Raw genomic sequence first — 66243 nt, forward strand, 5'->3', positions numbered from 1 at the left:
AATGGGGACAGTTCAGGGCTGCTCACTGGCCTCCCAGACCTTGCTTTGCTGCCTCCCACACCCTTCCCCATGCCAGTCCTGGAAGGTACATCAGTGGCTCTCAGACATGAAGAGTTATGGTCAGGAAAGTTGAGTGCTGCCCACCAGAAGCCCCTGCCTCTGTCTCTGGGATACACCTCTCTCAATCTCTCAGGGCTTCCTGGGTCTAGATCCCTTTTACCTAGAAGCACTTGTTTTAACTTCAGCCCTGGGAGGACAGGCCCCATTCAGGTGTATTTGGGAGAACAGGTGAGTGTATATGTATCCCGGGCTTACAGTAAAGGTGACTGAGGAGGCAAAGAGTGAGGATGGCAGGAAATGAGGGAGCTCAATCTTGGGGTATCTCAGCACCAACCATGTTTTCAACCTTGACTTTCCCTCTCTCCTCCCAATGACTCCCAGCCTGGCCTTCAGACCATGTCTAGGCAGGACATCGAGGCTCCACCATGCCTCTGACCTGATCTAGGCAGCCCCTAGTCATCTAGGCTCCTGTCCCAACAAAGCCCCCCACCCCTCCCCGCTGCTGCTCTGAGGCTGCTGTCCAGCACTTCATCAAAGTGTTGGGCTGGCATAGAGGGTCCTGTGTCCAAAGGGGCAGCAGGGAGGCCTGAGAAGACCCTGGTCAGTGGGCCATGGGACAAGATGGCAGTGAAAGTCAGGCCTCCAGGAGGGAGCAGGTGAAGTGGCATCTGCCATCTGCTCCTGGGAGGTCAGCTGCCGCCTGCCTCAGGCTGGGAGGGGCTAGCAAGGAGGGCTGCTAGGCCAGATCCAGGCCTCAACAGTGCAGCCTCCTCTCCTGAGATGAAAGGTGGGGAGGATTCCCCACTGACCTAACATCCCAGTAGAACATGGAAGCCCTGCTCGACAATCTCAGGATGCCCATTCCTCATTTTGAAGCCTTTCAATCTTGGCCAAGGCCCATTTTCTTTTTCTAGAACCAAAGACATGCCAGCCCACTCCCTGGTATAGAGCTGTGGGCGGCAGCTCTATACCAGCTCATGTCCAGAAGGTGTCCAGGACCCCTAAGCCACATAGCCACATGGCTCCTCCCTTTTAATTGTATCAACACCTGTCACGTCCTCCAGTCCGCCGGAGGCTCATAGGGCTGGAGTGGGGAGAGCCCAGAGCCAAGCCAAGAGGAGTGGGGGCTGACGGCCTGCAATTCCGAGTCCTCGCAGCCACCGTGCTTCCTCTCAGCAATTCCGTGGTACCGAGATACAGCCTGGCCAAGCTGTCGGTAGCGAGCGGGGCGCAATCAGGCCGGCCGCTGGGGTTAGGGGCTGCGGAACCGCTGGCCCAGCGGCCGGAGGGTGAGGTGGGGAAGGGGCTGCGATTACGTAAGCCCTGCTCAGGCGGCGGCGGCCGCGGCGCAGTCCCAAGTCCCCACCCCGCCCCCTCCTCATTGTAGCCTTCGCGGAGGCAGTGGCTCGACCTGGACCCTCCCCTCCCCGCAGCCTGCCGCGCGCGCAGACACACACCTTACCTCGGCCAGGGCTTCTGGCTCATGCCACGCTGTCCGCCGGGCGACCTCGCGTCATGGGGAGCCCAGCACCCGAGCCGCCGAGCGCAGAGGCGGCCGAGGTGCTGGACTGGTTAGCAGGGCCCGACTGCGCCCCGCGCCCGGCGCCCCGCACCAGGGCCCTCTCGGCAGAGTCCGGAGCGGAGCTCCCCGGTGGGAGAGGATCGCCCGCCCTGAGCCTCCCACCGGGGAGGCTGAGGCTGTGCCCAGATAAATAAGGCCGCTTTGCAGGGAACCCGGCGGGCGCCTCCTCCCTCCCCTTCCCCTCCTCCCTGCGCTCCTCCTCCGCGCTCCTCCCCGCGCTCCTCCGCGGCCGCCGCCGGCGCCGCGCCTGCCCCCCGCCCGGCCCTTAAGAGCCGCGCCCTCGCGCGCTCCCGGCGTCCGGACCAATCCCGGTTCTAGAGTCAGGCTGAGGTGTCGAGAATCCCCAGCCCCGCCCCGCCCCGGTCCGCTCTGCGCGCTCCCGGTGCGGTACGGACGGGCACGCGCCAGGCGCCAGCACCCGCTCGGAGGCCGATGTTCGCACAATAACAAACCCGGTAGGCCGCGCGGCCGGGAGGACAGGGCGCGCGGCCGAAGAGCAGCTTCGAGTGGCCCATCTGCACGAAGTGGTGGCGACCCAGAATCCTGCCAGCTGAGGAGAATTGGGGTCCTTGGCGCGAGCGGTTGGCAGTGGGCTTCCGGATCCTGCGCAGATGCAGCTGGCCCTATATGCCCTTGCTTGGATTGCCACCTGTGAGGGCGAGGAAAGGGAGACCGAGTGGGGACATCGACATCGTCGCACCTCCACACACACCCTCTCCGCATGACGCAGGAGAAGCCTCTAGGATCTCATAGCCCTTCCGTTCCTGTTGCGAGTCAGGCTGAAGAATCTCTGTTCGGGGTGACATAGTCACACACTTGCAAGCAAGTGACTAAAGCCAGCATCAGTGAAAACACAAGACAGTGGAGTGATAGTGGGGAGGGGTTACTTCTGACAATGTCACAAACGATCTGAGACGCCCCCTCGCACTGGGTAGGGATGGTTCAAGAAGGGACACACAAAGATCCAATGGCCTTAAGGAGTTCCACAGGTTCCCTCTGGGATGAAGTAGAGGTCAGGTGGTGGCAGCCTGTATGGCCCAGGGCGGGTGGTTTGTGTAAAAAGACCCATTAAGAGCTGCTGGAGAACCAGGCCTGCCAGCAGGCTAATGAAACCCCAATCTGGGGTCTCTCTTAGCAGCAGAAACAACAGATGTTGGGACAGCAGAGCAGTGTCTTGGAAGGGAGGAGCTTCAGGGTGGGGTGTCCTCAGACTGGATTAAGAAGGAGAATCCTGGGAATGATGTGAGGCCTAGGGGCAGTAAGAAAGGGCAGTAAGCTGGGCTCTAGCTGGTGTGTGTGTGTATGTGTGTGTGTGTGTGTGGTGTGAGTGTGTGTGTGTGAGAGAGAGACAGAGACAGAGACAGAGAAACAGGCTGATATTAGAATCCTCTTCTATCACTTTTTTTTTTTTTTTCGAGACAAGGTTTCTCTGTGTAGCCCTGGCTGTCCTGGAACTCACTCTGTAGACCAGGCTGGACTCGAACTCAGAAATTCACCTGCCTCTGCCTCCCAAGTGCTGGAATCAAAGGCGTACCCCACCACTGTCCGGCTCTACCACTTTTTAAAAATTATATATTTTATGTATGTGAGTACACTGTAGCTGTCTTCAGACAGACCAGAAGAGGGCATCAGATCCCATCATAGATGGATGTGAGCCGCCATGTGGTTACTGGGAATTGCACTCAGGACCTCTGGAAGAGCAATCAGTGCTCTTAATCTCTCAGCCATCTCTCCAGTCCCTCTTCTACCCCTCTTTACTCTGTTTTTTTCTTTTCTTTTTCTTTTTTGAGACATTTATATTAGACTGCCTGACCTACAGGTCTCCGGGACGCTAATGACCTGTCCCTCAGAACTCAGGTGGGCACTTCACCCACAGAACTGTCCCCTGGCCTATCACCCTTCCCCTACCCCACCGCCATTTTCTTTTTCTTTTTTTTCTTTTGTGTGCATTCTCTCATTGGTTTGGACCTGATCAAGTAGGCTGGGCTGGCTGGTCACTGAGACCCAAGGATATACCTGTGTTGACCTTCCTAGTACTGAGGTTACAGCCACATGCCACAGAGTTCAGCTTTATTTATTTATTTTTTTTAATTTTTAAATGCACTTTGGGGATAGAACTCAGGACCCTGTGCTTGCAAGACAAACACTTTGCTGACTGATCTCTCTCCAAGGCCCTGACAGTCTTTAACAGGGTGAGTCATTGTTCTTACAGGAGGGGCCTTGAGTCCAGCTTTCCACAGCCAGGATTGGGGCAGGCACGTGTCACCATATTGCCTGGGTATGGATCAGAGATGGTGGATCGGCATGCGGCAGATGTGAGCAACCAGACTATGTTCCTCCCACTTCTCTAATTGTTGTCCTTGGTCAGATGGCCCACGGGTGGTGGCATGGGTTCTTGGGCAGAGGGTGCTGTGTGGCAATTGTGGAGGACAGAAAGGCTCTGCACACATGGAGAATCCAGGAAAGTTGAACACACAGCTTACCTCTTTGGTGGAACGAGGTGCACAGCTGCTCTTCCTAGCTGGTCTACAGCCTGGTGATCCTTCACTGTCTGATGGACAGGCTCTGTCCCTGTCTCCCGGAATTGACTTATCTCAGAACCTTTCCCCTTAAAACCATTACTTATAGGCCATAAAACGCATTATTATGAGCGATGTCACTTGTGTTTGACAACAGCCTAGATTAGATGACTTCGGTATTATTTTAGGGCCAGTCCAATTCTGGCATTACATTTATCTCAGTCTTATTTATTTATTTATCTATTGTATATGAGTACACCGTAGCTGTCTTCAGACACACCAGAAGAGGGCATCGGATCCCGTTATAGATGGTTGTGAGCCACCATGTGGTTGCTGAGAATTGAACCCAGGACCTCTGAAAGTACAGTCAGTGCTCTTAACTGCTGAGCCATCACTCCAGCCTCAGCAGTACCCATTCTTCTGAAAGAAACCAGATGTACATTGTAAAGAATCTCAGTGCAAGCGTGTCTTAAACCATTATGCACTTGGGACTGAGTTAATTGAATCTTTTATCTGAATATTTTTTCCCCAAAATTGTGCTGTGCTTAAATGTGGCTAAAGTAAAATGATGTGGGCCAGACTCTAGAAGCTTTGGTCCAGCGCTGGTTACAGTCAAATCGCTCTGAGCTGAGTTTCATTCTTGCTCATGCTGATTGGTTTTGCTCTGCCTGCTATAAATCCTACAGGGGAATCACTACACTGGTATGCATTCCTTGGCTGGGGTATATAGGATGAGAACACTCAAGTATAAAGGTGGGTGTGAAGAAGGCCTAGGCACGCAGTGGCCCTGTATTTTGAGAACATAACAATGAGGGCTTTTAGGAGGTTATTGAGCACTGATCTGGGAGCCTTTCCTGTCTCCTCAAATGGCCCACCTGCTTCCCTCTATCTCTGCCATCCTCCTCAGATCAGGAACCTATTTCTCTCCATGTCATCAGAAGCTTCCTGCTTACTGGTCTCTCCCCACCCCCGCTGTATCTTCTCCCCAGGGATCTCAGGAGTCAGTTGGCATGCATTAATGGTCTGTCTCTCTCTCTCTCAGGCAGCTATCTCCTCAGCTGTGGTCTGTAAGACCCTTGTTCCTTTGGGCTGTATGCCAGCTAGGAGGGCACCACCGCCCTCATGTGCAGCACCTCTCTCACCTGGCACTTCATCTGAAATGGCCTCTTGTCACCTGCCCCTGAATGAATCTATTTGACTCTGAAACTTGGCAAATATCCTCCCTAGAAGCTTCCATTTCCATGTCTTTTCCAAACACCAAGAGCCCCTCTTCTCAGCCTGGGCCCACTAGCTCTCTGATGGTACAGTTAGAGTGAGCTGTTGGCTAGCACACACTTAGAGGGCTAGGGTGGGGTTTCCTGGGCACCCAGGGGAGCACAGGGGAAGTTCACACACACCAGTGGTCATGGGGATAGGGAAGCTGGCTTTGCAGCACCTTCCATGGAGGATTCCTGCTCCCCAGAGGACACTTTAGAACATCTCACATCCTGAGAGAACTATGTCAGACAATGTCCAACTGGATGCACAGGGGACTTTCGTCTCCTCCACAGAATATGGGGTAGCATGTAGGGCCAGTTCAGCCAGGATGTTCTCTTCCCAGGTTAGTCTTCAGGGATCGATATTGGAGCATCTATCAATTTGATTCCTAAGGGCACATGGAGTATCTCTCATTGGAGCACCCCTCAAGAGAAGCACTCTCACTTGGAGCACCCCCATCCGGAGGACCCCTCGTTTAAAACACCAACTGAGCACCTTTGAACCAGAACACAACTTAGCTGGAGAACCCTTCACCTGGAGTGCCCTCAGTGGGAGTGCTTATTACCTGGAACACCTTTACCTGGAACGGTTCTCATTTGGAGCACCCCTCTCTTGAGACACCCCTCTTCTAAGCCTATTCTTACCTTCCCCACCCTTATCTTGATGTCAGAGCAGAGAAGACTGTCTCCTATCCAGGCTTCTAAGGTCCAACTCTACAGCCATGGGGTAGATAAAGACTAGTGCTGCTGGTACATTTGGCTCAGAGAGACAGGGCGGAGGAAGCATCATGGGACCACCCCTAAACCTAGAGTGAGAGCTCTATATGCTCTCTAAGTCTCACCATGAGAGGTCCCCAGGCACGTCCTTTCGAGGCTCTAGTGTGGAGAGAGTGCTGGGGACACATGTGGCTGAGTCAAATCTTCCCCAGGCCATTCCCCTCACTTCTGGGAAATGTGACTGGGCTGAAAGGAGGAATGCCCTGAGTGTTTTAGCACAGTATTGGTGGGGAGTGACCCCTTCAGTCGAGTCGTCCTGAGGCCAGATAGGTACTTTGTACCCCTGATCCTCTACCCTCTTTTCTTATCTCTCCCTCCTTACTTAGCCTGCGCCCTCTTCCATTTCTCTTCCTGTCCCCATCTATACTCCTCTGCCATTTCGTTTTCCTCTACCCAGTCCCTGCCGAGAGTCAGAGGCTGAAGAGCACCAGAGAGAAACGGGTGGGATATCTGTCGCCTGCCTGCCCTGACGACAGGGTGAGCATTGAGGTTCTCTGCTGGCCTCTGCTCTGGCCTGGCCCTGCCCCCTGTCAAGACTGGGGATGACTCAGGGCCCAGCTGTCACCTCAGCAGCACGAGTCGCCTAGTGATGGCGGTCTCCCGGCAACGGTCGTCTCCTAGCAATGGGATATTTTCCCCTGGCCCTGGCTGGAGCCAGTGGCTATTTATAGCTCAGTTTCAAATCAATCAGCAGCTGCATTTTAGGCTCCTCAAGAGATGCAAGGTGTTGGGGGGGGTGTGTGCTTCTCGGAAAATGAAAACACACAGAGATAGGAACCTCAGCGCCTGACCCCTGAAGTGCCAGGCGGATGGGGGATGCATCTAGATCCCACGGGAATGGGTGGAAACCTGAGACTTCTTGAGAGCTGGCGGCTATGATTATATCCTGGATGAGGTCTCTGTGCTCAAGGGACTGATGGCTGAATCACCCTGAAATTACCCAGGTCCAGCTGGGTAGAGCAGCAGAAAGCAATGTCCACGGTACGGCCACGGTTGCACTTTGCTGGTGCCCCCTGCCCATCGTTATAGGAGCTGTCTCCCCTATTTCCACCTTGCAGCTCCATCCAGCAGGGTACATACTCAGTCCTGGCTATAATCCTGGTGCCACAGGCTCACTAAGGGACACAGGAAGGCACTCGGGTCACCTATATCTAGCCTCCATCTGGCTTCAAATGGAATTTGAGGTCTGTGAAAGAGGGAGTCTTGGGCAAGTGGGAAACTTGTTCCCCCTTTCTCACAAGATCAAGGGGTAACTCAGACTCACCCTCTGCCAGGAGGTCAGGAAGCTGGCCCTGCCATCCTTCCCGTCTATATCTGTGGTTGTGTTTGCTCACATCTCCATGGGCCCGGAACCTTTGGCTTTCTAATCCCTGTCAACTCTCCTCACTTGTAGCCGTCCCCAAATCGCTCCATTGCATGGCCCGCTCATCGGGAGCCAGCCGCACATCTCCCATCAGCTCTTCTGCTGAATGTTTGGGCTGCTTAGCCTCTACTCTGCTCAGGGGCAAGCACACTGCAGATACATCATTAATGTCCTCAACCTGCAAAGGCCTGTGCTACAGGGGACAACATGGCTGAAGATGGGGAGCCCGAGTGGTGACACTCATAACAACAGAGGCCTCCACTGTCCTCCCTGCATCCCATGAGGTGCAGTACAAGGCCCTGGGGAAGACAGTACAGGAAACAGGTCTCAGCGTGGTGTTCAGCCTGGACAACCCCTGGCATGGATAGTCTTGGTTGTCAACGTAATACATGTGGGAAAAGAGAATTCAATTGAGAAATTCCCTCCATCAGATTGGCCCGTGAACATGTTTTTGAGGCATTTCCCTGACTCTGAGCACATCTATCTATCTATCTATCTATCTATCCATCCATCTATCATCCATCCAACCATTAGTCAATCATAATAATAAAAGAAAATGAAACATTTTCCTTCCTTCCCTCTTTCTTTCTCTCTCTCCCTCTCTCCCTCTCTTTCTTTCTTTCTTTCTTTCTTTCTTTCTTTCTTTCTTTCTTTCTTTCTTTCTTGTTGCTTTTGTTTTTCTCTTGTTTTTAGATACAGTCTTTCACTGTGTAGTCCTGGCCATTCTGGAACTCAGTTCTGTAAACCAGGCTGGCTTTGAACTTGAAGAGATCCACATGCCTCTGCCTCCTGAGTGCTGGGATTAAAGGCTTGTGCCATCACCATCTGGTTGAGATCCATTCCTTAAGGTGAGTATAAACAGCTAAGGGTTCCCTGAGATTTGGGATGCTCTCATTTATCCGTTTGCTCATTTTCTCTCTGGGTATCTATAAGCACCTATACCAGCTCTGTTGGACTCTGAGGCTAGTTATGGCTTTCTTGGATCTATACCCTCAGGCATCAGACTTCTGGTAGCTAATGATGATGGTCAAGGGTCCCTTTCCCTGACTATTGTGAGAAGTGGCTGGATCTTCTCCCATGGTGATAGAATCATCATGTTTCTAGAAAATGGGAAGGGCAAGTCTAATAGAGAGACTCAGATCAGCCGAGTGCTTCTTTCAGATCAGGTTACCCCTTAGAAGCCCCTTGCTAACCTGTTGGCAACCCCTAGCAGTTATCTCTTCCTGATAGTTGGACTCCTGCTGTTGCCATTGGAGGGTAGGGTGGCCCGTCAGCTCTGAGACTGGCCAGCTCATACCCCATATCACCATTAGAGGGAGCCTAGAGACTACTTTCTGCCTGCGATGAGGAGACGGCCAAAGGATTACCAAAGTTCGCTGCAATCCCTCAGTCCTGGACAGTTGTGCTTGTGGTCACCCCAGGTGTCCTGTGTCCTCGGTACAGGCCATGGCATCTTCTATGCTTTCATCAGCAATGTCATGCCTTCTCTTGTTCTTTTTTTCTATTTCCAATTTTATTTTAAAGTTTTAAAATTACAACCACAGCAATCCCGTTCTCCCCAACCCCTGCACTGATAACACTTATTTAAAGGGGTAGGAAAGTGCTCAAATTTACCATTTTTATTTTTGTCATGCTTTTTCATTGAAAAAAAAATTTTTGGTCTTTCTTTGCCTCTGTCTCCCCAGTGCTGGGATTAAAGGCATGTTTTTTGCTCTTTCGAGATGGAATTTTTCTGTGTAGCCCTGGCTGTCCTGGAACTCACTCTGTAGATCGAGATCTCCTTGCTTCTGACTCCTGAGTGCTAGGATTAAAGGCATGTGTCACCACTGTTTGGCTGAAAATATTTTATTTATTTATTTTTTAAAAGATTTATTTATTTACTTTATGTATATGAGTACACTGTAGCCATCTTTAGATACACCAGAAGAGGGCGTCGGATCCCATTACAGATGGTTGTGAGCCACCATGTGGCTACTGGGAATTGAACTCAAGACCTCTGGAAGAGCAGTCAGTGCTCTTAACCACTGAGACATCCCTCCAGCCCTGAAAATATTTTATTTATGATTTTTTTTACTTTTTTTTTACCTTTAAGTGTGTGTGGTATGTGCGTGTGTGTGCCCGTGTGTGCCTATGCATGCCCATGCATGCATGCATGCGAGTGGATTTGCTTGTGGAGACAAGAGGCATCGAATTCCCTGAAAATGGAGTTTCATGCTGTTGTGATCCTCTTGGTGTGGATCTGGGAGCTTAGGTCCTCTGTAAATGCAGTAACTGCCAAGCCATCTCTCCAGGCCATTTTACTTTATTATTTATTTACTTTTGTTTTTGTTTTGTAGTTTAGACAAGGTCTCTATGTAGTCACTGCTGTCTTAGATTTCTCTAAGTAGATCAGGCTGGCTCTAACTCAGAGATCCTCATATTTCTGACTCCTGAGTGCTGGAATTACAGTTGTGTGCCACTATTTATTGCTTATTTTGTTTGTTTGAGACAGGGTCTCTGAATAGACCTGGCTGTCCTGGAACTCACTATGTAGTCCAAGCTAGCTTTAAACCCACAGAGATCTGCTTCTCTTTGCCTCCAAGTGCTGGGATTAAAGACATGTGCTATTATGCCCAAAATATTACTTATTTTGATACAAGGTCTCACCATGTAACTAGAAGGTCTGGAACTCTCTGCAAAGACACCAATCTAACCTAGACTCATAGAAATCACCAGCCTCTGCCTCTCAAGCACCACTTCAGCTGATGTCTTATTTTTCATTTATTTGTGTGTGTGTGTGTGTGTGTGTGTGTGTGTGTGTGTGCATGTGTCCTATACACGTACGTGTGGGTGCCCCTGGAGGCCTGAAGAAGGCATTGGATCTTCTGGTCTGAAGTGACAGTGGTTGTGAGCCACCAGATATGGGAACTGAACTCAAGTTCTTTGCAAGAACCCCACTTTCTCTTAACTGCTGAGCCATCTCTCCAGCTGCCTTGTTTTCTACTTTTAAAGGACACTATTATTGTTGTTTGGTGCTGGGAATGGAACCCAGGGCCTTGCACATCAGGGCAGCACCTTTTCCTTACCATCCCGACCATCAAGAATGCCATTAAGTGTTAAGAGCTTTTCCCTGTCATGCATCCCATCTGTATTACTGTTTTCCTTGCTGTTGCAAAATACCCAGCAAAAGTGGTTTCATTTCGGCTCACACTGGGAAGGTGTATGGTTCATTAGGTAGGGAAGGCATGGTGCTGGGAGTGTGAGGTGGCTGGTCACACCGCCTCTGTAGTTAGGAAGCAGAGAGCAAGATGAACGTTGGTGCTCAGTGACGGATGGGTATTCATTTCTCAGTTAAACACGCTGGAAACACCCTCATAGACACACACAGAAGATGGTTCCAAATCTAGTAAGGTTGAGAGTGAAGATTAACTTCACAAATTGACCCTTTCCTTGACACCTAGATACATCACATTGAACCGTGACACCTCACTTGTAGTCCTCAAAGACTTGAGGGCATCTCATTATGCATTTGGTTTAATTGTCAGCGTCCTCCAAATCTTAATAGTTCTAACATTGTTCAAAGTCCAAAGTCTCTGCCGAGACTCAAACCAAATTCTTTTTTTTTTTTTTTTTTTTTTTTTGGTTTTTTGAGACAGGGATTCTCTGTATAGCCTTGGCTGTCCTGGAACTCACTCTATAGACCAGGCTGGCCTCGAACTCAGAAATCCGCCTGCCTCTGCCTCCCAAGTGCTGGGACTAAAGGTGTGTGCCACCACCGCCCGGCTACAAGGCAAATTCTTAACTGTGAACTCCTATAAAGTAAAAAAAAAAAAAATAAGTTGCATACTTCTACTATACAATGGCACAGAAGGAATTTTCCTATTCCAAAAGATAGGGATGGGACATGACAAGGAGCTATGAGACCAGAGCAAGACTGAGACTAATCAGAACAAACATCCGAACCCTCACGTCAAGGGCTTATGACAGAATCATCTGGGATTCATTCTATAGAAATAAATTCAAGGTTGCAAAGAAAGAGACCTCCACTCTCACTGAAGTGTTTCAAGAAGGCAAATCTTTCCTGCTGATCAAGAGGAGAGCTGCTCACAGCATGGAGGAGCCAACACAGACAGAGGGATTGGGTTTTATTCTAACTCAGGTGATGACCATGTCTTTTCCCCACTGGCTGGGCTCAACCTCATGGTCTTTAGAGATTGGCTAGGTTTTTGTTTGTTTGTTTGTTTGTTTGTTTGTTTTTGTTTTTGAGACAGAGTTTCTCTGTGTAACAGAGCCGTGACTGTTCTGAAACTAACTACATAGAGCAAGTTGGCCCTGAACTCATAGCGATCTGCCCGCCTCTGCCTCAGGAGTGCTGGGATTAAAGTTGTGTGCCACCTTGCTCAGCCTGAGCTTGGATAGTTTAAAGAGAATCTGTGCAACAAAAATGAAGCTGTAAAAGGTCAACCATTTTAATCCAAGAATATAGGAGGGCCTTTGTGTTTGGTATGGGGGTGGATTCAACCATTTGCATAAAAGTCTAAGCAGCTGAGAATATAAAAAAGATTTGAATTCCTTGCTTTTATAGTACTCCACACTTCTATACTATTTGATAGAAAAGATTCTTATTTAATGTTTCTTACAAATACAGTCACATCACACTTTTTTTTTTTTTTTGGTTTTTCGAGACAGAGTTTCTCTGTGTAGCCCTGGCTGTCCTGAACTCACTCTGTAGACCAGGCTGGCCTCGAACTCAGAAATCCGCCTGCCTCTGCCTCCCAAGTGCTGGGATTAAAGGCGTGCGCCACCACCGCCCGGCTTTCACATCACACTTTTTACCGACCCATTGAGAAAGCTCTGGGTACCTTCACCTTTTGATTGCTATACCTCCTTTTGACTCCCTGGTCTTAGGCAAGGAAGCCGCTGAGCCTTCTCATTGGTCAGAGAGGGCTTGGAGTCAAGGAGAAGATTATCAGTGTTTTAAAGCTCTTCCTTAGGCTGACAGCAGGACCAACTGCTCCCTCACACTGAGACCACTGCGTCTATTCTGTCCATGAGTCCAGGTCCAGGCCAACTGGAGGGGTTTCAAACTGAACCTGGAGGATTCAGAGAGAGAGAAAGATCCTCGGAAACTTTCCAAGGCTCTTCTATCTTCAGTCTCCTCCGCCCTCCCTTTGGTCAGATCCAAAGGACAAGCTGCTCCAAAGAAGCTCTTCCCCTTTGGGGGGTTTCATCGTGGTTTCAGTGTGTTGTTTTAAGAGGTTCTTATGTAGCTCCACACTGGCCTAGAACTCACTATGGAGCCAAGGGTGACCTTGAACATCTGGGCTCCTTCCTTTACTTCCTGCCTGCTGGGATTACAGGCAAGACCCACTACACTCTCAATTTAACATTATTTTGAAGATCAAAGCCGGGGTGTATGCCTGTGTGGTAGGTGCTCTATAACCTAGCCACATCTTCAGACTTCCTGGAATATCTTTCGGATCCCCTTTCAATTCATCTTGACTCTGTAGGGAAGGACGCCCTGTACTATGGCACTGGCAAAAACTTCCAGGCTTTGTTTCCAGTCACGTGAGTCTTCAGGCAGGTCCCCCAGAATGCCTCATTTTTTCGTAGTATTCATTTAACATTGAAGGAGTGTGCAGGTAGGTCTGAGAAAGTATGTATGGTGGCAGAAGGAGGCCCACACTCCCCATGCTGGTCCTTCCAGAGCTAGCCAGTGTTCTTTATTTTCCCCAAACCCAAGTTTGGCTTAGCTCCATGCTCCAGGCCCGCTGTACCCTCCCTTATGAGATGCAAGAACACAGGGGTTTTAATCTCTCTTCCCTAGGGTACCAGTGTTCAGATGTTGGCTGCAGACTCCATTCCCTCTCTCAGAAAGAGAGAGTCCCACTGCCCACTGAGGTCCACCGAAGGTCAAGAGAGGTAGATAGCCCTCCAGATTCCAGGCGACAGAGAACCCCACCAACCCAACAGACGTTCCAGGATACTGGGGATCTCCAGTTGGGGAAACAGGGGCGCTTTCTACTCTATCTAACCCGGCCTTGGACGGAGCTCCCGCCTTGAGCCCGCCCCACCCCCATGAGGGTGCTGTAATTGGAGGAAAGTTCTGCGGCTTGTGGCGATTGGTCTGAGAGCAAAGGCCCCTCCCCCTAGCCGGGGAGCTCAAAGGGGGCTGCGCCGAGGGGTCGCCGGTTGTGGGGACGCGCCGGGCCCGGCAGCCGCGCCGGGGACTGCTCGCGCTGCGGCCCCGATCCTCCCGGGGCAGCAGCCCGAGGCCCCGGCGCGTCCCCGAACCATGCTGGTAGCCGCTCTTCTCTGCGCGCTATGCTGCGGCCTCCTGGCCGCATCTGCTCCCGCTGGCTACTCCGAGGACCGCTGCAGCTGGAGGGGCAGGTACCTGGAGGGACTACCGGGAGGGTTTGTTTGTTTTTAATTTAAATCTTGGGTTGGAGGGCTCCTTCTCACTTGGAACTGAGGTAGCGCAGACCTCAATGTCCTGTTCCACCGAGTGGACGCAGATGTTGGTGGCCGCTGGAAAGGGGATGAGCGGGCTAGGGAAACGAGGGCCACTCACCTGAGAACCACCGTCCTTGTTCCCAGCGGTTTGACCCAGGAGCCTGGCAGCGTGGGGCAGCTGACCCTGGATTGTACTGAGGGTTCTATCGAGTGGCTGTATCCAGCCGGGGCGCTGCGCCTGACCCTGGGCGGCCCCGATCCGGGCACGCGGCCCAGCATCGTCTGTCTGCGCCCAGCCCGGCCCTTTGCTGGTGCCCAGGTCTTCGCCGAACGGATGGCCGGCAACCTAGAGTTACTACTGGCCGAGGGCCCGGACCTGGCTGGAGGCCGCTGCATGCACTGGGGTCCCCGCGAGCGCCGAGCCCTTTTCCTGCAGGCCACACCACACCGCGACATCAGCCGCAGAGTTGCTGCCTTCCGTTTTGAACTGCACGAGGACCAGCGTGCAGAAATGTCTCCCCAGGCCCAAGGTCTTGGTGTGGATGGTGAGTCTAGTCAGATTGACTGGGGAGGAGCTGGGTCTCAGAAATTGGCCCTCTACGCTGGCCCGATGGGAATGGACCTTGCCACTCCACTGCACGGGGGAGTCCTTCTATAGCTTGACAGAGGCCACTCTGGTGGAGAGCATAGTGGCTTCCAGGTCATAAGGAGGTGAATTGGGAGTGCTCCCTCCTTTCTCATCTCTTCCTCTTCAAGGTTCTGTTTAGGAAAAGAACAGGAGGGGGCAAATGCCCGAGAGGCCAGCCTTGGGTCTCTGGTTTCTGAAGGGTTGGGGGAAGGGTTGGGCTGAGGCAGAATCAAAGCCTATGGCCAGGGCTGTCCAGGGCTCCCTGGCCTGGTGGTGACCTCCTCCCCCTCCCCCACCCCAGCCAACAAAAGTCCAGTGTGCCTCTTCGTCACCATGGATACTGCCTGCCCTGCCTCCCTGCAGGGCACCAGGCCCAGTGCTTTGCTCCTCTGGAACTTGTAGCCTGACCCTGCAGGGAATGGCTCTCTGACTGTTCTGCCCTAGCTAGAGACCCCAGAACCAGAGTCCACTAGAATATCCTGTCATCCTAGCTGGGTCTGGGAGGCAGCTCTGGGAGGTCACAGAGAGTTTCCCAGTGTTGATCTGAGCTTATGAGATGGGTGTGCAGAAATGTGTATCGGCCACTGAGGTGCCCATCAGTAGGCATGTACCTGCAGGGTGTCTTCAGGCTGTATGATACTGGAAGAAAGGTTTAGCAGCTAGCTCCTGTACCTTTTCCTCCTGGGAGGAGCTGGTGCTGAGAGATCACAGGCCGATGACTTGCCTTGCATACTAGGTGCCTGCAGGCCCTGCAGTGATGCTGAGCTCCTCCTGGCCGCTTGCACCAGTGACTTTGGTGAGTGTTTGTGTTTCGGGAGAGCTTAGGGTCTGCCCCACATTCCCACATGCCCACCACTGGCCACCATGTCTCTTCACAGTGATCCATGGGACCATCCGTGGGGTCGCCCACGACATGGAGCTGCAAGAATCAGTCATCACTGTGGTGGCCACTCGTGTCATCCGCCAGACACTGCCACTGTTCCAGGAAGGGAGTTCGGATGGCCAGGGCCAGGCCTCCATTCGTACCTTGTTGCGCTGTGGTGTGCGTCCTGGCCCGGGCTCCTTCCTCTTCATGGGCTGGAGCCGATTTGGTGAAGCTTGGCTGGGCTGTGCTCCCCGCTTCCAAGAGTTCAGCCGTGTCTATTCAGCCGCTCTCACGGCCCACCTCAACCCATGTGAGGTGGCTCTGGACTGAGAGACCTGGGAGCAAGCCCTGGATGGACCTTCCTCTGGGGGTGGGGTGTTGGGGATGGGTGATAGGAGGGTGGGTGGGAAGTGTGGCTCAGATGGCATCCTGGCACCCACGGTGAGGTGGTAGAACACTAAATAACCTGGATCATACCAGCCACTGTAGACATGGTCTTCTGTGGCAGGCCGCCACACCCAGCTCTGCTCCTGCCTCACTTTACCTACTTCCAACCCTTCTTAGCCTGCTGACCAGTGAGCGCCTGTTCTCTTCTAACTGCAGGGTGCTGCTGGGGTTCAGAGCAACTGTAAGGTACTTTGGAAGACTTGGGCTAATTGGTTTTTTTTTTTTTAAGGTGGCCTGGGGGTTAAGCAGGCAGACATCACTTCCAGCTCTGAACGAAGCCTTTTAGGGAGGGGTGCTGTAGCCTGGCAGTGTGCCATTCCCTTCCATGGCCGTTGTGAGCCATACAGTCATCCTTGGCCCGGTCCCGCCCTTAGGGAAGAATGGGCCCCTCTGTCCGGAGGCCCCCGAGACGTGCTGAGCATCCAGACGTGGCAAAGCGCCTGCAGGGTGTGGGGTCTCCCCTGCAGGATCCTGCTTGTTCGTTTCCGGCGGGAGAAATGGACAATGGGGTCTCTAAGGACTGTTTCCCGCCACTGGCCCCATTGTTGCCATCTCTGCCTTCCTCCTGGGCCTCTCTATTGCGCAAAAGGCTAGCGAGACCCTGGACAGACAAAGCCTGTGGCTTGAAAGCCCTTGAGTGAGGTGTGCGCTAGGCTTCTTAGGATATCAGTCAGATTCCTGCTGCCTCTACCTCATGGCTCCTGGGAAGCTGCTTCAGCTCCAGCGCTGAGCGGAGTGGAGTTCTAGAAATGCGTGACCTCCCTTTAAGGCTTTCCACCCATCATCAGTCCCAACAGACTATTCATTCAGACTGGGAGAGTGATGAGGCTGTGCAGGGACCAGACATACGGTTCCTTGCCCCAGACTGTGCCAATGAAGGCACTTGGTGGCGCCATGACTTACATAGGCCCTGGAATGGCTACGTAGGAATATTTAGAGTCAGATAACCTGTGTGTAATCTGAGGGTGGACACAGAGCATGCTCCTTTTACGTGGACTGCTTAAGGAGAGGGAGGGGTGATGAGGGTAAGAAGTCACTCCTGCAGGGTAGGCAACAGCATTTTCTCCCTCTATATCTGCCTCTAAACTGGCCCCTTGCTACTTCCTCTCAGCTCCCCAAGTTTCATGGAGTGATAAGGGTTTAGACCCTCATCTTTCTATCTGATAAGGGAAGGCTGGTCCAGCGGCCTCAAGTCTGCTTTAGGAAGCAGATAGTGAAGGCCTGAAAGAGTAGAGGCAGAGACAGCAAGGGGAATGGTGTGTGTGAGCAGGTGGACCCAAATCACAGGAGCTAGCCTGGGAAGCCCTGTGGAGACCAGAGACACCTCCAAGTAAAGCTCTGGCAGCTGAGGAGCAGAGTGTGGGTGCCAATGTCAGGTAAATTGCTGGGGCTTTTTGGGTGCTCTAGGTCTGAGAATATCACCAGGAGCAGCAGACAAGAATAACTGTGTCCAAGCAACCCTGTCTAGAATTCAGTGTCAGGCAGGGCTCTGGTATAATTCTCTCAGTGGCCAGATTCTGAGCTGGGTGGAGCAGAGCCTCTCTCTGCGGAATACACGTACACCTGCTGCCTTGGGACACCTGTCCAGCAGATGGTTTTAGAGGATAACACTGCCCCTGGGGGATAGGGTGGTGGTCCTGGGCATGTTCAATTTGGAAGTCATCACTGTCTCTGCTAGGGGTAGTCAAGGAGGATCAGGCCATGAGTGAGCAGAGACAAGACCTGCCATTCCCAGACATTTAGCCTTTATGTGGGTGGTCAGGGTCCAGCAGCTTGACTCAAGGCTCTATCTGTTTCCATGCAGGGCCTTACTAGGAGTCACTCAACCCTTTATTTTTGAAGGAAGGAGATCTTCCGGGCTCCTGGGCTGTCTTCCACCCTAGGCTGGGCCGGCTGCCAGCACCCAGCCGCTCACATCCGGCCCCCTCCCTCTATACTCACTAGAGAGCCAACATCTGTCTCTATCTGCCCGCCCCTCTCCTTCGACCCCAGAATACTGTTTCCCGCCTAATTATTGTCGCTGTAGGGTGAGGGGCTGGAAGGACGTCCTCTGGTTTGCGTCTCAGTTTTTGGTAGGCTTTCAGGGAAGGAAGTCTTGGTCAACAGAATTTGCATGAGAGTGACTTTCAGTTATAGGCCCTGGCTATAACCTAGGCTCTGAGCCAGGCCAGTACAACCTCAGGGGGATCTAGAACTGAGATTCCATATGGTTGTCTGTAGAGTGGACCCTGAAGCTGGCCGCTGTATGTCTCGGACCGTAGACCCACTCGAGGCAAACTCTGTCATTCTCGCCCATCGCCTGCGTCATTGCGACCTCAAACCATCACCCGGAACCCAAGGAGGGCCCCCCCAGATGGCTGGGCGGAGAAGAATGAGTGTTGGACTGGCCCAGGAAGCCTCTTTCACTTCCGGCGTCTGGTCGCAGCCGAAACCTAGACTTCTGCAGTTGCGGCTGCGGCTGGTGTAGGCTGCGAGCGGACAGCGTATAGCTCAGGCTAGGGGCAGCGGGGAGGGCAACTGCTTCCAGCTACTGGCCGGGAGCCTTGGGAAGTACGACGTTGTACTGAGTGTCTCTCAATCATGGATCACGACGACCCAACCGAAGCGTTGACTGAGCTGCGGGAGAAGCGGCTGGGCTTGCTGGAGTTATTGCAAGCGGCGGCAGGCTCGGGGTTGGCTGTCTATGCTATGTGGGCGCTGCTGCTGCAGCCGGGCTTCCGCCGGGTGCCTCTGAGGCTGCAGGTGTGGCGTTGAGCCTTGGAAGGAGAGGGACCAAAACTAGTGCAAGACAAGGATCAATGGGTGGGATCAAGGCTACTGTAGGTAGTGTAAAGAAGGGCAGGATCAATTATGGGGCAGGACCTAACCCGGGGACCCGATGTACAGAGAGTTGGAACCAGTAAGTTGCAGAGCCTGGGTCTGTCCTCCTGACCAAGGCTAAATGAAATGAAGCTGGGATTGAATTACCGAGGGGTACCGGCCTATGACTAGAGAGTGGGCGGGGCTGCATCCGATGTGGCAGGTATCAATTTAAGGAAGGAAATCTAGTAGGCACGCATCGGGCCCCCAATCTGGTGCTTCTGCCTGTGCGACTCTAGCCTCAGCCCTCCAAATTCCTTATTCAGGTGCCCTACGTTGGCGCGAGTGCCCGGCAGGTTGAGAACGTGCTGTCACTGTTGCGAGGCCGCCCTGGAAAAATGGTGGATCTAGGCTCTGGTGATGGCAGGATCGTAAGGCCTGTGACTTTATATTCGTTGTCCTTCCCGTGGTGGCCCCATTCCCTACATCCAGGTCCCACACTCTTGGCTCCCATAGGTGCTGGCGGCCCACCAATGTGGACTCCGCCCAGCTGTGGGGTATGAGCTGAACCCGTGGCTTGTGGGACTTGCACGGCTGCATGCCTGGAGGGCAGGTTGTTCCGGGAGTGTCTGCTACCATCGAAAAGATCTCTGGAAGGTACGCTACCAAACTTAAACACCCCTTTTTCTTTTCTTTTTTCTTTTCTTTTCCTTTCCTTTCTTTTTCGTTCTTTCCAAACTTGATTTTCTTTTCTATCCCTCCCTTCCTTTCTTCCTTTCATTCTTTTCTTTGAGATGTTGTCTCTAGTCCAGGCTTATCTCAAACTAGCCTAGGACTATAGACATGCACCATCAGACCTAGTTTATGCAGAACTAAGGATCAAACCCAGGGATTTGTGTATATTAGGCAAGTACTCTGCTGACCTAGTCAGACCTCCAGCTCCTGATACCTTTATTTCCCAAGTTTCATGCTCTGAGTGGCTATCAGGCTGATATCTGGGTGGCTAGAGGCCCTACCTTGGTGACCCCATGCCCTCCAGCCTTTATCCTTGTTTCCTACAGGTGAGCCTCAGGGACTGTCACAACGTGTCTGTGTTCCTGGCTCCCAGTGTGGTAGGTATTGGGTCTGCTCTCCTGCTTGGAGATCAGGACCAGAGTCTCTGCTCTTGGATACTCTCAGGCCTGGAATATGTTTCAGGCCCAGCTGGATGGGGCAGCTTTTTCTTACCTGCTCCTCTGCCCTCCTCCCTCCTGTTCTTTCCTACAGCTCCCACTGCTGGAGGACAAGCTCCAAGAAGAGCTTCCTGCAGGGGCCCGGGTAGTATCTGGGCGATTCCCCCTCCCCACCTGGCAGCCTGTAGCTGTGGTGGGCGAGGGCACCGACAGAGTTTGGGCCTATGATGTCCATGGTATTGGGCCAGCTGTGTCTTCTTGTGGGGTGCCCATCAAGGGCATCGCAGAGTCCAGTTCTACCTTGGTCCCTAGGGCCCCTGTTTGACAAGCTGGCTGACTGGATAAAATAAAGACTCCGTGGGTTCAATTCTGACTTTTGTTTGTTCCAGGAATCACTTCCTGGGGCAGGGTGTCCAGAGGGTTCCATGCTGGCTGTGAAGAGATTTGATTCGAGTTTTTTCTGGGAGACTAGCTAGTGACTCTGAATCCTTGGGCACCGAGGTCTAGTTGGAAGGCATAGCTTCTACTCCTTGGAGATCTCCTGTATTCACCAACTTCCTCAGTTTCAGGATTTCCTGCTTGTACCTAAACGGGATGATCAGACAAATCACTTGTCTGGCCCTGGATTTGTTTCTTTCCACCTAGATTAGGACACTGGGGTCACATCCAGCCTACCTGCCCAAGTGCTGGTCCACATATTCCTGTAGCTCAGACAGCTGCTGCTCTGCCATGGTGGCCCGGACCAACAGCTGTGCCCGTTCCCGTTCTAGCTCTGCCTGGTGGAGGCATGAGTCAGGAGCTATAGCAGGATGTAGGGTGGGCATCCCTACGGCTCCTTCCCCACTACCTGAGTATCCTGGGAGAAGTCCTGTAGCTTCTGCTGGATTTGGGCCCAGGATGCAGTGTCTAGAGCCCTGTGAGGGGAGGGGAGGAGGGGCAGTCTCCGAGCCAGGCGTCATACCTGCTGTGTGGTTTTAGGACAGCATAGCTCTGCCTGGAGCTCCAGAGCACCTGCACATGGATAATTCTCTGACTAGCTCAGTGACCCCTGGTCTATACAGTGTTTTCTTCCCCAATCCTCAGGAGGTACTACCTCAAGAGCCTGCCTAATGTACAGCAGGTCTAGAAGCCCAAAGGTACAGCTGCCAAGGCCACCAGGCTGTCAGCTGCCACCAAACCCGTTTCACCTGTCAGATACTTAACAAAGCATCCATCCACTTTTCTCAATGATTACCAGTGTTCCCCATACAAACTAAGATAGCCCAGAGCAGAGATAAGAGCCCTACCCAATAGCAAGGGTTGCTAGAATGAATGAAGGCGGTGCAGCTTCTGGTTCTCTCTGCCTGACTTGTAGACCTCCCCGTACCAAAAGAAAGCACTCACAGTGGCTGTGGCTTGTCCTTGGAAGTGTCACCAGATCCCTTCTCTGGGTACAGTAGCTGTGTCCTATATTGGCCATACTGTAAAAGGACATGGTGGCCTCCCTTGGTTGACTGAAGAAGGCCTACTGCTCAAAGGCTTGGGGATGAGGCCAGGGGTGAGTCCTTCCTGAGGCTCTGGTTTCAAGGAAGTTTTGGGCAGCAAGGAAGGGGCACCTGGACCCCAGTATTACCTTGTTTTCCCTTGGGTGGCTGAGTTCAGTGGCCCAGTGAATGGGTAATGGCTCCAGGTTGATGGCTGTTGCAAAAGTAGCCCTGGGAGAACCATGTGACCTGCTGGGATCTGTTTGTGCCTGGCACTGCTCCTGCAGCACACTAAACCACAGTACAGGTGGCATGTTGCCATCCCACCCCAGGTGCCTGGGTCAGAGTGGAGCTCACCTGCAGGTGGTTAGCAGCAACTCCTGCCTCTGGTTCAGCTCTGCCAGGCGCTTGCGGTAGGCCCGGGCAGCTTGGGCCAGCTGTTGCTCTCGGCTTCGGTGTGCGGCCCGAATGTCCTGCAGAGTGGCCTCCAGGAAAGCTTGAAGGGCTGCCTGACTTGTGCTACTGGCATTCTCCTGGAGGGGGTTGGGTAGGACAGGGCTGGGGCTGGGTTTGGACCAGGTTAGGCAGCCAAGCTGAAGGGGCTGGGCTTGAGTTGGGTCACATGGTTGGGCTTAACTTTACCTCCTATTTTAGCTGGCTGTGCAGGGTCCCGAGACCACAGATTCCTTGTAACGGTCTGCCCAGCACAGCCAGGGCAGACTCGCACTCCTCAGGTCTCAGAGTCTACTTCCGACCACTACAGAACATAATTAAAATGCTCACCACGGTCTCTTTGGCATAGCGCTGCAACCGGACAGCGTACTCCTCGTTCAGCTTCTTTAGCTGGAGCTGCAGCTGAGCATTTTCAGCTTCAGCCTGCCGGAGCTGACCCTGACAGGAGGACAGCACCTAGGAGTACCCAAGAAGCGATCGCTCTGTCTGTAGGACTCCCACCTGCCAGGTCTTGAGGGTCACTGGGTGGGTAAAGCCTCACCATGGCTTGGGCAGCCAATTGCTGACCAGCTGCCCTGGCTTCCTCTCGGGCTCCCTGCAACTGCTGACTTAGGGTTCCCCTGTGAACACAGTACAGGCTCTGCTAGGCCAGGGTGAGGTACTCCCCCATCTCCTAAAGAAGAATCTCTCTGACCACTGGACTCGGCTTGTTCTAGTGGAGGTGAAACTCACACTTGTGTCTCCAGTGCCAGCTGCCTGACTCTGTGATGCTCCTGAACCCACTTCAGTTCCTCCTGCAGCTTCTGCTGGCCTCCTGAGGGCTGTAGGGTGAAAGAGACCAAACTTACTGCACGTGGGCAGACCCCTGTGATAGGTGGCTGTATACTGACGTTGTTCATGCTGCTCAGGCTCAGAGAGCCTGCCTTTCGTGGGATTCACCTTCGTGGACAGAAGGGAAGACAGGGGAGGGGAGGGAGCAGCAGACACCCGTTTCACTGCCCCTGAGCAGGTGCTCAGTCCAGTGCTCATGGTAACCTAGGGTCTGTGGTAGGTGAAATTCAGGCCTGGTTTCTCCACTGACCTCTAGTGGTGGCACCTGGTGTTGCCCCAGATTGGCTGCTGACTGGACTCCATGTCCCTGGCAGGCACCATTTCCATGCAGTTCTAGGTCTAGCACCCGACTTTCCAGTCGAAGAACCTGTGGAGATCAAGGGTGACCTGGGGTCCCGCTAGCTGCTGGACCACCTGGAGCAAGTAGATAGTCACCTGGGTGCGTGCAGGAGCACGTAGCAGGAGCCAGGTAGGGGTCCACAGACACAAAAGTCTATGTTCACTCCCGGGCACCTGAACCCCTTAATTGTGCTTTTCCTGGGTGTGCTCTCTGTTCCTGAATGAACTCAGGCTGACACACAGCTCACGTGGCTACTCACTTCCCTCCTCAGCTCAAAGACTTCAGCCTCATGCTCTTCACGCAGGTGATGGGTTGCGATCTGCAGATCAACTAGCTCCTTAGAAATCTGTGGGTAACCAGGGCGAGAGATGCTGCCAGTGGCTTCTTAGGCTCTCTGCTCTGACCACAACCCCACAGCCCCCCACATCTACCTGCAACCGCTGTTCCTCACTCAGCTCCAGATGTGTCTGATGCTCTGTCTCCAGGCTAGTGGCCCAGGCTGGGTGCCCAGAAACTCTTGGCAGCCAGTCCTCAGCTCCTGGAACAACCTGAGAAGGCACCACCACCCCACACCTATGTGGGTCTCTGGCCTGGGCTGTGGACCCCACTCTCATGGAGGCATTTCAGCCCTCTTGAACCAGGTCAACCCCTTCCCTGGGCAGGAATAGACAGGATCCAGGTACTTCATCCCTTCTGGTCATTTAAGAAAAAGAAGGACTCCAATAAGACATCAGTGTCTTGGGAGGACTCACGTTCTCTGCAACTCGAAGAGGGGCCCTTAGCCTGGGGTCTGGGGCTGCCACATACTCCATGGAGGAGAGAAGTTCTGGCCCCTGATCCGTCTGATGGTGGCCTGCTTCCTGGTTGTTGCTGGGAGTGTTGTCAGTGTTGCCATGGCCTCTGTTGACCTTAGAGACTACCTATCCTGCCTACAAGGAAGGGCAAGGCAGTTTAGTGGTTACGAAGAGTGGTACCCACAAATGGCATCCTTTCCTTCCTCGGCCACAATCCCTCATGGCAAAAACAGACAGACAAGCACTCTCTTTCTTGCAGGCCAGCTGGATCAGGGAATGCATGACCATGCCAAACCTGTACCTGCAGTTGCAGACACTATTTGTCTTTATATGGGATGCCATGTTGTCCCTTAGGGATTTGTAACTATTTCCAGTGGATCTCAACCTTCCTAATGCTGGGACCCTTTAATGTTCTTTGTGTGGTGACCCCCAACCATAAGATTATTTCACTGTTATTTCAAATTGTAATTTTGATACTGTTATGAATCATAATGTAAGTATCTGTGTTTTCCAATGGTCTTAGGCGACCCCCTCCATTTTTTAAGGTGTTGTGAGCCACAGGTTGAGAACCAGTGTATTAGACTCTAGTATATCTTCCTGTGTCAGTCGAACTCACACTATCAGGTGAACGAGGTGGACACACCCTCTGTCTGAGCGAAGTGGACATAATCAGAAGTAGTGGACTTTGGGAGCTAGCTCAGCCTGGGAACAAGAAGGGCTAACCTAACGAGGTGCCCTTGCCCGAGGCTGAATTGGAGCATGCGCACTGCGCCACTGTGCTCAACCGGTTCGTGTGGTCCCTTCTGCTCATGCGCGATTCCAGCAATCGTCCCTCAGGGCTCCGCAGCACTCACTCAGGATCGCGACCGAGGAGTGGTGATGTCGCGGTGGGCAGCGACCACACTCTCTCCAGGACTAGATCAGCGGCTGATGTGCGAGTGAGAGGAACAGCAGGGAACGAGGTCGCCCAGGTCTGGGATCCTAGTGCAGTTGAGAGAGGCGGGGTCTGTTGAGGAAGGCGGGGCCTACTGGGCCCTGGAGCGGAGCTAGAAGCCGCATTGCTGTGTAGCTTTTTGGGGAAAGTTAAAGCTGGGATAGTGGGCGGGGCCTGAGGTGAGCAAGGCAGGCAGCCCCTGAAGAGCTTGGAACTGAAGCAGTTCCCTCTGGGAAGCTCCTGGGTAGCGGAACAACTCTTCCTTTGTGCCCCTAGTGTGTGTGTAGCTGACCCGCCTCGTGCACCTCAGAAAAAGGGATTCACTAGGTTGAGGAAGTGTGGCCTGGCTGAGGTCTGCGACCATGAAGGTCAAAGTCATCCCGGTACTTGAAGACAACTACATGTACCTGATCATTGAGGAACACACACGGGAGGCTGTGGCTGTAGACGTGGCTGTGGCCAAGAGGGTGAGGGCCGACAAAGGATGCCATCAGGGGATTCCCAGAGCAGACCTGACTGACCCCTAATTGTTTTAAGTCATTTGATATATTATCTTTGGGCTCCCTTGAAGTATGGCTACTTTTGATGTTCGTAGTTCCCCAGTAATTGTACTGTCTGCCCGATATCTCCTCTAACCCTTGTTGCCCTGGGTCCCGGCCTGCCTGTGGAATTAAGCATCTGAACCTAGTGAGCCAGAATGGGGTGGGTGGCCCACCTGGACCGCTGCGGCACTATAACTTCATCCTTTCTAGCTGTTGGAGATTGCAGGCCGCGAGGGAGTGTCTCTGACCACGGTGCTGTCCACACATCATCATTGGTAAGTAAAGAGGGTGTGTGTCGAGGCCTGAAGCGGTCTCTTCCACGAACACTCTGACTTGACCCGACTCCCACACTTCCACAGGGACCACACACGTGGAAATTCGGAGCTGGCACACTTGCGGCCAGGATTGGCTATCATGGGAGCAGATGAGCGCATCTGTGCACTAACCCGCAAGCTGGAACACGGAGAAGAGCTTCAGGTGAGCTGAGCATGTACCCAGAAGGGGAGGGGAGGGTCCTGGTCCGGGCCTGCCTACCGGCCCTCACAGGTCCAGTGCCTCACCATCACAGTTTGGGGCCATCCACGTGCGATGCCTCTTGACGCCGGGCCACACCTCTGGCCACATGAGCTACTTCCTGTGGGAGGATGAATGCCCGGACCCACCAGCCCTCTTCTCTGGTACCTTGCAGCCTGGACTCATTCACCTACCCAATTCCACTGTGCCCTCCCTACTCCCTTCTGACCCTCTCTGCTCCCTAGGGGATGCTCTGTCAGTGGCAGGCTGTGGCTGGCACCTGGAGGACACTGCCCAGCAGATGTACCAGAGCTTGGCCAAGACTCTGGGTACCCTTCCACCCCAGACGGTGAGCCTTGGCTTCCTGTGGGGTCGACATGCTTGGTCCTGGACTTCCTCTTGGTATTTAACCTGTGCTTTTGTACTTGTCCTGCTTTGGTAAAGGTGGTGTGGACCTGGGTGGGTTAGGAATAGGAGTGCTGGACCCTTCTTTGGCCTGAGACAATGTGTGTTCACTCAGCTCCATCTTCTTGCAGAAGGTGTTCTGTGGTCATGAGCATACGCTGAGCAATCTTGAGTTTGCACAGAAAGTGGAGCCCTGCAACAACCATGTGCAAGCGAAGCTGTCCTGGGCCCAGGTGTGTCCATTTCCAGCTCCATAAAAGGGGGTTAGTAGCCTTCCTGATGTTTGGGGTGAGTTAGAAAGGGAATCACTGGGGAATCAGGATGAGGCTTCTGCTGGCTTTAGCTGGCAGGCCCGGGGTTTTGCCCTGCTGTGCCTTAACCTCCCTGCAGCTGTTGGCTGTCGGAGGCCCAGTTGTAATTGGGGACCTGTTCTTTGCAGAAGAGGGATGATGATGATGTACCTACTGTGCCTTCGACACTGGGCGAGGAGCTCATGTACAACCCTTTCCTAAGGGTGACGTAAGTACGGCTGTGTCCTCGGCCTTCCTGGGGGGCCTGAGCCATATCAGTGGGTAGGGCAACCTCAAGAGGCTGCGTGCACTGCCAGTTAGTCTCCCCACGGAACAGTCTCAGGACTAGCCTGGCATCCTTAGGGCCTCTTTGGCAGTCATTTGAGTAGTTAGGAGGGTATCTAGGGACTATTTATTGAGCTGAATGTCCCTGGCACCAGAGAAGGGCATTTGTTAAGGGCCCTCCTTCCATCCACTGCCCTGCTGGGCCCCACCCCCATGGGCAGCTGGCCAGGCCCACAATTCCCCAGTATATTCTTCCCTGCAGAGAGGATCCAGTTCGTGCATTCACAGGCCAGGTGGCCCCAGCCCAGGTCCTGGAGGTCCTCTGCAGGGAGCGAGCACGCTTCCAGCTTGCTTTGGAGCCACCTCAGCCCCAGGTTCGGGCACTCCTGGCCTTACAGTGGGGGCTTCTGAGCACACCTCAAGAAAAGTGAACTGTGTGGGGAGCCTGCTTGTCCCCACACTCTCCTGGACCTCAGGCTGACTGAAACCTCGGCCTCCAAAACCTTCTGAGCCCCTGCTACCCTGCTTTGAAGAACCAGCAAGTGGTGCCTCCCTTGCCTCTACTCCTTGTGGAGCCGTACAAGTGGGATCTCTAGGAGCTCTTGTGGGTCCAGACATATCCTGGGGACAGGAGGGTGAATAAAACTTTGAAAGGCCCAGTGTGGTATCACAGACACACAGCAGATCCTTCCAGAGGCGCCGACCTGTTTATTACTGGCGAGTCCCAGCTGTGGAGTTCTCACAGGCATATAGGCTTGGTGCTGACAGACTGCCCACAGCCTAAGCCCCTCACAAACAGACAGATTTTAGAAGATTGGGTGCCCCATTAGGTTCAGGCTCGATACCTGCCCTATAGGTTATAGCTTCAGGGGTTAGCCACAGAAATGAAACCCCTTACACTCAGGCAACTACAGCCAGAAGTCAGGGCAGAGAAGATGTCCATGGCCCTGGGCCAGTGGAAGAGTCTGGAACCTCATTGAACCTACTTGGTTACTTCTGATTCTGTCTGCACTTCACCCTGCATATCTTAATGTGGACCTTGGAGGTATATGGGCTGCAGGCAACATTACCAGCCAGAGACATGGGTCATGTGTCACCAAGGACCCACCTGCAGCTACTGTCCCCATTGTAGCACAAAACCCAACCCATCCTTGGAGCTCTCCTTGAACTGAGGGTCTCTGGTGTGTCCTGTGTGGGCTTTGTTGCGGATAACCACACAGTCTTCCTGGAAGTCTTGGTGCTGGCCCCTGGGGCTCTCATAGACCGAAGCTCTCCTACCACCTGATGCTGAGGCCTGAGTTGGTCTTCTCTATGGCATGGTACTGCGTGTGCAGCAGGCGGCTGGCTCGCTCTGAGTCCTTGCCTTGCAGCCAATGCTGGTACAGCTCCTGGACCCCAGGAGCATCTTCGGGCGCCTCATTCCTCACCATGCTGTACAGTCTTTCCACTTGCTGGAGGAGCTCCCTGCCTTCTGTATCCAGAGCCTTGAGCTGGCCCCCTCCATTCAAGCAGCCTGCAGTGGGGCAGGGGCATGGTGGCAGGAAGTCAGGGTTAACCCTCTGACCCCTGGGTATGGAGAGGGGGACTTCCCCCCCTCCTGTCCAACCCTTTCCACCTTCCACTGGTGGACTATCCCAGCAAGCAGAGCCTGCTGTACTATGCGAGGAGGAACTACCTGAAGGGCAAGCCATTACTTCCACGTAATGGTAGGGACAGCGGCCTCGTTTCAACTTCTGCACGAGGTTCTGGATGTTTCGGAAGCCATAGGCCACAGCAAACCGCAACAGCACCTGGCCTTCCCTTTCCAGTGTCACTTCCTGGAAGTCCTTGTTCCTGAAGGTGCAGGAGCAGGTTTGTGAAAATGCACATAGCCATGAGACCCTGTCCCTGGCTAGGGGCAGAAGCCTTCTGGGGTTCAGTGCAGCACCAGCTGGCTCTGTCTTTTCCTGCTTGCACCAAGGGAGGGGTGATAGAGAAGGAGTATAGCTTACATCCATGGCCCCACCAGATAAACTCATTTCTACCTTGATCTTAACATAGGGTTATTTTTCCAATGGGCAACCACAAAGTCCAGCACGATGTGAAACCCCAGGCCCAGGTGCTGTACCCGTGCCAGGCACCCTCTAGTCCCTGCATGTACCACCCTGGCTCAGGGTTTGGCCTGTTTGTTTACACTTCATGGTCAGAAGAGGAGACACACTTATGCTAAGGGCGCCAGGAGTCTTTCCCCCCTCCCCAATTCACTTCAGTGCCTGCCCTTCTAACCTCAAAGGTTGGTAGGTGACTTCAGTCACATGGATTCCAAAGAGCTCTTGGGCTGCGTGCCGGAACACATGCTCCAGGTAGCCTCCCGAGCCTCCACCACGATGGCTGGTGGGCTCCTCAGCAGACACACTACTGGTTCTGGGAGAGGGGCGGGTCAGTGCAGGAAGCTGAGGTCTCTTGTAGTCAGACATTAAGAACTGTTCTTATGGTGGCCCTGGGAAGCTCAGGTGGCTTCTAGAATAGGCTCTGCTTTGACACTGTAAACTCAGCCACTCTTGGGCCCCAGCCAGGCTCTGGGAGGTCTGGAGTCGGCCAGAAGGCAGCCTGGGTAGAAAGGAGGGGACAAGACACTGCCCCACCCCACAGGCAGCATCTAATCCCAAATAAAGCGTCTCAGTGCCCACCACCAACTCACAGGCCATCCAGGGGCACAGGCTCCAGCTCCGAGAGCGAGACTCCTTCTTCCTCCATCAGCCTGAAGACTTCTCCTGCAGAAGAACCGCAACATACACTTGCATCGACCTGAAAAGGCTGTGTTGTCTGTATCCCCAGAGGGACACTTACTGTAGACCCATGGGAAGGCATTCCTGCCCGGAGCACTGTAAAAGGAGCCAGGGCCACTCTGACAGTCTAAGGGCAGGCTGGACTCCCAGTTTATTTTCCTTCTAAGTGGAAGTCAGGCCACTCCACTTAGGAGTAGGGTGAAGATATGCTCCACAGGAACTAGAGATCTTGGCTACCCTCAAGACTCATTTTGAACCAGCAAGGATACAATACTGGGGCTCCACTGGCCACAGCATCCCCCTGGGAGGCACTCACAGAAGCCCCTGCTGTCTCCCTGGCCCAGTTCTTGGCTCCAAGGGAGTGGAGCCCCTTAGATACAGAGGGTAGAGTTATGCACGGGAACTGCACCTGTTGTAAGAACACAGTCCACGTCACGAGTCTGGTACTCCTGGTTGAAGAAGTCAGGTCTGGATGCTTCTAGCTTTTTGTCATAACAGGGCATCACTGTTACATGGTAGATCTTGTCAGGAGTCAGAAGCTACGGATAGAAAGAGTGTAGAAAGCTTCAGCCCCATCTAAGTCAAGCTCAGAAGTGTGAGATGTGACCTGAATTGACTTGAGCAGTTACTCATGCCCACTGGTCATCAACTGACCAGGGCCACATGTTGTCTCTGCCACCTCTGTCCCTCACAGGCAGCTGCAGCACAGGAGATAGGTGCTCTCTCGTTGCCTTTGAGAGGTCAGGTCACAGTGGAGACAACACAGACTTGTGGGAAGTGTGTCTGACACACGTAGAGAGAGTGCACAGGGCAGATGCTTGCAGCTGCAGCGCTATGGAAGCCAGCGCCCTTCCTTACCCTGTCAGTGCGGTGACTTCATGCTAGGACTAGTGGATCACTGGAAATACCTCAAGTGAGGTCTGATTTGTTCACCCAACAGACTGTGGGGTGTGCTTCATGCCCTTGCTCCCTAAACATGGAGTCTAAACCACCTCTGGGTGCTTTCCTATAAGTCCATCCCTGGTGTTTGACAAAAGACAGCACAGGTAGTAACAGGCTAGCTGACCAAGACTGATACTAAGGCCAACGTATTCCACTGGTAGCTACCATTGGGTTTCAGTCACCCAGACACACCCAGAAAGTACCACGGTCACAGGCCAGGGATCAGCGGCCAGCCAGCAGGACATCTCTCACTCCTGAGACACAGACGGCCACTCCTCATACGTTGCCAGGGATGCCCAGTCCCTGTTACCTGTTGCTGTGCAAAGAAGTCTTTGACCAGGGAGCCCATAACCTGCTGTGGGGACCGGACCGTACTGATGTAGGGGAGGATGAAGTTGCCATGTGTCTTCTCGGCATAGCAGATCCAGCCTGAGCCAAAAGGAAACAACAGGCTTGGGATGTGCACAGGGCAGGCCTGGGGGTGGTTCACAAACAGCTGTTCTCTTGGCAGTGACATGACATTCTGGGGGTGGAGCGATTCATACAAAAAAATGACTATGGCATGAAAACAGCCATCCTGTCATCACTGTCATGGGAAGGCTGGTATCCAGGCGATACCAACGGGACCCAGCGATTCCAGGTCATGTCTCAGGCCTTGGGTACCTCCTAGGGTGCATTCCTACCCTTCTCTGAAGACAACCCCTCCCCTCCCATTGTTCTCACTTTCCATGTCAAGCTGTCAGTATATCAGGACAGCCTGACTTCAATTAAACAACCACGAAGCCAGGGACACACCTGGGCAGGCGGAAGCCAGCACTGGCAAGGCCTCTCCGGAGTTGGCTTGTCCCCGGTATCGCTGCACAAACTCTTTCTGGCTCTCCAAAAGGCTGAAGTTCCTCGAGAAGGCAGTATCAAAGACAAAGTGCACCCCTGGAAAGTGGTGGAAGGCGAGCAGGTGTCTTAGTGCCAACCGTAGCAGAAACTAGCACCTGAACTCTCTGTCCAGAGTGGGGCAGCACTGTGTGCCACAGGCCAAGCACATGGCTCTGCCCAGGGGCACCACAGCAAATATGGGGTCTTAGGAAGCACTGTTTTACCAGGTACAGCACCTGCCATGAGGATGGCCTGAGAGCTGCCCCGTGGCCCCAGCATCACCCCCAGAGAGAATTCCTAAAACCACACTTTTCTTGGCACCATTCTGAATGTGTTTAAGCCTTTTGTACCAGTAGGGCTTTGCCCTGGATGTTTTGGCCTCCTCCAGACCAACCTGTGGTGCATACAGAGGCCTTTGCCTTCCCAACTGCCTCCTGATGATGCCGTCCCCAAGGGCTAGGACCACCTGTATGGCCACACTGCTGCAACCCTGCATAGACTGTGTAGACATGACTCAGTGGGCTTTTCAACCACAGGGAGATGTTGTAGACTTATGTCAGCCTGGCGTAGGCCATAAGCTAAAGCTCCTGCAGGATCCCAGTGGAAGACTGTGCTCCTGGCTCTTCGGTTCTCTGTAGGGCTGGGAACTGTCCTGGGATGACGCTGGACTGAGCACTCACTAGGATCACTACCCCCATGCTGGTTTTCCTTAGAACTCTGAGGACTGACGAAGACTCCTAGTACCATGGCAAGGGTCACACAGGAGCATGGGGTGCCTGCCTATCAACGCATATTCCCTGCAAGACATTATTGTCATGGTTGACAATAAGGTCCAGGCCATCTAACAGGCAGGAGGTGCATTCTGTGGAGGTGGTGCCATGAAGGCCCAGTCCCTCCACTTTCCCAGGAGAGGCTGCTAGTTACTCTGGTTTAGCAGGAGACCCAACACCCAAGTCTTCCTCTACCCCAACTCCTGGCAGAAGTCAGCCAAAGGTTACCCAAGCCAGAACCCAACAAATGTGACAATGTGCCTGAAAAACAGTCACTGTAGCCAGGGATGGTTTAGCAGGGATAGGTCCTTGCTGTCAAAGTGGATAACCTGAGACGATGCCTGAAACCCACGTGGTGGAAGGAGAGAGGTAAGTCCTGAGAATGGTCCCATGACCCACGCCTGCACATGCACACATACACACTCAAAATAATTACATGTAAAAATAAATACACGTTAAAAAAAAAAACAACAAATAGTAACCTAAGCTGGGCACAGTAGCACATTGTCTGTCATCCAAGTTCTCAGAGGCTGAAGCAGGAGGATTGTGTTTGCGGCCAGCCCTGACTACACAGTGAAGTTGACACAAGCCAGGGTGACAAAGTGAGACCCTATTCTAAACAAACAAACAAACAAACAAACCCCCAAAGGTGGCATCTATATGCAATTCCAGCGCTTGCTCCGTGAAGGCAGTTCAAGATCAATCCGATCTAGACCTAGTTTCAAAAAACCAAAACACTAATACCACCCAGGGGACAGGGGACTGGTCAACTACAGTACAAAGTCAGAGCTCAGCTGGCTTCTCTTCTAAGGTCCTGACCTCACCATCACAGTGAAACTTCAATCGGAAGTCACACTAGGGAGAGTGCCCCTACTGTTCAGCCCAGGGTGAGTGACATGTGCTTTGGGGGCGGGAGGAGTCCCGGAACCAGCCGCCCTCGTTCACTCAAGGTTCTGCACCTACCTATTCTTTTGAAGAATGAAGTTAATTTCCTGGCAGTGTCTGTGGAGTCTAGCTGAAACCTGGCAGCCAGCGATGCTCTGGACTGAGGTGAGATGGAAACGACCACCAACCGCTGCTGACCCGGTGCTGCCACCTGTAGAGCAAGAGAGAGAAAAGCCTCTGGCTCTGCAGGCTTTCCACAGATTCACAGAGGCCATCAGTTCCACCACAGTCGGCCACAGTGACATTTAGAACCCAACCCAGAGCTCCAGGCCTAACAGTGTCACTAACATGAGAGTCACAAAACCTAAAGATGCAGGAGTCACCAGAAGCCAGCCGGGTGGACCAGCTGAGCTTCCCCTGATGAAATATGCCATAGACAGCTGGGTCTGGTCCCCACTGCTTACCTTATTAGCATCTAGAACCTTCCGCAGTTCCTCGTGGCTCTGCTGGGTAATGAGTACTGTCTCTGCTGAAGTGACGCAGCCGCTGCAAGCCAGGCAGTCATTCAGGGAGACCTTGGCCTTCTCCAGCTTCTGGGTTCTTCCATCCTGCAGGTGAGCAAAATCTGGAGCAGAGAGTCTTGTGGGAGATGGGCAGGGCATTCATTCCAGGTATTCTTTTTGACTTCCACTCACATCACCAAGAACCAGCATGAGAGCAGACTGGGGTCTTATGATACCCTCTTATCATTTTTTTTACTTTGCTTTTTTTTTTCATGACAGTAGGTGGAATTCAGGCCCTGCAAACACCAAGCAAACATTCCACCACTGAGCTCTCTTCAGCCCTGACACCCAGTTTTTAAAAGATTAAGTGAGTATCACACAAGTACACAGATGCTTTAGAGACCCCAAGTATTCACACTGACATCAAGTTCTAGCTTTGGGTACAGGCTTGACTGGAGTGCCAGGACCCCATGAGCAAGGCTGGCTTTCTGTAAGTCAGTGCAGAAGCCACAGACCTGCTGCTCTCTGGTCTGTGGGGACAGGCTGGGAATAAAAGAGTGACAGCCAAGAATGGATGAAGGAAGAGAGGGTGGGGGATGGGAGAGAAGGCTGTACAGGCAGTAACAACCATCAGAATTGGTAGAACAGACCCAGGACTCTAGCATTCAGGCCTCCAGGGCACCCTCAGTGGTAGGTGTCATGCAAAAAAAAAAAAAAAAAAGCCCATCAACACTGCTACAGATGCAGAAATGGTTTGAGCCAGGGCAGGTGAGCTGCGGGGATCCAAACTGATCAGAGAAGTAAGGCTAGAAGGTTTGGAGTCCCTTCCGATATTCTCTGAGCCTGTGCTTGGCACCAGTGCCCCGACCTGAGGTTAACCACACCAAGAAACCAAAGGCCCACAGGCCCAGGCTGCACCAAAACTATGTGGATGAGGCCACTTGTCCTTAAAGCACAGCCCAGTGGTGGTGGGCACCTTCCTCTGTCCTTCTATCCATGGGACCCCTTGTTGAGAATCAGGGCCTCCTGGTACACTGGGGTCTAGCAGATGTCACAGAGTGTCACGAGGTCACTCACGGTTGTAGACAAACAGCTGGGCTTCGCTGTGGCAGCTGGATCCTGCCCGTCACTGCTCATGGCTATCTGCACACTCATCCCCTGAACCTACCCATGGTTCCTCCCCTACTCAGAGTCCCATGGCTGGGCATCACTTCTCGGGGCAGTGGCACACGGGATTTTTGAAGGGATTCCTTAGAGTGCAAAGGGTTAATTTTAGCAGACATCAGGATCTACCCTTTAGATTAGAGGAAGGAGGGGCTTGATGAGCCAAACCCAAAACATCTTATGCTACCAGACGTAGGAGGTAAGGAAGGAGCTTCCATCTCGGCAAAGTCCCCCCCCCCCCCCCACCTCCTGCCTCTGTGCAGAACAGGACAGACTGGCTGCTCACCGTCTCAGCTCCCCATGGCCAGTGAATGTGACCAGTGAGAGAGAGCTGGGGAGATGCAAGGAGTTTCAGGGTGGCCACATCTGTGACTGGGAGAGGCAGGAGACATGTGTTTCAGATCCACACACCAGCCTCCCTCCTCTTGCCCCAGCAGGGATGTGGTGGAAGCTCTGGTTCCTTACTGGGTTCACTTGGAAGTAACTGCCATCATCTTCAATGTGGATCTTGGCTATCCCACTTCCAGACTTCTTATCCACCTTCACAGGCTTGATGCAATTCTACAGCAGGAAAAGACCCCACACCAGGCTCTATTAGGAGAAAGCAACTCAGATGGAGGATGGTGGGCCACAGGGATGTCTGGCTACAGGCCACAGAGCAAAGCTCTCCACCGAGGCCAGTTCTACCAACTTCGTGCCACCGAAGGCATGCGGAGCTCTGGTTGCCCACCCTTCTTTGTACAGGTGAGGAGAATGTCAAGGCCACTCACTGTCCAGGTCCAAATCACCATGAAGATTGGTGTAACTCTATATGCAAGCTAATGCAGAAGCCCTGACCAGCCTGCCCTTCCTATGTGCAGGTAGCAGCAGACCACCAGAGGCCAGTGTGTCAAGAGGTCTGGACTTTCCTTGGAAACATCTAGAGGTCACCTCCAATCTACTACCACAGATGAAACTTCATGTCTCTCCCCTTCTCCTGGACATCTCCTGTTACTGCTTCCAGAACCTTGGTTGGCTTTCCAGATGGCCAGTCTTGGGGAAGATGCCCCAGTTCATCCTGTCTATGTGGCAGCTCAGCCCCTCTTTTATGCGTCATGGGACTTGGCTACAGGACCACTAGCTCTGGAGACAAAGGAATACCCAGACAAGGGCACCGGCTCCTGTTTTCAGGGGTGGCTGTCTGCCATCCCTCCTATTTTCCTCAAGGCAAGGTCAAGAACATTAACTATGGTTGTGGCCCAAGTGGACATCTCGCCTGTCCCTTCAACATGGTCCCTGTCCACAGAGGTAAACAAACTGGCTCTGAGAGAGGAGTGGGAAGGGATGTCTCACAGGTGTGTGGAGGCTGCCTAGCCCCAACCATGTCTCTGCGCCACCAGCTGGGTGACACTACTAGGAACAGTAGTTGAAGACCACATACAACAGTCCCCATTTTTTTTCAACACTAACCCTGCCTGTTACCACTAAACACTCCATGGTCCCAGAGATCGCTCTGGGCCTAGTAACCGGGTTGTCCGGCCTTCCCTGGCCTCAGTATCTGTGGTAGTAAGAAGGGAACTAGACTGACTGAGGCCCTGGGCCCTGGGTCGGGTCTCTTGCTCAGGAAAAGACACCGGTGAGAGAGGTTTCCAGGCGCACGGCCAGGCCCAGACCCTCCTCCTGAGCGACTCGCCCTAGGCCAGCCCACCTGAGACGGCCCGATGAAGTCATCCAGGTCGGTCAGTTGTAGTGCCCCACTGAAGGGCGACGCCATGACAGCCTCACTGCCGCTGGGCGTCGCACGGGGGTGTCGCAAAACGACACCAAAATGACACTCAATTCCGCCACTCTGCCGGAAAACGCAAATTCCAGCGCATGCCCATTGCTCGCGAACAAACTTTGAAAAGAGTGAGCGCCCTCTACTGGGCGGCGGCCTTGAGCGCTCGGACCAGCGGATTCGAAGGAGCAGGTTCCACCGCGTTCAGTTTCCCTCGGTTCCTTGGTTGCGGTGTACCAGGGTAGCGTAGACAGAGAACGCAAAGAATGAAACTCGAGAGTCTCTCCCGCTTCACGTACGGGTGGGAATCCGGGTTTCACTCATCACCTTGACCTGGCAGTACCCAAGGAAGGTCCCAGATACAGTGCCTGCATCAGGAGACCCGGCTGATTGTGGGCATCGGAACACAAAATGAACTTTGAATCACTGGAATGCCTTGGAATGGGCTTACCAAAAACGCGGTCGGCAAGTGCTGTTGAGATGATAAGACAGGAGCATGGGAGTACATTTACAGAACGGGCTGGACCAGGGCCAAAGGACAGTTTCTGTTTGCTGGGAGGATTCTAATGCTGGAAGGAGGGTGATAAATAGATCTTGGGACATTCAACCTCCCCCACCCCCACCCCCACCCCCACCCCCAAATCCAAATCTATTAGAACAAACACAGTGGAGGGCTGGCAGGGTGTGAGGCGGAGCCAAGACCCACTAAGAGATACAGAGCAGAATGGCTTGGCATTCATCGTAATGCCGGTGACCCTGGAAGACATTGCAGTCAGTGGATGTGCATGAAGCCAGTCATAAAAGACCACATGTGTGACACATTCCACAAAATGTCCAGAACAGGCAAACCTGCAGATAGAAAGCTGACCTCAGGTGGAGAGAAGGTTTGTGACCAGGGTGATTAAAAAGGTCTTTAGAAATTGATGTTGAACATTTTTCTTTTAAATGGAATGGGGTTTCCTTGTGTAGCCCCGACTGTCCTAAAACTCACATGGTGGACTAGGGTGGCCCCTAACTCACAGAAATCCATTTGCCTCTGCCTCCATAGTGCTGGGATTAAAGGTGTGCCACCATGCCTGGCTTTGTAACATCATTAATGTCACCAAAATGTCTACTAGAAATGGTTACAATCAAGTTGAGATGAGAGTTGATTTAGTGCTTGCTGTGCAGATATGAGGAATGAACTGAGTTTGATTTGTGGCACTAATGTAAAAGCTGGACACAGCGATATGTGCTGCCCATAATCCCGAGAAGGGAGAGGCAGGGAGAGCCCTGGAGCCTATGGCCAGCCATGAATTTCCAAGACTGCTAACCTGAGTTCAATCCCAGGCCATATATAGTGGAAATAGAAAACTGACTCTTGCCAATTACTCTCTGGCTTCCACAGATAAAACATAGCACAGATGCATCCATACACACATATGTGTACACACAAATGCATGTAACTTTACAAGAGAAAAAAACTGATGTACTAAGATCCTACACATGTGTTTTGTTTTGTTCTGTTCTGCTTTGTTTCCTTCCCTAATCAGAGACTGTTACTGAATAGCCCAGCCTGGCTTTAGGTCGTTTGTGTTTGTTTTTGTTTTTTCAAGACGGTTTTTGTAGCCTGTCTTTGTGTGTAGCCTTGGCTATTTTGGAACTCATTCTGTAGACTAGGCTGGCCTCTGCCTCCCAAGTGCTGGGATTAAAGGTTTGCACCACTACCACCCAGCCTTGACTTCAAATTCTTCATCCTCCTACTTAGTTTATGAACACTGGGGTTACAGGAGAATGCCACCACACTCAGTGGGTCGAACACTTTAAATGGGGCAATTCTACAGTGTGTAAGTTTGTATCTTGAGAAAGCTTTAAAGTTGGGGTAGGGCTATAGCCAAGTATAGTGATTTATGCCTATAATCCTGACACAGGAGATTGAGACAGGAGGATTGCTTCAACTTTAAAAAAAAATGGTTTACAAGACAGGTGAGATAGCTTAGCTGTTAAGAAGTGAATGCTGCTTTTGCAGAGGACTTGGGTTGGGTTCCCGTCATCCGTATGGCAGCTCACAAATGGCCTCTCCTGACCTCTGTGGGCACTAGGTGTGCAGGTACACATGTACGTAAAGGCATAATACTCATATACATGAAATATAAATAATGAACCTTAGAAAATGTATTGTTACTGTGTGCATGCAAACGTGTACCTGTGTCCAGACAGGTGTGAACCACTGTGAGGAGTGTGAGCACCCCAAGGTTGGAGAACAGCTCTGGAGTGTTGGTTTTCTTCTTCCTGCTTTATGGAGATTCCAGGAATTGAACTGTGGTTGTCAAAGTGGCAACCTGCTGAGCCGCTTTGCCGGCCCAGCCAGTTGCTTCAAGTCTGAGGCTAGCTTGTGTTATGTAGTGAACCCAGATTAGCTAGGACTACACCTTAAGACTCTTAAACAATCAACAAAAAGGGTGGAGATTGAAGGCTTAATGACCCCAACTTCTGGAACGGCTTTGGATCTAGACCATCCAGTCTCAAGTCACATCTGTCACCTAAAGAGACCAATGAGAGTCCTGTATCCTGGGAAAGTGATCTCACCAGTGTCGTTCATAAAATAGGAAATAGGACCTTAGTTTCTGATTCTCTCTCTCTCTCTCTCTCTCTCTCTCTCTCTCTCTCTCTCTCTCTCCCTCTCCCTCTCCCTCTCCCTCTCCCTCTCCCTCTCGCTCTCTTTCTCTGACACACACACACACACACACACACACACACACACTCTCGTGTGCACACAGAAGTGACTGGGCACTCCTCAGACATCTTTCATTAACTCATTTCCCTGGGGGGCTCTGGCTCAGAGCAGATGTCACGCCTCTGGGTCCCCAGGCTCCTATTTTGCCAATTGTTTCATCATCATCATTAGCTGGTATTTACTGTGTGCTTCCCCTGTGCATGGCCCTAAGCTAGACACTGGGAACTGTAGGGTTTACAGATGTCTGGGAGGGGAAGGGAGGACACAGGGGCCAGCCAGGGACACTGGGAGAAACCAGTGGGGCCTCAGCTGCTGTGACTCTGTGCCCCAGTGCCACTCCTTGCCCTGGGCTTCTCTGGCTGTCCTGGATACTCATAGGCCTCGTTTGCCCACAGGTGGGGGAAGTAGCCACTCTCTACTGCCCATGTGGTACTCACTGAGGCTTGCCCAAAGGCCCGCCTCCTCCCTCGACTATGCCAGTTTCACCCTTTGTAAGGACATCCCTTGTGCTAGGACCTAGAGGCTGCCATGACAGAGGGCCACAACTGGGTGCTCAGAACAATGGGAATTTATTTCCACGGCTCTGGAGATGAACAGCCTGACATCCATGTTAGTGTGGTACTTCACACCCTTCTCAGCCTGCCGGAGAGTCTTCCTACCTTTTCTCACTTCTTGGGGTTCTGGGTGGTCTGGGCCTATGAACATCTGTTTCCAGCCTTTGTCTCTCACATGACCCACCTTACATCTATGTGCCTCTGAATGTCACTTGCCAAACTCCTGTCACTAGACTTAGTCAAAGATCACCTTGAGACTTCTGAAGTCATTATACCTTGTGGGAACAGATGCTGGGGCTGATTAGTATTCTTCAACTTGGCACAAACCAGAGTCACCTGGGAAGGAGAATTCTTGGTTGAAGAATTGCCTCCATCAGAATGGCCTGTGGGCATATATGTGTGGTATTTCTTTGTTTCATTATTTATTTAATTATTAATTTATTAATTTATTTTTGGTGGTTATTTATTTATTTATTGTTTGCTTGTTTGTTTTGTTTTTGTTTTTTGAGACAGGGTTTCTCTGTATAGCCCTGGCTGTCCTGAAACTCACTCTGTAGACCAGGCTGGCCTCGAACTCAGAAATCTGCCTACCTCTGCCTCCCAAGTGCTGGGATTAAAGGTGTGCGCCACCACTTCCTGCTGGTATTTTTTTTTTTTTATTAATGATTGATGTGAAGCCCGTTGTGAGCAGTTCCTCTCCTGGGTTGTATAGGAAAGTGGGCTGAGCAGACCTTGGAGAGAGCACCTTCTGTGATCCCTGCTTCAGTTTCTGCCTCTAAAGCTCTTGCTCTGGCTCCCTAGATGATGGATTCCAACCTGTAAGATGCAATACATCCTTTGCTTCTGGTCATGATGTTTTATTGCAGCTACAGAAAAGCAACCTAGAGACAATGGGAAGCAGAAGAAAGCCTCTTAGAGCTGAGAGCTGGCCAGAACCAGTGTGATTGGCCCCTAATGTGGGTATAAAATGCCCCTGGAGTGGGGGGAGGGCTGGGCAATAGACCCACAGGTAATCTTAGCACCCAGGTGGCTGAAAAGGATGATGTGAGGTCAGCTTGAGCTGTTTACTAAGACTTGGTCTCCAAAACACCCCACTTTTTTTGGTTAGATATTAGCTCAGTTGACAGTGGTTGCCTACCAGGTACAAAGCCTTGGGTTCAATCCCTGGTACTGCATTGACCAGACGTGTCACCTTAGCACTTGGGAGGTGGAGGCAGGAGGATAAGAATTTCAAAGTAATGCTCAGCTGTGTAGCAAGATTGAGGCCAGACTAGACTACAATACATGAGACCCTCCCTCAAGATGGATGGATGGATGGATAGATAGATAGATAGATAGATAGATAGATAGGGTTATTACGGGGTGAGTATTTCCAGAAGGGGAGAAATGGTGAATGGAGGAAAGTGTGTATATCAACCCTGTGTTCCCCAAAGTTGCCTCCCACGCTATGTTTGAAAATACTATCCTACAAAATTCAGAAAGGAGAAGTGGGGTTCACCCCTTCAGGCTGCCCTCGCCTGTGGTCTTCAGGATCCAAAGGATATATGGCTGCCTGTTGCCACCGTGAGGCGGAGGGAGCCTATGTCCAAGAAGGCTCCTCAACCAGAGTCTCACTCTCACCTGTTAGGAGCATCGCCAACCATTGAGTTTGGGATCCAAGAGCTGCCAGGCAAATTGGTGGGTGGAGTTGAGGACAACCATCCTACCTGTGTCAAATGAGGGACTGGAGGTGTCTCAAAATGCAGGACTGGAGGTGTCCTGCACCTGGGTCAGGCAAGTCCAAGTTCAGGGCAGGTGATGTGGCTCGAGTCAGTCTCGTGCCCTCCAGAAGGTGAAACTACTCTCACCTGATCCCCTCCATATTCTCTATGAGGTGGCACTGTTTGATTTATTTATGTATGCGTGTGGTTCATGTGGTTTGGGTCTTGAATGTTCCTTTCAAGTCCACATGTTACAGATTGGCTCCATGAAGCTTTAAGAGGCACTTTTGGGGGCTGCTCTCCAGATGGCAGGGGTAGGGTATGTGGGGAGTTGGTTGCTAGGCGTGCTCTGAAATGCAACCTGGGCTCCTTCTTTCTGCTTCCCAGGTGCCATGAGATGCACAGCCACCATGTGATCACACACACAGTAGGCATGAAGGTGACAGGGCCAAGTGATGGTGGACTGAATCTTGAGGACTCAATGCCTGCCTTCCTGCCTTCCTTCCTCTCTCTTTGAGACAAGGTCTTGTGTAGCTCAGGCTAGCCTCAAACTCACTGTAGCTGAGGCTAGCCTTGAACTTGTGCTATACGTGCCTTTACCTCCTGAGTGCTGAGAATACAGACACATGCTGTCACACCCATAGACACAGTTCTAGAGACTGAACATAGGCCCATGCATCTAACAGCTGAGCCATATTCCAAGTCCCTTTCTTCTTTTCTATATCTCTGTATGTGCATGTGTGTGCATGTGTGTGTGTGTATGTGTGCATGTGTGTGCATGTGTGCGTGTGTTCTTGGAGGCCAGAAGATAGATTGTGATCTGCTGGAACTAGAGTATAGGCAGTTGTGAACAGCCTGGTGTGGGTGCTGGGAACTGAACTCTGGTCCTCTGAGAGAGCAGCAAGCTCCTGTAACCACTGAGCCAGCTCTTCAATCCCTTTTTTCTCAGTGATTACTTGAGGATTTTGTTACAGTGACAAAGCTGATTGCTACAGTGGTCAGCAGAGACCTCTTTGCCACTCAGTAAGATGTGGGTGATTCAGCCTAGGTCCCTGAAGGTAATGGGGTCACCACTGTTGTCTGGGTGGATGTAAGGCCAATGTGTTTCATTGTGTCCCTTCCTTATGAGTTGAAGTGTAAGTGCTTTCCCCATGGGAAAGGCCCCACTGAGGTGCTGGGCTTCTTGCGAGGGATGGGCCCCACCATTACAAATGTGTCTTATTGTGGGCTCAGGTGGCATCAATATCAATATAGAGATAAAGTAGCCTTTTGTAGGAAGATTTTTTCAGTGGTGCTGGTGACATTCAGCTGGATACCCATTGCCTGCTGTTATCTTGCTGAAACCCTACCTGTGACACTAAAGTCAGCATCAAGTAGGATGCGGTGATGGAGACGGGACAGATGGCTTTATTTGTTGAAAGGAACTACCGTTGTACAGTGAGCACATCATTAGTGGCCTAATCAACAGACGGCTGTGTCCTTCTGGGGCCGCTACATCTTGTCAACAGGTGGGATCCCAGCAACGTCCCCAGGGGAGCCTGCACACGCTGCAATTAGTAGCTAATGAGAGGCCTGAGTGACTTCTCAAGCTGAGTAGTGGTCTGACTGGGACTTGAGCAGGGCTGTGCCATGGTTTGTGTGCTCTGGCCTCAAGTCTCCTGCCAGCTAAGGTGTCTACTTAGGGACAGTGGTGACTGGGGCAGTGTATTCTTCATGCTCAAAGTTTTTTTTTGTTATTTTTACATATATTCCTATTTTTAAAATATCTGTCTGTCTGTCTGTCTGTCTGTCTGTCGATTTATCTGTCTATCTATCTTTTTTTCAAGACAGGATTTCTCCATGTAGCCCTGACTGTCCAGGAACTCACTCTGTAGATGAGGCTGTAGACCAAACTCACAGAGACCTTCCCGCCTCTCCCTTCAGAGTTCTGGGATTAAAGGTGTGCCATCACTGCCTGGCCTGTTTGTGTGAGTGTGTGTATGAGCAAAGACGTGGAGGTCAGAAGATTGGCAGGAGTTGGTTCTCTCTCCACTGTGTGAGTTTCAAGAATGAAATCCAGGTCACCAGGCTTGGCTTCGAGTGCCTTTAGCACTGAGCCATCCCCCTGGCTCCTGTTACTTAGTTATTTGTTTGTCAAGGTTTTTTTTATCTTATTCTATTTTTTATAAATTTTTTTCATACAATATATTCTGATTATGGTGTCCCCTCCCCCTACTCCTCCAAGTTCCTCCCCACCCCACCTCCCCTTCTATCTGGATTCACTCCCTTCCTGTCTCTCCTTAGAAAACAGTCACCTAAGGAATAATGATACAATATGATACGTTATGATACAATAGACTATGATATAATACAGTAAAAACAAATCAGAATACACAAAACAACAGATAAGAAAAGGCCAAAGAAAAAGCTCAAGAAATGCATATAGACACACACATTTGCATACACAGAAATCTCATGAAAACACAAAACCGGAGGCTATAATATGTATTCGAAGAACCTGTAAGGTGTGGAAAAATGCCCTGACTTAGCAGTGTGAGGCAAAGAGCCTCCAAGGATGCAGCTGAGTTTTTGTTTGGGAAATCTACTGCTGTGTGAACCTTCCCCTTAAGGGGGATTATCCAATGAGACTCCCTTGGAGAGGACTGGTTTTTTATCTTGAAGCGGTTCTCAATTGGGGATGGCATCTGGGTCAGGAGTGAGGACATGTGTCCACTTTGTTCAGCTCTAGGAGGCCATCTGGTGCAGACGCGTGAGGACTCTGTGCATGCTGCCACAGTCTCTGAGAGTTCATATTATTTAATTTAAAAATTACTTATATTCATTTATTTACTGTGTGTATGTAAACACCTACATGCCACAGTGCACAGAGAGAGGTCAGAGGACTAGGTAGGGGATTATGTCTTCTCCTTTCACAGCGTGGGTCCTGGGGACTAAACTCAGGCTAGTAGGCTTGGAAGCAAGCCTTTACCTGCCAGACTATTTCACTGGCTCTTATTTAGTGTGTGTGTGTGTGTGTGTGTGTGTGTGTGTGTGCATCAGGTGCATACATGGAGTATATGTGGAGGTCATAGGATATCTTTAAAGAGTCTGGGGTTAAACTCTGTTGTCAGACTTGGTGGCAAGTGGCTTAACCCACTGATTTATCTCCATGGCTTTTATTTTCTTATTAATTTTTTTTTAAACCCAAGTGTAGTGACACACATCTTTAATCGGGAGGCAGAAGCAGCTAAATCTCTGTGAGTTCAAGGCCAGCCTAGTCTGTATAACAAGTGTCAGGCCAGAACTACATAGTAAGACCCTATCAGGAAAACAACTGAAACAAAGCAAAACAACCCAAATTTTCCCAACCTTATAAATGTAATTGGAAAATAAGTAATTGCATATGTTTAAGGGACACACCATGAGGTAGGTTTATTTATTTATTTATTTATTTATTTATTTATTTATTTTTAAGACAGGGTCTCTTTACTTAATCCTGGCTGTCCTGTAACTCACTCTGTAGCCCAGACTGGCCTGAAACACATGGAGATCCATCTGCCTTTGCCTCCCGAGTGCTGGGATTAAAGGTGTGCACCACTATACCTGGTCACAGCGTGGTTTCTAATGTTCATTTACAGATTTACCATTAAATAACATTTTTATTTTTGTTTTTTGATACAGGATTTCTCTGTGTACTCTGGCTGTTCTGGAACTCCGTCTGTAGACCAGGCCGGCCTCAAATTCAGAGATTCACCTGTTTCTGCTTCCTGATTGCTGAGATTAAAGGAATTTGCCACCACACCTAACTTGAGTAATATTTTAAAGATTACTTTAAAATATTTAAAGTTTGATACTTTAAACTTTGGATGTGTGCATGCAGTCAGTGTTTGTGGAGGCCAGGGATGTTGGATCACCTGGAACTGGAGTTACAGGAGAATGTGAACCACATGACATGACTGCTGAATTCAGGTACTCTGTAAGAATGGTACATGCAGGCTGGAAAGATGGCTCAGAGGTTAAGAGCACTGATTGTTCTTGTTCTTCCAGAGGTCCTGAGTTCAATTCCCAGCCCACAACCATCTATAAGGGGGATCTGACACCCTCTTCTGGTGTGTCTCAAGACAGTGACAGTATATTCATATAAATAAAATAAATCTTAATAGGCCGGGCAGTGGTGGCGCACGGCTTTAACCCCAGCACTCGGGAGGCAGAGGCAGGCGGATTTCTGAGTTCGAGGCCAGCCTGGTCTACAGAGTGAGTTCCAGGACAGCCAGGGCTACACAGAGAAACCCTGTCTTGAAAAACAAAAACAAAAACAAACAAACAAAAAAATAGTATGTGTTTTTAACCACTGAACCACCTCTCAAGTCCCCTGAATAATATTAATAATATAATAATAATATACACTATAACAAAATTATATAGAATTATAATATATAAATAGATGTCTATATATAAGTATATAAATATAAATAATACAATAATATATAAAAATATATATGTAAAATATATATGAGCCCCCATATATATTTTTAACATACTTTTAATGGAGTCTATCTGGCTGGGGAGACAGCTCAGTGGGTAGTGTGAGGATTTGAGTGCCTGTAAGGTCAGACGCAGTATGTGAGACTGTAACTCTAGTTCCCCCATATCGAGGTGGGAGGTGGAGACAGGAGGAAGTTAATGGGCTACTGGTCTGGCATATGAAGCTACAAACAACAGTGAGACCCTCAGGTTGTTTTCTGGTTCCCATGTGCATGCTATCATTCACACATGAGAACACACATCATACACAAGGTGAAGATGAAGCAGTGGATGCACAGCAAACGCAGGGTTTGTGGGGTCAGTCTAGCATCTCAATACCGGCCTACAGTACATATGGGCTAGCTCAGAGTCTGGCCTGTCACCTCAGGCACTGATCATTCCTTGTGGTGAGAGCATTTTCAGCCTTATCTGTTTTGAAATGTGTAGTTAACAGGGTCAATCATAGTGACTTAAGGTCTTACAGACCCTTCTAAGTCATTCCGCAGCCATCCTCTCCCTCTAACCTTCCCCCCTCTCTCCCCCAAACTCCTCCTAGTCAAACTGCTTTCCACAGGATAAAACAAATTGTGTTTCTTGAAATGAAATCTAATCCCCTTCTTTGCCTTCCTCCTTCCCGCCCCTAGGACCCAGGTTGGTCTTAAACCCCAGGGCTCAAGTCCTCTTCCTGTCCTGGTCTCCCAAGTAGCTGGCATCAGAGTAAGGACATGGCACCAGCTTACATCTAACAACTTAACATTTTTTAGGTTATTATTTTTAATTATGTGTCTGCGTGGGGTTATGCGCACACAAATGAGTGCAGGTACTTGCTGAGGCCAGAGACACTGGCTCTTCTGTAGTTAGAGCTGCAGGTGGTTACTGAGCCCTCTGATGCAGGTGCCAAGAGCCAAACTCTGGGGCTCTAGAATTCTCTCTCTTTCATTTTTTGAGACAAGGTTTCTCTGTGTAGCCCTGGCTGTCTTGGAACTTTCTCTGTAGACCACGCCTGCATGGAACATAGAGATCCACCGCCCTCTGCCTTCCCAGTGCTGAGATTGAAGGCACGTGCCACCATCACCCAGCCTTAGATTGGAGACTTATGTAGAGCACCCCACATGATCTGTGAGTCTAAGTGTGTGTGGTGCGCTCAGAGCGCACTCTCACTCTGCCTTAGTCAGCCGTGCCCTTCTGTACTTGCTGGTAAAAGTCACCCAAGTCAGCCGGGCAGTGGTGGCACATGCCTTTAATCCCAGCACTTGGGAGGCAGAGGCAGGCGGATTTCTGAGTTCGAGGCCAGCCTGGTCTACAGAGTGAGTTCCAGGACAGCCAGGGCTACACAGAGAAACTCTGTCTCGAAAAACCAAAAAAAAAAAAGTCACCCAAGTCTCAGAGGCAAGGTCTCCTTGTATAGCTCAGACTGGCTTCAGACTCCCAGTCCTCCTGCCTCAGCTTCCTGAGTCCAGACTTTACAGAGATGGACTACAGCATGTTGCCATCTTTTACCTTTAAGCCCCGTCTTTATATTTAAACTTGGTTTCTTATTGACAGTGGTAGATTATTTTTCTGACATCAGTGAAATGAGCCAGTTCAAACCAGATTAGATTCTATTAAGGCAGGTTTATTGGGAAGCTACTCTGGGGTGGGTGAGTTCATTGACCCCAATGATTGAGGTCAGGGGAGTCACCATAGGGAAGGGAAGTGGGTAGGAGAGGGAGAGAGAGAGAGAGAGAGAGAGAGAGAGAGAGAGAGAGGAGGGAGGGAGGGAGGGAGGGAGGGAGGAGAGAGAGAGAGAGAGAGAGAGAGAGAGAGAGAGAGAGAGAGAGAGATCTGGACTATGTAGGGAAGAGCCCCTCTGGGGAAAGGCATACAGCCCACTGGCTGGAAAGTTCAGGGTTGGGAGCAAGGCCAGATAGGAACTGAGGGATGCTGGGAGAACCTGGAGGCCAGGTCTGCTTTGATATGTTAAACATGCACCTCAGTCCTTTGACCCGGGGTCCAAACCAAACAAACATTGCATAATTAAACCTCATCACCCGACGGCCGATATTCTTGCCAGATAATGGATGAGTTAAAAAGATTTTTTTTTGGTTTTGGTTTTTTTTTTTTGAGACAGTATCTTGTGGCCCAGGCTGGCCTCCAACTTGTGGTGCTTCTTCTTCAGCTTCTAGATTGGTGTGTAGACTTTGTTTTTTAGTTTTTGTTGATGAGGGCTCAGAACATGCTAAACATACCCTTTACCACTGGATAGCACCCTCGGCTCCAAATGTGCACAAGCATGTGCCTGTAGGTGTGTTTGGTGCACACTGTGTGTGCCTGATGTAAGCAGGGTGCAGAAAAGGGTGTTTGAGTCCCTAGAATTGGGGATCTGGACAGTTGTAAGCTGCCACGTAGATGGTCAACTCTGAACCCAGGTCTTCTGCAAGAACAGCAAGTGCTTCTCACTACTCGGCCATCTTCAGTTCCCCTACCCTGTTCCCTGCTTCTACATTTTCAAAACGTTTTTAAAAAGTCAAAGAGGATTTAAGGACAGCTTGGTCTACAAAGCAAGTCAAGGACAGCCAGGGCTACTAAACAGGGAAACCTTGTTTCAAACAAAACCAACAACAAAAACCCAAAGAGGGGCCGGGCGGTGGTGGCGCACGCCTTTAATCCCAGCACTCGGGAGGCAGAGGCAGGCGGATTTCTGAGTTCGAGGCCAGCCTGGTCTACCGAGTGAGTTCCAGGACAGCCAGGGCTACACAGAGAAACCCTGTCTCGAAAAACCAAAAAAAAAAAAAAACCCAAAGAGGGTATACCTTTGGTGATGTATGAAAACTGTCCCTGGATGTCATTAATTGGCACACATTTGTGTCACTGAAGTTCCCCGACTCTGCTCCTACAACTGTGGGATGGAGTTTGCTTACTGATGCCTGCTGCAGCTCACAGCAGCTGCAGAAACAGCAACATGCTGAGGTCACGGGTTCCCAGTGTGGCATCTATGTTATCTTATTACGGGGGCTCATCACGTGTGAAGGAGAAGCTGGCTTTTTGGTGGATTGGATCTGGTGGTGTCGGTCAGAAGTGAATGCTTTTTCAGCATTCAGCAGGCCCCAGGGTTCACTCACAGTGACACAAAACAAACAAAACTCAGATGGTGAAGCACTGCGTTTAGGGTGTAATGCCAAGACAGCTGCTGTCATCACAGGAAATGTTCCCAGTCCGCCGGAAGCTAGTCAGAAAATTTAGAACGTTTAAAAATAGAACATATTATCATAGCAGAATATCTTCACAAAAAAGGAAAAAAAAAAGGAGAAAATGAGTCTACAACCCAATGACATTCGTTTCTAAATCAAGCAAGAAAAGCTAGATTGCAACATCTGAGGAAGCAAAGTCAGAAGAAGTAGTTTTGTTTACGAATATTTATATAAGAACAGCTGTTTTGAGAGAGGACGATGTTGGGGCCAATTTCAATAGATAGTTATAGGAAGCTGGGAAGCTGACTTGAGGAAGAAGGTTCTTGAAAGTATGTGCACTTGGGTCTAACCTCCAAAACCCATGTAATCCCCAGCACTGGGCAGCCAGCTGAACCAATGCGTTCCAGGTCAGTGAGAAACCTGTCTCAAAATGGGAGGAGGGGCCGGCAAGTGAAGTCGTATGGCATCAATCCTGATGACCTGAATTCAGTCCCTGGGATCTCACGGTGAAAGAGATCACACACACAAGTTGTCTTCTCCTATATGTGTATTGCCAGCATGTGCATGCACCACACGCACGCACGCGCGCGCGCACACACACACACACAGAATGAGAGAGACAGACAGAGAGAGAGACAGAGAGAGAGAGAGAGTAATTTTTAAAAAATTAGCCAGGTAGCCTGATCTACATAGCAAGTTCCAGACTAACCAGAGCCTCTAAGTGATATCCCATCTCGATACAGACAAAATCAAAACCAAAGATGGGCATGGTAGTAAAAGTCTTTGATCTCAGGCAGAGGCAAGTAGATCTCTGTGAGTTCAAGGCCAGCCTGTTCTAAAAAGTGAGTTCCAGGATAGCCAGGGCTGGTTACACAGAGAAACCCTGCCCATGAAACAAAACAAATGCCTCCAACAAAACCACTCACCCACTCATCCAACCAACAACCAAACAAAAATCAAGGTGATAGCCCTTGAGGTACTGCACCTTAAGTTGTCTTCTGGGACCCACACAGCTACACATATATAAACACAGAGAACTCTGGTGGCTGAAGGATGAGGGTCACAGGTTCAATGCTAGTCTGGGTTACAATCAGACACTGTTTCCAGAAACAAAAAAAGAAACAAAGACAAAGTATGCCGAAGCAAGAGATTTCTAGGGACTTTTCTTGGCTCATAGGAATCCACAGATGTCACAAGACTGTGCAGCCCATTTGCTGGAGGCGTCATTGTCTGTCTCCTGAGTTGGGAAGTGACCGGGAGTCTGAAGAGTGACACTATAGGCAAGGGCGATCCCAGGGCTGTGAGAACCAACTCAGTGGAACCTGCGAGGGGTCTGGGCTGCTGTGTTTCAGGCGATGTTGGGGAAAAAATGTGTGGGGAGAGAAAAGATTAAGGGAGACCAGTCTACCAAGCTGGGAACTGGGAAGTGTTTGCTGGATGCCCTTTCGTTTCTTCATGTGGTAGTTTGCAACAAGTTCCCTCTGAGAGGTGTTCCAGCGCCTCTGAATTATGGAAGTCAACTGTGCATTTCAGTGCCTTTACCAGTTCTGAGACCTTTTATCAGAAGTAGATACTCAACAATAGCCTGCCTTGGCCTCCCAGGGAGCAGGTCAGCTGCTTCACAATGGGCCAGGTGTGCCAGGTGAGCCTCGCTTCTGTCCCTGAGAGCAGGGGACTCTCCAAACAGGAAGGAGTTGTGATATCCAATACTGTATGGCCTTGGGTATCAACAACTTCAACAACAATGTTTCTTTTCTTTCTTAACTTACTATGTTGTTTAGGCTGGTGTTAAGCTCATGGCCATTCTCCTGCCTCCTGCTTCCTGGTGCTAAGATTACAACTGTGAGCCACCACACCCAGCTTACAATGTTCCTTCATGAGTTTAACATAAAAGTACAAGGGAAAGCTGTACTTCCATGAGAAGTAGGGACTGTGTTGTGAGAATTTCTTCTCTTGGGTGATTTAAACAATCCTCATTTCTTCCTGAGAAGGTTCCCAACCACAAATCAAAGTGTCACCATTCTAGTTTACACTACAGGACCCAGAACTGTGAGTTTATTAGACTTGTCCTCTCCCCTCTCTCTCCTTCTTTCTCTTTTTCCTTCCTTCCTTCCTTCCTTCCTTCCTTCCTTCCTTCCTTCCTCCCTCCCTCCCTCCCTCTCTCCCTCTCTCTTTCTTACTCTTTCTTTCTTTCTTTCTTTCTTTCTTTCTTTCTTTCTTTCTTTCTTTCTTTCTTTCTTTCTTTCTTTCTTTCTTTCTTTCTCCCCCACCCCCAGATAGTCTTTCTCTGTGTAGCCCTGGCTTTCCTGTAATTCACTCTGTAGACCAGGCTGGTCTCAAACTTAGAGATCTACCTGGCTCTGCCTCCTGAGTGCTGGGACAGCTTCATTCAGTTTTCTTAAAGGGTATGGATGATAGGTTAGGGCAGTAGTGTGGGTGGCCTTAGAGCAGCAACACTGGAGGGTCTACACCCAGCATGGTTGAAAGCTCCTTCATGGCCGCAGAGATGTTGCCACCACTGCCCCATTAACCTTCCACAGCCTCTATTACCCCGAGGCTACATGCACTTAGGGCAGAATTGCATGGAAGTGGAGGAGCAGTTGACAGTCCAGTGACACTTCTTACACTCTTCTTCTATGAGGGAATGTCATAAGCCTGATTTTGATGGCTGTTTGCAAGGAGGCACAGCTAATCTGATGAAGAGGGCAGATATTTTATTATGTAGAGGTGTTCTACAACATCATGGAGGTGTGTACTGAGGAAGTCTGTACTGTGGGAGCACATGCCTAGGAAGCAGACACTGCGGATGCCGTCGTTTCAGCAATGAACACTGTTGGAATTACAACATGCTTCATGTCCATCCTGTGTGGTCACGGTTACAAGTGGTGATTCCCATCCCCATGCACGCTTGTGGCAAGAGTTTCATTTAGGCTCAAACTGGTTCCTTAAAGCAAATGCAAAAGGGTATTTTCACATTTCAAAGCCCACTCACCAACAGGATCCTAGAAGAGACACGCCCAAATGGTGGCCCCTGTACCCCCAACACAGATCAGCAAGAACAAATGGGACATGTGTAATACGTTTCGACAACAAGAAGCAAAAGTTCTTACTATTATTACATTTATTTATTTACTGTGCATATATGTGCCAGTGTGTGTATGTAACCTTCTGGAATTAGGTCTTTTTCTCCACCATGCGATCCTGAGGATTAAACTCTGGTCACCAGGTTTGGTGACAGATGCCCTTTCCCACAGAGTCCTCTCTTTTCCTAGGCAACAATAGTTTTGACATCGAGGGACACTTGTAATCCCAGGTAGAAACAGGAGAATCAGAAGTTCAAGGTCATCTCTGGATATCCATCAAACTTGAAGCCAGTATGGGTTCCATGAGGTCCTGTCTCAAAAAACAAAAACAAGGAGCCAGGGGTGATAAAGTCCAACTTTACTTCCCGTACTTGGGAGGCAGAGGCAGGCAGATCTCAGTGAGTTTGAGACTAGCATGGTCTACAGAGCGAGTTCCAGGCCAGCCAGGGCTATGTCAGACTGTTTCAATAAGGTGGCTCAGCAGCTAAAGGTTTGATGCCTGGCAACCTGGTTTGACTCCCAGGTCCCACATGGTTGAAGGAGAGACTCTTAAGTGTGGCTGCAATTTAGAAAATCAAAATGAAATAAAACAACCTATGTAATAACTATGATATTGTGAAATTTATCAATAAAATGTGTGGATATTATTTACCACCTTATTATACATGTTTGTTCCATCTGGCATTCTTTAGTTGTTACATCTCTGTTGATTTTGTAACTGACCCTTCTATTTGGCAGCCTTGTTGAATTCTGGGAAGATTAGGGTTGGGTCCAACTGCATAGAATAGAAACCCACTCGTGGAAAAAGGTCAGAGATGGGAGCTGTGTACATTCAGCTCTGCAAACAGGAGGTTTTTGTAGGTAGGGTTTTGTTTTATGTGTGCTGGGGAACCCAGGGCCTCCCGTGAGCATGCTGCACCACTAGGCCACCCTCTAGTTCTTTGTGTAGATACTAAAAGCAGGGACAGACTCCATGCTGGGAATCGGCAATTACTAATCATTGGAAGCGTTGGAAGGTAAGTGAGGTCTTTTAGTTTTAAGGTCACTTCACTAAGCAGGGACTGAAGGCTGAGAAGGACACTGTGGTATTTGTGGTGGCTTTGCCTCTAGATGCCCATCAGGGTTAGGTGGGTTGAGTCCTCTCAGCATCGTGATCCAATGGCTCTGACCCAGCCTTGGGTCTATGTTTTGAAGCCCTCTCAGCCTATCCACTGCTTGCCCACTGTGATATCCACAGTGTGGGTTGAATCTGGAAGCATCTAAAAGGAGCTGTGGCCTGGGTTTGTTCAGTATCCTGCTCCCAGAGATGCTGGGATGCCATACTCTGTCTTGTCCTGTAGTGCTGGCATATGCTTTCTCAGTGTTGTCCCCTGGAAAATAAGACAGTAAGAAGGAAGCCCAGGTCTGATTGCTCCCCTCTCCCCTGAGGTGAATGCTGACAGCAGTTCTCTCCCCCCATGTGGTTCAGGCCTGGCTTGAGGCCCGTCTGTAGCTCTGGACAGGATCCCCACCCACACATTCCCAGGGCATGAGAAGCTTCCCTCCCAGATGCCTAGGCCAGGACTCATTTGTTCTTGGGACATCCAGAGAGGCCGAACCATCTGTCCACACCTAATTCCTAGATGAGGACTGATTCAGAGGAGACCAGCTTATTAGTGTTTCCATGGATAGAGCCAGCCCCTGGGGATGGGTGGGCTGTGATGGGTGCTAGGACTCTACACTCAGACAAACTGAGCTAAAGGCAGAGATAACACTCAGCCATCTCCCACCTGGTCAGCTGCTTTCCCCTCTCACAGTACACAGACCGTCGGCGTTTGCCAGGAATGTAGACTGCTCACACCCTTTTGACCCAGCTCACCATGCTCTGCCTGGCTCGCTACAGCCCTTGGAGACGTGAACATGGGGCCGCTCTCCATACTTTCCCTCCCTCCAGGACCTGTGAGTCCTGAGCCCACAATGGTGCTGAGTTGACTGTACATTCGTGGCAACAGCCACAGCTGTCCCCATCCAGGTTTTTTCCCTGGGGGCCAGAGGTGAGGCACACAGGGAGCTCCAGGGTGAGGGTCGTGTGGCACATAGGTCACATGGGGGTCACGGGGATGCCAGCCAGTATGGACAAGTCTCCTGTGAGTGACTCCTGGTCCACTTCCCATTAGGGCAGCCTAGTGCTGGTTACCTGGGATTGGAAACTCCAGTTCAGCCGGGGATTCTCATAACAGGGCGCCAGGGACTTTTCTGGGAACTGCATTTCCTAAAATTACCCTCAGTGTCCAGATCTTTAAGGGGCTCGCAATGGCTTTATGGGGGTCAAAGTGACAGGAGAGCCTACGCTAACTTAGAGGTCAGTAGTTACTCATATCCAAAGTGCATTGTGGATAGAGTGAATACTCATCTCCGACAGTGACCCTTGGCACCTCTGGCCCAGCTGGCCAAGGGTCAGGACAAGCACGGCCCAGGTTCTGAGAACTGTCAGAAGAAGAGCCAGACACTCTCTGCCCACCATGGGTGTTCCTCCCTGCTGCACCAAGGGCAGTGGCAAGGACTCGACTCCCCTCTGCCCCTCATTTCCTGTGTAACCCTAGCTGGCCTCAAGATATCTCTGTGCTTAAGGCAGAACCAGGTGGCCCCTGTGTTGACAACCTATCCTGGTTTTTGATCCCACCCACCCTCACCCACCCAAGCCTGACCTTTGCAAGGAATGTGGTCTGACTTCATTTCCTATCACTCGGGGCTAGCCCTAGGCTGTGCTGGGGCGGGGTTAGGGGCTGGGGACAGGGGGAGGCTGTGCCTGCTGCTGTAGAGACAGTGCCAGGGGAAGAAGCAGAGAGAGGTTGTGACTTTTTTTTTAACTGTGACCCCTCACCTGCCAAGCTGGAGGGAGCTGGAGGGAGAACACCCACTTCATCTCACACTCCATGCTGAGGAGCTTGTGGTCTGGTCTGCTCAAAGCCACCTGGGGAATAAGGGACAATGTTACCTGGCCATAAGGGAAAGCCAGAGTCAGCTCTCTCCATGGCTAGGCCCCATCTTTGAGTCTTAGACAGGACCAGCGAGGCCTGGCATACAGTTGGTGCTCGGCAGGTGTGTGGGTGATAAGTGGGCAGTGGATGCTGATGCTGACCACAGACGATAAGGGGTGGGCAGTGGATGCTGATGCTGACCACAGACGATAAGGGGTGGGGGCGTATCTGAATGACTCTCTTGTGTTCCTCCAGCCCCTGCACCCCACACCACAATGCCTATGGAACCATTGTGGGGTTTTCTGTTTCACACTGTGATGCATCTTTTGTCTAAGCTGAATGGGCACCAGAATCTTGAATTCTACGTAACTGTAGGACAGTGGCTCCCATCTGCATCTCCTAGGATGTGAAAGATGCAGATTCCAGGGCCTGCAGCTACCTAGAGACTAGGGTCTTAAGGAGCTTCCCACTAGGGATGATAGACAGGTCTTGATTCACATAAGACTGGCTGCAGGCTGCATAGTCTCCTGGATTGAGAGGAGACACTGAGACATGCATGTTTCTTGCCTGGGCTCACCTACCCTATACATCATCTTCTGGTCCGCAGCCTGCTCTACCTGCTCTGGGGCTTCTTAGTGTGGGAGCCTCGTAGCCTGTGAGGTCTGGGGTTCACCAGACAATCCCTACTGCTGGACTGTCCAGGTAGCTCATACATGGGGCATGAGAAGCCCATATTCTGAGCAATGGCGGTGGGGGGAAGAGAGGCTCGAGGCAAAGTCAGATAGAATACAGCCCCACACATATTCAGGGGGACAATTCTCGAAGGAACAGCTCCATACCCACCCTGTTCACAGAGCCCCTGAACCCCACTCCAGAGGGAACACTGGATTGCTTGGTACCCATTTATTTGCCTGCTATCCTGATCATGTCAGAACTAGAAAAGCTCTCAGAGAAGCCATGTCACCCAAAGGGACTGACATGGAAGAGACATCACCTCCCTCTACAACAGGGTCAGCCTGATGTGATGAGGCCCTCTGTTTGTGCAAGTCACATTGCCTCAGGGACAGGGGTGGCCCCAGCCGGAACCTCTCAGTGCCCCTAGTGCAAACGGGGAACCGGAACAGGAGATAGCCTTGCCTCCTAGTACTATTCTTCCAATTCTTCCCTGTCCTGTGGGCATGGAGGGTGAGCTCAGCTGTCCAGTGGGCCCCATAGCAGAGGCACCTCGCTGACTCAGACCCAGTGCCCCTCCCTATAGGAGGGCTGGTTTTCTTAGGGGCGGGTCTGGCAAGCAGTCAGTGTGGAGAGTCTGCCTGGTAGACACTACTGCAGGTGCCCGTAGGTTGGACAGGTGCTTTGCTGGTCCAAAGGCCCTCTCATTGTCTCCAAACGGTGGTGTGGGTTGAGGGGTGGGACAGGTGGGGACCTCAGAGCCATTGTTATCCACAGACCATGGCCTGGCCAACAGCTCGACCCCTGCTGGGGTCCTGTGGAAGTCCCGTCTGCAGTCAAAGTTTCCTACTGCTTCTCCTTAGTCTTGGTGAGTATGGAGGGGGCTGATCCCCAGGAGAGGTAAGGGGACCCAGGCTGATCCCCAGGAGAGGTAAGGGGACCCAGGGCCTTCATGGGACCTTGTATGAGGCTCTACCTGCTCTTTGCTTTCTCCTTGAGCCATCGCTAGGTGGCCTGAGTTCCAGGAGGGTTAGGGACTGAGAACAGTGAAAGGTCTGGATAGTGGGGACACTCCTAGTGGGGACAATCCCTAGGCCTACAGAGTATAGGCTATATGACACAGTGGAGTATGGGGGCCTAGCTTTCTCTACACACAGTGGGTTATGCAGAGGGCTGGGGCTGGAGAGCAGCCCAGTTTTGTCCTGGCCTCTCTTTAGTTTTGTATCCTCACCTCACAGGGTGGATACCACCTCTGCAGACCCAGACGACAAGGATGAGTCAGGTGAGGTCCTCTGGGGGAAACAGAAGAATTTTCTATTCTAGTCTTGGGGCTGCAGGGGCAAGCAATGTTTTCTGTGTTTTACACATGAATACATACCATCCCTTAGTGTCAGTTTTCAAAGAGGCTGTGGAGCAGAAGTGTTGCTGAGCCCAGAGAGTAGCAGAATCCTGGCAGTAGCTGGGCCCTGAAAGGAGCTGAGTTGGGAGGCAGTGGGGCCCTTGGGTGTTAAGGCCCGGGCCCCAGAAGTAGCCAGACTCAGGCAGTATCTGGACCTTGAGACAGTTGAGACCAAGCTCTTAGGTAAAGAAACACCCACCTGCTTGGGAAATGTCAGTCAGGCCTTATCCTCCTAGGAAACCACATTCCTCCATGCTGTGAACGGTGCCAGTGACTTTGCCAGGTGGGTTCAGCAGCTTTTGGCGTGTTCAGGAGCCCTTGTGGGCTGAGCGAACAGATGCCAGACATCCAGGTTCCCAAACTCTCTGTGTCTCATCTGATCTCTCTACTCTCTCTCCTTCCCCACCTGGCTGTCTCAGAGTTAGGGGAGGGACTGTGTTTCATGGTACCTTGCCCTCCAGACTCTCACATGTCCCAAAGAGGGCCACGAGAACCCCAGGGTTCTGAAGGGAGGATACTCTGTGCAGGGAAGCATTTCTAGCGAGACAGTGTTGGGTTCAGACTCCCAGCCCTGTCCCCAGTCTTCCCACAGGCCTCTTTCTCAGCCTGACATGTGATGAGCTATCAGGCCTGAGCATGGAACATGCCAAGGAGCTGGCTATGACTGTGAGACAGAAGAACATCACGCTCCGGGTACATCAGGTCAGTCCCTACCATGGTCCTTGGATGGTATGAGGGAGATGTACTGTGACTAGGAAGTTGGTGACTAGTTTCTAGAATATCTGCTCACCTTGATGACAACTCAGGGTCTGGTCCCGGCTGCCGGCTCCCCTCAGAGCTCCTCTTGCTGCCTAAGCTGACCACTAGGTGTGTGTATCTACTGGGGGCTCAGCTCTCTGGGGAATCTCTGAGCCTGCTATCCCTTCTCAAGTCTGAACTTGTCTTGCTGTCCCTCTCCTGAAGACCTTGCATTGTCTTTCAAGGTTCTGTCCTTGAAATATGGTCAATGGCGGCATAACTCAGGAGGGGAGAGGGAGGCTATTGTGACTAGCCTATATGGGTTCAAGATCAAGACAGACCTGTCCCTTGAGGCAGCGGAATGTTCACGGCACAGTCTGTGAACAGAGCCAGGGTGCAGCCTGTGGCATGTAGGGTGGAATGGAACTGGGGTGCCCCAGGCCACCCTCGAGAGCTATGGCCCAGAACATTCTGAGCTGCATGTCCTGGTCTCCCAGCAGCTGCGCTGTCTGGCACGTCGCCTTCCTAAGCACCTCACCATCGAGGAGCTGGATGCTCTCCCACTGGACCTGCTGCTCTTCCTCAAGTAGGCCTCGAGCCGGGGACTTGGTCTCATCCCCTCTTCGTCTAGTCCTTTACTACGATGTGCAGTGACTGAGTGGCTTTGTCAGGGAGGCACTTAGTGAAGTGTCGTGTGTGTGTGTGTGTGTGTGTGTGTGTGTGTGTGTGTGTCTGTGTGTGTGTTTGAGTCTCTGCTTGTTTGTGTCTGTGTGTCTGTCTATGTCTCTGTGTGTGTTCATGTCTATGTCTGTGTGTTTGTCTATGTCTCTTTGTGTGTTTGTGTCTTTGTGTACGTTTGTGTCTGTGTGTGTGTGTATGTGTGTGTTTGTGTCTGTATGTCTGTGCCTGTGTCTATATGTGTCTGTGTGTTTGTCTGTGTGTGTGTTTGTGTCTGTATGCATGCCTGTACACTTACACAGTAATCAGCATACCCCCCTCTCCATAGCCCAGCCATGTTTCCGGGGCAACAGGCTTGTGCCCACTTCTTCTCCCTCATCTCTAAAGTCAATGTAGATGTACTCCCACGGAGATCTCTGGAGCGTCAGAGGCTGCTGACGGAGGCTCTGAAATGCCAGGTCTGGAATGGTACCTTTTACTACAGTTAGAGACAAAGCACAAAGGGGGCTTGGTTGTTCCCCTGAGGTGCTGAAGCTGGCTGTGTGTGCAGGGTGTGTATGGATTTCAAGTCAATGACGCAGATGTGCGGGCTCTCGGAGGCCTGGCCTGTGACCTGCCTGGGAAATTTGCGGCCAAATCTTCAGAAGTCCTCCTCCCCTGGCTGGCAAGATGCCGAGGGCCCCTGGACCAGGGCCAGGAAAAGGCAGTCAGGGAGGTTCTGAGAAGTGGAAGAGCTCCATATGGGTGAGTAGGCTTAGCCTATAGGCAGCTACATGTGAGGCAATCCACAGCCAGACTGGGTTTCCTAGGGCCAGCTCTCCCCTGCAGTATTCTGTCAGGTCTTGTCCCCTGGGAGGTTTTGCACTTCTGACCTCTCAGCAGAGGCATTGTCTGTCCCAGTTGCTCTCTCCTGATGTCTCTCTGGGGCCACATTCTTGGTCTCTGACTTTGTCCTTGTTTCTGGACAGCCCCCCGTCAAAGTGGTCAGTCTCCACCCTGGACGCTCTGCAGGGCTTGCTGGCAGTGTTGGATGAGTCCATCATCCACAGCATCCCCAAGGTAAGGTCCTGCTACCCAGCCTGGCTTTGAGGCTGCTGGGCCTTGAGACTCAACCTACCACACTCCATCCTCAGGATGTCATAGCTGAATGGCTGCAACGCATCTCCAGAGATCCTTCCTGGCTGGGATCTAAGCTGACTGTCATACACCCAAGGTTCCGGCGGGACACAGAACGTGAGTCCAGAGCCATGTCTATTGGGTAGCAGACCGAGATAGGACAGTAGGGATTAGGGATCTAGCTCTGTAGAGTTTCATTTGCTCCTACCAGTGGCCCCTCCTGGCTCCTCAGCTTGGTCAGTCATAACTTCACAGAGTGAATAGGATTGCCCCATTTTGTCAGTGGGTAAACTGAGGCCATTATGTCATGGCAGGTGTGGGAGGAGAGAGAGTTGAGAGGAGCCTCCGACTCTTACCCCTTGCAGAGAAAGCCTGCCCTCCAGGGAAGGAGGCCACTGTGGTGGATGAAAACCTCATTTTCTACCAGAATTGGGAGCTGGAGGCTTGTGTAAATGGTACCATGCTAGCCAGCCAGATGGACCTTGTGAATGAGTTTCCCTTCACCTACGAGCAGCTCAACATCTTCAAGCACAAACTGGACGAGGTGAATCTTAATAGGCTCCCATGTGCCTGCTGTACCCAGGACAACGGCTCCAGGAGTTACTCTGGCCTTGATGGTCCCTTCTTCCATAGACCTACCCACAAGGCTATCCTGAGTCTCTGATCCAGCAGCTGGGTCACTTCTTCAGATATGTTAGCCCTGAGGACATCCACCGGTGGAACGTGACCTCACCAGACACAGTGAAAACTCTGCTCAAAGTCAGCGAAGGACAAAAGATGGATGCTCAGGTAACATCTACCCCACAAGGCATGTGGCCTGATGGGGGATGCATCTTACCCCACCTCACGGTGCCTCAGTGGCTTCTTCCCACAGGTGATTGCCTTGGTCGCCTGCTATCTTCGAGGAGGAGGCCAGCTGGACGAGGACATAGTAAAAGCCCTGGAGGACATCCCATTAAGCTACCTATGTGACTTCAGCCCCCAGAATCTGCACTCTATACCCTCCAGTGTTATGTGGTGAGCTCTGGTGTCTTCAGGGCTGTGTGGATATTCAGAGGTTCCTAATCCCCACCATGTCCTACAATGTCCCCCAGGCTGGTCGGGCCCCAAGACCTGGACAAGTGCAGCCAGAGGCATCTGGGTATCCTCTATCAGAAGGCCTGCTCAGCCTTCCAGAACCTGAGTGGAACGGAATACTTTGAGAAAATCAGGACATTCCTGGGTGAGTCAACGCACACATGAGGGATAGGCACTACAGGAGGACTGCAGACTCCACAGTCCTTTGCCAAGTCCTACCCTCTCCCTGCCCCACCCCTGGGCATATGTGGGATCTGACACTGATGACTTTGGCTCTCTAACCCCTCCTGACCCCAGTGGTCCAGATGGTTGCTGAGCATAGAAGGGCTTAGGCATTGCCTAGGAAGAAGATAATCTCTGAAAAACTGTGTTAGTCAAGAGTGGGACTATGTTGTGCTGTGAGTTTTCAAACGGAGGCCTCAACACCTGCAGGCGGGGCCTCCATGGCGGACCTGCGGGCCCTCGGTCAGCACAATGTGAGCATGGACATAGCCACTTTCAAGAAGCTGCAGGTGGATTCCCTGGTGGTAAGTGGAGGTGGGAACTCATTGTGGGGGGGGGGTTGGGGGGTGGAATGGAGCTTGAGATAGGCAGTACAGAGTCGCCAGGCTTCCTGAGGAGAAGGGCTTGGGAGTTGGTGGGGGTCCTCACATGGGATAAAGCCTTTTGTCAGGTAGAGCCTCATGAGGGCCTCCTGTAAAGCAGGGGTACAGGAGGGACAAAAGACAGGACTTCATGCTGGGCAGTGGTGGTGCATGCCTTTAATCCCAGCACTTGGGAGGCAGAGGCAGGCAGATTTCTGAGTTCGAGGCCAGCCTGGTCTACAGAGTGAGTTCTAGGACAGCCAGAGCTACACAGAGAAACCCTGTCTTGAAAAACCAAAAAACCAAAAAACCAAAAAAAAAAAAAAAAAAAGACAACTTCATGAGGAGAGGTTGGACCTTGTGAGGAGGAGTTTGAACAGGCTCTGCTAGAAGACGTATGGGCTCCTGAACAGCCCCTTGTATATAGGGGCCGAGGTATTGTGGGCTGTGGTTTACTCTCAGTAGATCTTCCAACCTTCTGGGGGCCAAGAGACCCTGATGGCTACCCTGTGCTGTGACAGGGGCTGAGTGTGGCTGAGGTACAGAAACTTCTGGGGCCACACATTGTGGACCTGAAGACAGAGGAGGATAAAAGCCCCATCCGGGACTGGCTTTTTCGGCAGCAGCAGAAAGACCTGGACAGGCTGGGTTTGGGACTTCAGGGTGGCATCCCCAATGGCTACCTGGTCCTGGACGTCAATGTCCGAGGTGAGCTGGGCTGCTCATGGGCAGAGCTGGGGACTGGAGTCGGGAGTCTGAGTTGCCTCCTCTCTTTGCAGAGGCCTTCTCCAGTGGAGCCCCACTCCTTGGGCCAGGATTTGTGTTTGCATGGATTCCAGTTCTGCTCCCAGCTTTAAGACTGAGCTGAGACCACCACCCCTAAAGCTCCTGGCCCCAGCTCTACAGGGGCCATCTTGACCAGGAAGGACTACCAGGGGTCATTGCCAAAGTTTGAGGACTCTTGAATTCAATAAACAGTGGCATGTGCCCCCTTGAGATGTCTTGTAGTGTTCCTAAGACAAGTCAAGAGAATGACTTTGGAGTTTCTTGTGATCACATAAATACAGCTAGCTCCTCATGATCATCTCTCCCACTAAAGAGTAATGAAATATGGCCCCCTACACAGGTGGTAGCTATTCAAGGCCTTCCTGGTGTGATTGCTGATATCTCCAAGAGTAGTGGAAATCCTGAGACTCCAGCTGAGGGGTGTGAGAGGCCACCACAGTCTAGGCCCTGCCAAGAGGATTCTGTTCCCAATAAGGCTCTAGCAGAGACACGCTGTACAATAGCCTTGTGCTTTTATTTAGATCCACCAGCAAGGGTTACATTCAAGTAACACCGAGTCCCACTTGTCTTGGAATAGGCCGGAAGATCTGGACTCTGTCTTCTCCTACCAACTTGTCCTTTTGGTTGGGTAGGTCCTATTGCTTTATGGGCTCAGATCCTGGGAGCTGAGGTACGTACCAGAGCCAGCCTCCTAGGATGGAGGACATAGCAGCAGGTCCCCTAGGGCCAGGGACATGTATTTCAGCCTAGGCAGGTGTCCTGTTCCAATAGCAGCTCCATTCCTCCTGAATCTGATGTTCAGGGGTCTGACTGCCCTGGATTAGTGCCATTGGCAATGGCCAGTGTCCTAGTGTCCTGTGAGCAGTGTCCATTTGTCCCAAAGGTAACTGACACAGTAGCAGCCACAGAAGGCTGGAAGGCAGAGCCACAGCAAGTGACAAGTACCCTAGATGAACTGGAGGACTTCCTGCAGGTGGAAGAAGAAAGAGACCCATCAGTCCTGATTGGAAGATGCACTCAGAGTCCCTTCTGTGCATGGTGGTGACAGCACCCCTTTGTGGTGGTGACAGCTAGGAGGGTCAGTGTAGGGGCCCATCCATGACAGCTCTTCTGGTCTCAGCCTGTTCTCTTTTTGGGTTTGGGTTGTGGAGGGGGTATTTGTTTTGTTTTTGTTCAATCTGAGGATTGAACCTGGGTCCTTCCACTTGGTTAGGGAAATTCTTTCCACTGAGCTACATTCACTGGTGTGTGTGTGTGTATGTGTATATGTACATACATATATATAATACATATATTTATACATATGTATATATATACACATATATAATATACATATATATTTATACACATATATGTATGTAATTTTTAAAAACTTTTGCTTATTTATGTATATAAGCGCTCTATTTGAATGTATGCCTGCATGCCAGAAGAGAGCATCAGATCCCATTACAGATGGTTATGAGTCACCATGTGGTTCTGGGAATTAAACTCATGACCTCTGGAAGAACAGTCAATGCTCTTAACCACTGAGCCAGCTCCTGTATATAAATTTTTGAGGCAGGCCATCTCCAAGTTTCCCAGATTAGCCTAAACTTGCTCTGCTGCTCAGGCAGGTCTTGAACTACCTGCCGTCCTCCTGCCTCAACCTCCTGAATAGCTGGGATTATAACCTTAGGTCACCAGACTTGGCCTTGGTTCGATAGGTTTTGGATGAGGCAATTGTGTGGCTATAGATGGATCATTAGGCAATGACCGGTGTCACCTGTGACACATGAGAGTTCCCATGAGGCAGATGAAAGGTAGGGACAGCCAGGGGTGTGCAAAGGATGGGAACAAGGGGTGTGGACCATACCTGAGGTGTGGGAAACACCATCATTCCCTGGCAGATCCAGGGAGTGGATCAAATTGGATGGCGGGTAGGCAGTGTTGGGGGGCCTGGTGGTCACATAGGCCAGTGTGGGGCTGGTGTCCAGGCCCATCTCAGACAGGTCGGACATGTTATGGCTATGCATCCACAGGATGACATTCGGGTGGCTGCGGGCCTTCCGCAGATCTCCCAGGTTCTGGCCCAGCAGATTTCTCACACTCTCCACATCCATGCTCTGCAAACGAAGCCAGAGGTTTGGGGAGGAGGTATGAGGATCCGTGGGGCTACCTTCGCTTGTAAAGGACCCGGCACAGTCAGTGCTGCTCCCAGGAATGAGCAGGATGGGCACTGTGGGGCAGAGGTCAAATGCCACTCCTCTAGCTTTGGAACATATGCATCTAAGACCTGGGGTTGCCAGCTTGGCCAACCCCACTCTGTCTGCTGACCTCACAATCCCTCTGCCTCTTTGTCTTGAGTGCTGGGATTACTGATATACACCACAATGTACTCAAGACAAAGAGGCAGGAGGATTGTGAGGTGCAGATCAGCCTGGGTAACAGAGTAACAATACATCTCAACAAAATAAAACAAAACAGAGGTAGCCCCTGGGCCCACCTTCAACGTCAGGGGGTTGAGGTTGGTGAACGTATCAATGTCCATGGAGATGTTAGCCTGGGCCAGGTATTGAAGTTCCTCCAAGGGGGCACCACCTAGAGGGAGCAGTGGTGAGATCCAAGGAGGCAGAGGACTTGTTTGGGGACACACGGGACAAAGGTAGGGAGGGGTACTTAAGGAGAGGCAGAGGCGGGGAGGAAGCACAGGGCAGGGCTCACCAAGGTAGGGTCGTATTAAATAGTAATATTCTCCCACATTACTGGTGTTCCTAAAGACCTCATGAGCCTTGGCGAAGAGCACATCCTTCCGACTCTGAGGGCAGGGAGAGATGTCTGGAGCTCCGGCCAGCCTGGGAGTGGGATGAGGCACATGAGTAGGCTTGAAAGCCCTTAATGGGACCACTGAGTGTATCCTCCATCCTTTTAAGCACTGATTTCTTCTTGCCCTCTGTATAACCCCCCAAATTTAAATCCACCTGGTAACTCAGAAAGTGGCTTTATTTGAAAATAATATATTTCTTCACAGATGAAATCAGAGTAGAAGATGAAGTTCCTAGGTTAGCCCTAAATCCACTTCTTGGTGTCCATATGACAGGTGGGGGTTTAGATACAGACACACAGGAAAGAGCAAGGCAGACTTCCTGTGAGGTTCAGAGGGGCCTGGCCCTGCGGATGTTCTGACTTTGCATTTCTGGCTTCTAGAAGTCCTAGAGAATATATTTCTCATTTTAAGTCACTCAAACAGTTTGTGATGTTTCCTTTCTTCATTTTATGCTTTTTAAATTTTTTAAAAAAATATTATTTGTATGTGTGTGTGTACCACAATACATGTGTGAGGTCAATATTTACCTTCACAGTGTGGGACCCAGGGGTTGAACTCAGGCTGTGAGACTTGGTGGTAAGCACCTTTATGCTGTGTCTGTGTGTGTGTGTGTGTGTACATGCATGTGCATGCATGTGCATGCACATGTGTGTGCAGCCTAGAATTTTACTTCAGGTGTCTTCCTCAGTAGCAATTATAAATTGGGACACTGAGCTGGGCAGTGGTGGTACACGCCTTTAACCCCAGCACTTGGGAGGCAGAGGCAGGCGGATTTCTGAGTTTGAGGCCAGCCTGGTCTACAGAGTGAGTCCCAGGACAGTCAGGGCTACACAGAGAAACCCTGTCTCACCCCCCCCCCAAAAAACCCAAACCCATAAATAAATAAACAAACAAACAAACAAACAAACAAATAAATTGGGACACTGGCCTGATGTTCATCATTTCAGCTAGACTGGCTGGCTGGCCAGCAAGCCCTGGGGATCTCCTTGTCCCTGTTTCCCCAGTGCTGACATTATAGGTGTGGTGATTATCTCCAGCTTTTGTTGGATGTTGGAGATCTGAATTCAGGTACCCTGAGCGTGTGCTGCAAACACTTTACAGGCTGAGCCATCTCCTTTGCCGTTTGTGACATTTTCTTATAGTGGTCCAATAAACCTCTGGGGGCGTGGCTTGGGCCATTCCACCCTATCTCCCCAACCTCAGCTTTCCCCGTGCCTCATGTCGGGAAGATGGTTGACTAGGAGGCTCACCGGAACTCTGAGGGCTGGATGACCTGGATCTGCTTGATGC

At 51.2% G+C, this 66243-nt stretch overlaps 8 protein-coding genes across 15 annotated transcripts in view; 4 read left to right on the forward strand and 4 right to left on the reverse strand.

Moving 5' to 3' along the window:
• Window positions 1–1824, reverse strand: part of Fbxl16 (F-box and leucine rich repeat protein 16) — a 12714-nt gene extending 10890 nt beyond the window's left edge. The window contains exon 1 of one of the 3 annotated variants that reach the window (XM_028760892.1): window positions 1523–1824. The gene's annotated coding sequence lies outside the window, so the exon portion shown is untranslated. Of the gene's footprint in view, window positions 1–1517 lie in introns of all 3 variants that reach the window. The other 2 variants (XM_028760890.1, XM_028760891.1) reach the window with 2 other exon arrangements.
• Window positions 1825–13755: 11931 nt separating this feature from the next.
• Window positions 13756–16158, forward strand: Metrn (meteorin, glial cell differentiation regulator). The gene is made up of 4 exons (XM_028760967.1): window positions 13756–13929; window positions 14137–14537; window positions 15357–15416; window positions 15499–16158. Exons 1-4 carry the CDS (start codon window positions 13832–13834, stop codon window positions 15813–15815), a joined length of 876 nt encoding a protein of 291 aa, XP_028616800.1. The 5' UTR covers window positions 13756–13831; the 3' UTR covers window positions 15816–16158.
• A 1360-nt stretch (window positions 16159–17518) lies between these two features.
• Fam173a (family with sequence similarity 173 member A) lies at window positions 17519–20270 on the forward strand. The gene is made up of 5 exons (XM_028760856.1): window positions 17519–18674; window positions 19058–19162; window positions 19248–19388; window positions 19793–19843; window positions 19998–20270. Exons 1-5 carry the CDS (start codon window positions 18513–18515, stop codon window positions 20226–20228), a joined length of 690 nt encoding a protein of 229 aa, XP_028616689.1. The 5' UTR covers window positions 17519–18512; the 3' UTR covers window positions 20229–20270.
• Ccdc78 (coiled-coil domain containing 78) lies at window positions 20267–24126 on the reverse strand. Its single transcript, XM_028760757.1, has 14 exons — window positions 24086–24126; window positions 23743–23860; window positions 23422–23538; window positions 23250–23336; window positions 22901–23017; window positions 22552–22640; window positions 22361–22439; window positions 22150–22275; window positions 21724–21899; window positions 21516–21597; window positions 21287–21363; window positions 20751–20817; window positions 20579–20679; window positions 20267–20488 (listed from the first exon to the last, which is right to left on the reverse strand). Exons 1-14 carry the CDS (start codon window positions 24124–24126, stop codon window positions 20407–20409), a joined length of 1359 nt encoding a protein of 452 aa, XP_028616590.1. The 3' UTR covers window positions 20267–20406.
• A 494-nt stretch (window positions 24127–24620) lies between these two features.
• On the forward strand, window positions 24621–27413 carry Haghl (hydroxyacylglutathione hydrolase like). Of its 3 annotated transcripts, none has more exons than XM_028760956.1 (8): window positions 24621–24755; window positions 24995–25185; window positions 25471–25535; window positions 25620–25737; window positions 25829–26122; window positions 26310–26411; window positions 26618–26697; window positions 27016–27413. In XM_028760956.1, the coding sequence occupies exons 2-8, from the start codon at window positions 25081–25083 to the stop codon at window positions 27182–27184; spliced, it is 933 nt and encodes a 310-aa protein (XP_028616789.1). In that variant the 5' UTR covers window positions 24621–24755; window positions 24995–25080; the 3' UTR covers window positions 27185–27413. The 3 variants fall into 3 exon arrangements, with proteins under 3 accessions (XP_028616789.1, XP_028616791.1, XP_028616790.1); XM_028760958.1 differs by having other exon boundaries at window positions 24682–24716; XM_028760957.1 differs by having other exon boundaries at window positions 24706–24722.
• Window positions 27414–27438: 25 nt separating this feature from the next.
• Ciao3 (cytosolic iron-sulfur assembly component 3) lies at window positions 27439–36414 on the reverse strand. Its single transcript, XM_028760959.1, has 11 exons — window positions 36346–36414; window positions 35124–35219; window positions 33456–33599; window positions 33070–33202; window positions 31259–31393; window positions 30774–30892; window positions 29931–30060; window positions 29434–29506; window positions 29019–29156; window positions 28429–28586; window positions 27439–28266 (listed from the first exon to the last, which is right to left on the reverse strand). Exons 1-11 carry the CDS (start codon window positions 36409–36411, stop codon window positions 28028–28030), a joined length of 1431 nt encoding a protein of 476 aa, XP_028616792.1. The 5' UTR covers window positions 36412–36414; the 3' UTR covers window positions 27439–28027.
• Window positions 36415–56404: 19990 nt separating this feature from the next.
• Msln (mesothelin) lies at window positions 56405–62360 on the forward strand. Of its 4 annotated transcripts, none has more exons than XM_028760905.1 (17): window positions 56405–56451; window positions 56550–56640; window positions 57011–57054; window positions 57408–57454; window positions 57753–57873; window positions 58407–58495; window positions 58916–59045; window positions 59138–59331; window positions 59556–59646; window positions 59721–59820; window positions 60069–60247; window positions 60337–60492; window positions 60578–60720; window positions 60798–60925; window positions 61213–61307; window positions 61886–62072; window positions 62144–62360. In XM_028760905.1, the coding sequence occupies exons 2-17, from the start codon at window positions 56553–56555 to the stop codon at window positions 62230–62232; spliced, it is 1881 nt and encodes a 626-aa protein (XP_028616738.1). In that variant the 5' UTR covers window positions 56405–56451; window positions 56550–56552; the 3' UTR covers window positions 62233–62360. The 4 variants fall into 4 exon arrangements, with proteins under 4 accessions (XP_028616738.1, XP_028616740.1, XP_028616742.1 ...); XM_028760907.1 differs by having other exon boundaries at window positions 58410–58495; XM_028760909.1 differs by having other exon boundaries at window positions 57777–57873.
• Window positions 62361–62896: 536 nt separating this feature from the next.
• LOC114615118 (mesothelin-like protein) overlaps window positions 62897–66243 on the reverse strand; it is an 11200-nt gene continuing 7853 nt past the window's right edge. Inside the window, exons 11-15 of the mRNA XM_028760758.1 lie at window positions 66204–66243; window positions 64851–64981; window positions 64633–64727; window positions 64003–64252; window positions 62897–63117 (exon numbers count right to left, since the gene is read on the reverse strand). The exon at window positions 66204–66243 is cut by the window's right edge and continues 88 nt beyond it. Coding sequence (XP_028616591.1) covers window positions 62897–63117; window positions 64003–64252; window positions 64633–64727; window positions 64851–64981; window positions 66204–66243 — 737 coding nt within the window. The remainder of the gene's footprint in view (window positions 63118–64002; window positions 64253–64632; window positions 64728–64850; window positions 64982–66203) is intronic.

The sequence above is a fragment of the Grammomys surdaster genome, unplaced genomic scaffold (genome assembly GCF_004785775.1).
Source record: "Grammomys surdaster isolate TR1022 unplaced genomic scaffold, NIH_TR_1.0 126612, whole genome shotgun sequence".
In the NCBI taxonomy this organism is placed as follows: domain Eukaryota; kingdom Metazoa; phylum Chordata; class Mammalia; order Rodentia; family Muridae; genus Grammomys; species Grammomys surdaster.

Excerpts from the sequence above, each read along its gene's own strand:
- Metrn (XM_028760967.1), top strand. The coding sequence starts at position 13,832 with ATGCTGGTAGCCGCTCTTCTCTGCGCGCTATGCTGCGGCCTCCTGGCC. Across the intron at positions 13,930-14,136 it reads CGCTGCAGCTGGAGGGGCAG|CGGTTTGACCCAGGAGCCTG; the intron begins GTACCTGGAGGG and ends CCTTGTTCCCAG. Across the intron at positions 14,538-15,356 it reads CCAAGGTCTTGGTGTGGATG|GTGCCTGCAGGCCCTGCAGT; the intron begins GTGAGTCTAGTC and ends CTTGCATACTAG.
- Fam173a (XM_028760856.1), top strand. The coding sequence starts at position 18,513 with ATGGATCACGACGACCCAACCGAAGCGTTGACTGAGCTGCGGGAGAAG. Across the intron at positions 18,675-19,057 it reads GGGTGCCTCTGAGGCTGCAG|GTGCCCTACGTTGGCGCGAG; the intron begins GTGTGGCGTTGA and ends TTCCTTATTCAG. Across the intron at positions 19,844-19,997 it reads TGTTCCTGGCTCCCAGTGTG|CTCCCACTGCTGGAGGACAA; the intron begins GTAGGTATTGGG and ends TCTTTCCTACAG.
- Ccdc78 (XM_028760757.1), bottom strand. The coding sequence starts at position 24,126 with ATGGCATCCCATATAAAGACAAATAGTGTCTGCAACTGCAG. Across the intron at positions 22,440-22,551 it reads CTGGCACTGGAGACACAAGT|GGGAACCCTAAGTCAGCAGT; the intron begins GTGAGTTTCACC and ends CTGTGTTCACAG. Across the intron at positions 20,818-21,286 it reads AAGGACAAGCCACAGCCACT|GGCTCTAGACACTGCATCCT; the intron begins GTGAGTGCTTTC and ends CTCCCCTCACAG.
- Haghl (XM_028760956.1), top strand. The coding sequence starts at position 25,081 with ATGAAGGTCAAAGTCATCCCGGTACTTGAAGACAACTACATGTACCTG. Across the intron at positions 25,738-25,828 it reads AACACGGAGAAGAGCTTCAG|TTTGGGGCCATCCACGTGCG; the intron begins GTGAGCTGAGCA and ends TCACCATCACAG. Across the intron at positions 26,698-27,015 it reads AACCCTTTCCTAAGGGTGAC|AGAGGATCCAGTTCGTGCAT; the intron begins GTAAGTACGGCT and ends TCTTCCCTGCAG.
- Ciao3 (XM_028760959.1), bottom strand. The coding sequence starts at position 36,411 with ATGGCGTCGCCCTTCAGTGGGGCACTACAACTGACCGACCTGGATGAC. Across the intron at positions 29,157-29,433 it reads CCTGTGCCCCTGGATGGCCT|AACCAGTAGTGTGTCTGCTG; the intron begins GTGAGTTGGTGG and ends CCCCTCTCCCAG. Across the intron at positions 28,587-29,018 it reads GTCACCTACCAACCTTTGAG|GAACAAGGACTTCCAGGAAG; the intron begins GTTAGAAGGGCA and ends CTGCACCTTCAG.
- Msln (XM_028760905.1), top strand. The coding sequence starts at position 56,553 with ATGGCCTGGCCAACAGCTCGACCCCTGCTGGGGTCCTGTGGAAGTCCC. Across the intron at positions 56,641-57,010 it reads ACTGCTTCTCCTTAGTCTTG|GGTGGATACCACCTCTGCAG; the intron begins GTGAGTATGGAG and ends CTCACCTCACAG. Across the intron at positions 60,493-60,577 it reads GACAAAAGATGGATGCTCAG|GTGATTGCCTTGGTCGCCTG; the intron begins GTAACATCTACC and ends TTCTTCCCACAG.